Source organism: Andrographis paniculata, unplaced genomic scaffold (assembly GCF_009805555.1).
Source record: "Andrographis paniculata isolate CXL003 unplaced genomic scaffold, ASM980555v1 Contig71END, whole genome shotgun sequence".
Lineage (NCBI taxonomy): Eukaryota > Viridiplantae > Streptophyta > Magnoliopsida > Lamiales > Acanthaceae > Andrographis > Andrographis paniculata.
Window position 1 is genome coordinate 6,230,249 of NW_026137608.1, and position 51,973 is coordinate 6,282,221.

General features: G+C 29.5%; 6 protein-coding genes across 14 annotated transcripts; 4 read left to right on the top strand and 2 right to left on the bottom strand.

The window, feature by feature from the left end:
• Positions 1 to 9,569: 9,569 nt before the first annotated feature.
• On the top strand, positions 9,570 to 12,974 carry LOC127264674 (amino acid permease 6-like). Its single transcript, XM_051294171.1, has 7 exons — positions 9,570 to 9,719; positions 9,812 to 10,045; positions 10,434 to 10,527; positions 10,644 to 10,858; positions 11,040 to 11,185; positions 11,287 to 11,514; positions 12,306 to 12,974. Exons 1-7 carry the CDS (start codon positions 9,617 to 9,619, stop codon positions 12,717 to 12,719), a joined length of 1,434 nt encoding a protein of 477 aa, XP_051150128.1. The 5' UTR covers positions 9,570 to 9,616; the 3' UTR covers positions 12,720 to 12,974.
• A 2,999-nt stretch (positions 12,975 to 15,973) lies between these two features.
• LOC127264932 (probable inactive poly [ADP-ribose] polymerase SRO3) lies at positions 15,974 to 18,215 on the top strand. Of its 2 annotated transcripts, XM_051294530.1 has the most exons (5): positions 15,974 to 16,460; positions 16,587 to 17,091; positions 17,313 to 17,551; positions 17,643 to 17,770; positions 17,869 to 18,215. In XM_051294530.1, the coding sequence occupies exons 1-5, from the start codon at positions 15,989 to 15,991 to the stop codon at positions 17,962 to 17,964; spliced, it is 1,440 nt and encodes a 479-aa protein (XP_051150487.1). In that variant the 5' UTR covers positions 15,974 to 15,988; the 3' UTR covers positions 17,965 to 18,215. The 2 variants fall into 2 exon arrangements, with proteins under 2 accessions (XP_051150487.1, XP_051150486.1); XM_051294529.1 differs by having other exon boundaries at positions 15,974 to 17,091.
• A 5,556-nt stretch (positions 18,216 to 23,771) lies between these two features.
• Positions 23,772 to 27,282, top strand: LOC127264934 (inositol-tetrakisphosphate 1-kinase 3-like). 6 transcript variants are annotated; one of them, XM_051294536.1, is made up of 11 exons: positions 24,092 to 24,240; positions 24,891 to 24,965; positions 25,063 to 25,095; positions 25,443 to 25,495; positions 25,585 to 25,705; positions 25,826 to 25,918; positions 26,035 to 26,142; positions 26,232 to 26,408; positions 26,514 to 26,569; positions 26,650 to 26,734; positions 26,811 to 26,953. In XM_051294536.1, exons 4-11 carry the CDS (start codon positions 25,475 to 25,477, stop codon positions 26,873 to 26,875), a joined length of 726 nt encoding a protein of 241 aa, XP_051150493.1. In that variant the 5' UTR covers positions 24,092 to 24,240; positions 24,891 to 24,965; positions 25,063 to 25,095; positions 25,443 to 25,474; the 3' UTR covers positions 26,876 to 26,953. The 6 variants fall into 6 exon arrangements, with proteins under 6 accessions (XP_051150490.1, XP_051150491.1, XP_051150493.1 ...); XM_051294535.1 differs by having other exon boundaries at positions 24,093 to 24,240; positions 24,857 to 24,965; XM_051294533.1 differs by lacking the exon at positions 25,443 to 25,495 and having other exon boundaries at positions 23,772 to 24,240; positions 24,884 to 24,965; positions 26,811 to 27,282.
• An 827-nt stretch (positions 27,283 to 28,109) lies between these two features.
• LOC127264933 (uncharacterized) lies at positions 28,110 to 30,092 on the top strand. The gene is made up of 2 exons (XM_051294531.1): positions 28,110 to 28,755; positions 29,086 to 30,092. Exons 1-2 carry the CDS (start codon positions 28,127 to 28,129, stop codon positions 29,828 to 29,830), a joined length of 1,374 nt encoding a protein of 457 aa, XP_051150488.1. The 5' UTR covers positions 28,110 to 28,126; the 3' UTR covers positions 29,831 to 30,092.
• Positions 30,093 to 31,571: 1,479 nt separating this feature from the next.
• Positions 31,572 to 33,196, bottom strand: LOC127264935 (EPIDERMAL PATTERNING FACTOR-like protein 2). 3 transcript variants are annotated; one of them, XM_051294541.1, is made up of 4 exons: positions 32,561 to 33,196; positions 32,432 to 32,466; positions 32,116 to 32,344; positions 31,572 to 31,974 (listed from the first exon to the last, which is right to left on the bottom strand). In XM_051294541.1, the coding sequence occupies exons 1-3, from the start codon at positions 32,637 to 32,639 to the stop codon at positions 32,117 to 32,119; spliced, it is 342 nt and encodes a 113-aa protein (XP_051150498.1). In that variant the 5' UTR covers positions 32,640 to 33,196; the 3' UTR covers positions 31,572 to 31,974; position 32,116. The 3 variants fall into 3 exon arrangements, with proteins under 3 accessions (XP_051150498.1, XP_051150497.1, XP_051150496.1); XM_051294540.1 differs by having other exon boundaries at positions 31,573 to 32,007; positions 32,561 to 33,195; XM_051294539.1 differs by having other exon boundaries at positions 31,580 to 32,344; positions 32,561 to 33,187.
• A 2,072-nt stretch (positions 33,197 to 35,268) lies between these two features.
• On the bottom strand, positions 35,269 to 38,786 carry LOC127265088 (uncharacterized). The gene is made up of 10 exons (XM_051294771.1): positions 38,179 to 38,786; positions 38,024 to 38,091; positions 37,641 to 37,711; positions 37,265 to 37,534; positions 36,977 to 37,137; positions 36,845 to 36,900; positions 36,705 to 36,757; positions 35,937 to 36,066; positions 35,717 to 35,814; positions 35,269 to 35,619 (listed from the first exon to the last, which is right to left on the bottom strand). The coding sequence occupies exons 1-10, from the start codon at positions 38,442 to 38,444 to the stop codon at positions 35,548 to 35,550; spliced, it is 1,245 nt and encodes a 414-aa protein (XP_051150728.1). The 5' UTR covers positions 38,445 to 38,786; the 3' UTR covers positions 35,269 to 35,547.
• Between the last annotated feature and the right edge of the window lie 13,187 nt (positions 38,787 to 51,973).

A 51,973-nucleotide genomic window follows, 5' to 3' on the forward strand; every position in this document is an offset into this window, starting at 1 on the left:
TCTAGTTAAAATTAAAATATATATATTACAAAATTTAAAATAAGATTAAAGTAAACATTTTTTTTTAAAATAATAAAATAAATGAGACGAATGAAAATAGAAAAGTCATAGTAAATGAGACATATGAAATATATTTTAAACGGCAAAATAAAAAAAAAAAAAAAAAAAAAGTAGTGTATAAACAAATGCAATTTATTCGCATTAAAAATTATAGCAAAAACAGAAAAAAAAAAAAAAAAAAAAAAAAAAAAGAAATATAGAAATAGTAGTATCCCTATAAGCTATAAGCTATCTCTCAAACCCTAACCAAGTTTCTATCACCAAAAATTTGAATATAATATAAAAATATTTAAAAATGTGCCACACACACGAAAGACCGCGTTGACTTTGCATGAAATGCAAAGGTCAACGGGGCGTGCGCCACCTTTTTCCTGTCTGCAAATATGATTCACAAACAGACAACATTCATAATGACAGTAATAAACTTTAAACAACATGCAAAATCACAAATTCAAATATATATATTATATGAATGGCTGCAATGAATACCACATCACTTTCGATGGTTACCAATATTAAATCAAATTACATATTTGTGTATATATATATATATATATAATTAAATAAAGAGAGAATTAATTTAATAATTTAATCGTGTAAGTTGACTGATTTAATCATACATTTATTTTATTTTATTTTTCAATCAATATATATTTAGGCTTTGGCTTTGTCATTTTAAATCAAAATTAATATTATTTACGCATAGTTTCTAATAGAAATATATTACTACCTCCGTCCAGTCAGGAAGTAACAGTATATTTTTGCACAATTGTATTTAACATTAAAAATATTCTTATATTTGTATAATTTACTCGAAAATATGATTGTATTTGTATTATAAGAGACTAATATATGTATTTTTGTCATTTTCTCTTTATTTGTATTACATTTTGATATAATAATTAATATTCAAATATCAATCCAAAAAAATCACTGTATACTTTGTGATTGAACGGAGGTAGTATCCTTTTTATAAAATACATTAAAATATTTTTTCAAACAAAACTTCAAATCAATATCTCATTTCAATCGTTTTTAGTATTATACTCCCTCGGTTCGGTTAAAAGAGTTATATTTATTTTTTTATGTGTTAATTTTTTAATATTAATTATTATATTGTAACGTAATTCAAAACGACAAAAATACTTTTATTAGTATCTTATAATACTAATATAATGATATTTGTATGAAAAAATTATATAAATATTAAGATATTTTTAATTTTAAATACGATAATGCAAAAGGTAAATGTAACTTTTGCAGACGGACCGAAAAAGTATTATATTATTAAGAATGTAATTTGAAAATAAATTCAACATACTCCCCCCTCCGTCTCGTAACAAAGTATCCATTTTTCTATTTTAGTATGTCCCATAACAAAGTATTTATTTCCTTTTTTTAGTAACTGTAGTATGTACCTAACATTACAAATACTCTTACAACTTACAATATACTCCCTCCATCCAGCTACAAAGTATACATATTTCTATTTTGGGACGTCCAATTACAAAGTAACCATTTCATTAAATACCCCACTTTTTTCCACAAATACCATTACTTTACATCGCATCATTACTTTTATACCAAAAAGTAAGGGCAAAAATGTCATTACACTACTTTTATCAACCTACTATAATTAAAATACTATTATTTCTTAAACTCTGCGCCAAAAGTAAATATATACTTATTGTGTGGACGGAGGGAGTATTACACAAATGTCCATTACCTTTATATTACACATACTAGTAAGGTTATTTTAGTCATTTCTATTTTATTTCTACCATATTCCAATATAATACTAATATTTCTAAAACTACGTGTAAAAAGCAAATGGATATTTACTTACGGAACGGAGGGAGTATAATTTTTTACTATTATTTTTAAAAAAAAATCTAAATTTAATTTGTGAGGTTTCGTAGCAACATAGAATTGAATAGATCGAATTTAGGAGAAAAGTAAAACCCACAAACTTTGGGGGGTCTTTTGCATTGACAATCATCTAATGTGGAAACAATCATTAAATCGACGACCCTACTCTCTATTCAAATTCTTCCCATCATGAAAAAACCTAACCTAACCCTAATTTTTTAATTTTTAAAATTATTATTATTATTATTATTATTATTATTATTATTATTATTATTATTATTATTATTATTATTATTATTATTCCCATTCTTACTATCGATCATTAGTCTTCATTCATAATAATTAACTATGTTGACATGATACACATTCCTTAACCTACGTTTCGTGTTTCTTACACAATTTAGATTTTAAGATTAATATTGGAAACCTAAGATTGATGCATGAGTGGCGCCATTGCGACCGGTTAAGCAAATCACACGACACTTTTTATTCAAATCGACAGTTGGAAATGCATTATATTGTAACATTAATTATTTTTGCATTCTGAAACCCTAATAAGATTATTCTCTTCTTGTCGTGAACGCAGCCAACGCTTCTGTTGGTGAGTCATGTAATTCTATTTTTCAATTTTTTTTTTCGTTCTTTATTATTTTTATTGCATGTGTCACAACATCAATCGTCGATATATATATATATATATGTGTATATAAAGATGCAAAATGTTGAATGGTCCATGGGAATGAATTTTGTGTACAAATTAATGCTAAATTGCACAAAATCTATATGTAGTTTTATGAAATTGCGCTAAATTCTCTATATTTTTCAAACTGCGTCAAACTTTCTCGTGGTTTCATAAACTCTGCGTCTAACCTCTCAGCGGTCCTTATTTAATGATATTTGACCTAAATGCGCCCAAACTGCGAATAAATTTTTGAATATCAATTTATAAATCCTTAAAATTATAAATATATTTATTTTTTTAATATTTAGCATAAAAAAATAAGTACATAAATTAGTGGGAATCATATATATATATATATAGGTAAGAATGGTGGGAATTAGTGGTAGAGATCAAATATGGAAATTAGGTAAAGGTTCTTAAAAAGGATGTCGAATCGGGTCAATATTCCGAAACGACATAAAAGTATTACACTTCAAATAGGATTCTTAAAGCTTCTTTGTGTTTTTGGAATTCTCTTTTTTATTCAAATAAATAAATAAAAATCAATTTATAAAAAAATGAATGATTTAATCAAGCTTATGTAAATACTACAATTTATTCATTTTTTTCATTTTGGTTTGTATCATAACACAATATTCATTTCTTTTTTTTAATAACGGTACAAATACTATTACCTTTAACGCAGTACTAATAAAGTTATTTTAATTATTTCTACTTTATTTTTATTATATTTCAATATAATATTATTATTTCTAAAACTTTGTGCAAAAAATAAACGTATGCATAGATATGAGATTGAAGGAGTACTACATTTCTCATTTAATTTTGTGTTAAATCTCTTTGGAAAATACAAAGAGACGGAGTATAGAATTTGATGACCGAGTAAAAAAGTTTCATTTGGTTCTACCTATCCATCGATCTATCTATGGATATAATTGTTTAGTATTTATAATTTTATATGTATTTGTTGTAAAATAATGTGAATTGTGAAAATACTATATAGAATAATATTTTGTGTGTTTTTTATGAACTTTTTATCGTTATAAGTTTAAAGGGTAAACTGTTTTTTAATTCCGTAACTGGACCCCTTTATCATTTTAGTCCTGTAAGTGGAGCCTGTCACAAACTAGTCCTATAAGTGAAAAATTTCGCTGTTTTAGTCCTCCGGCGCCGAAAACGCCCGCGTGGCTCGCCGGAGGTGACGTGTCCGCCATGTGTCCTGCCAGGTCAGCGACACCTGGCGGACACGTGAATTTTTTTTTCATTTTTTTATAATTTTTTTTAATTTTTTTAATTGGACCAAATTAAAAAATACAAATAAAATTTAAAATAAATTAAAAATAAGTTTTTAAAAAAATTTTAAAAAAATAAAAAAAAAAATCCACGTGTCCGCCAGGTCAGCGACACCTGGCGGACACGTCACCTCCGGCGAGCCACGCGGGCATCTCCGGCGCCGGAGGACTAAAACAGCGAAAATTTTTCACTTATGGGACTAGTTTGCAACATGCTCCACTTACGAGACTAAAATGATAAGGGGGTTCAGTTACGGGACTAAAAAAATAATTTACCCAAGTTTATATTATATATCAGTATTATATATTTTTTAGATAATTTTTGTTGGAAATTGTATAAAAATAAAAATTATAATCTTTATATATATATATATATATCTATTTTATTATGATTATTTTTCTTTTGCTATGTAAGTTTGTTGTAAGAGTATATTTATTTTGTTTGTTTTTGGTTTATATAAATATAAAAAAAAGCTTGTGTTATAATGATCATGAAAAAAATTATGTGTATTTATTATTTTTTCCGTTCACTATATATTTATTTTTTTATACGAAAATTAATAAATATTATATTTTAGTTATAGTTGATGATAATTTTGTGGAGTATGTAAAATTTATTTTATCCCTATAATATATAAAGTTATTGTGGTATTTTTATATTTCTTTTCTCAATAAGTTATCTTATATAGTTCCTCCACTTCAAAATAAATATGTCAATTTTCATTTATGTTTCTTTCATAATAAGAGTATTATTTTATAATTTAATAATTTTACTACCTAAATAATATAATAAATATTTTTATAATTTACAATATATTATACAAATACTATTATTTTTATATTATATATGCATTACTAAATATTTTTATTTTTTTATTTTACTACATGTCAATATAATACTAATATTAAAAATTGTACATTATAAAATAAACAACACTCTTCGTTCGGGACGGATGGAGTATTATAAATACTTCGAATTTGTAATTATTTAAATCAATATTATTATATCAAATTAAAATACAAGGGCAAAATAAGGAAATCCTTACAAACAAAGAGTGTGTTTGGTTTTAATTCGAGTTTGAGGTTTTAATTTTATATGGGTAAACTGATTTTTTTATCCCATAACTGGACCCTTTATCATTTTAGTTCCGTAAGTGGAGCCTGTCGCAAACTAGTCTCATATGTGAAAAATTTTCGCTATTTTAGTTATCCGACGCCGGAGACGCCTGCGTGGCTCGCCGGATGTGACGTTTCCGCTAGGTCAGCGACACTTGGCGGATACGTGGATTTTTTTTATTTTTTATTTCATTTTTTTAAATTTTTTTTATAACTTATTTTTAATTTTATTTGCATTTTTTTATTTTTTTATTTGGTCAAATTAAAAAAAAAATGAAAAATAATAATAATAATAATAAATCCACGTGTCCGCCAAGTGTCACTGACCTGGCGGGGCACCTGGCGGACACGTCACCTCCGGCAAGTTACGCGAGCGTCTCCGACGCCGAAGGACTAAAACAGCGAAAATTTTTCACTTATGAAACTAGTTTGCGACAGGTTCCACTTACGGGACTAAAATGATAAGGGGGTCCAGTTACGGGACTAAAAAAAAGTTTACCCTTTTATTATCCCTCCAACAACTATTGTCCTATTTTATTTTTTAAACACAAATTTTACATTTTTACCCTTCATTCATTTATTATTTTTAATCTTTATCATACAATTAATGACAAATTTGTCGATTATAACAAAAAGACAATCACCTAAAAAATTGTGGAAATATATTTTATGATAATAGAAATTGGACGGAGGAAGTATTTGATTTAAAAGATATTTTGATATAATATTTTATGAAAAAAAATACTACTAATATATTTTTATTAAAAATTATTCGATTTGAATAGTATTGATTTATATTTAAAATAGAAAAAATAAAAAAAAAAAACTCAAAATTATTATAAACTATCGTTTAAATAGTATTTCATCTGTTTCAAATATCCTACAATATTTTTTTCTTTGGTTTATTTCAAGCACTCTATAATATTTCTAAAATATAAAATAACCGACTATATTTAATCTCTAATAAATATACAATACAAATCATCATATTAAATCATCCCAAATTAAAAAATAATACTAACACATTTTTATCTGTAATTACATTACTTCAATTCTAAATTATTCTACTTAATACTATTTATCTAAATGTTTATATCGAAAATCAAATATTACATTATATTTAAGACGTATTGAATATTATTTTTTAAACTTAAAAAAAAATATATACATTGTGTGTTTTTCTTTTGCAATTTTTTTTTTTATCATATAATTATAACAATTATTGGTAAAAGTATATTATTCTTATCTTATAAAAATACTATTATAAGCCAATATTTAATTACAAGAAAATTCATTATTCTTATAAATTTTTTTACACTTAATAAAAAGAAGGATTCCAAATAATATTTTATACATAATCACTAATTAAATTTAATAATCTTATTATAATTTCCCACTCATGTTGTAAAATAATTAGTCCTTTCATCCATTCTCCACCATTGAATCTTTCTACAAAAAGTTTGACTCCAAACAACTAATATTATTCGAATTATATAATTATTCAATTAAATTGCTTTTAATTAATTTTATAATATAATTACAAATAAAACTTTAGTGCACAAAGCTTATCATATCAGTACAAGAAATTATTATTTTTGTAACGAAGTATTTTCGTTCATAAATCTGTTTTTTCCGTTGCAAATGACATTAGAGACGGAATTATGGATGAAATTGCGTTACCTACGTAAATTTTAATGACGGAATTCCGTTACAAATATACTAATTTTCTTGTAGTGTATATTTCTCTAAAAAAAAAATTGAAAATATTTGAATGTTATCTTTGCAATTCTATAAATTGAAGAAAATAATAATAATAATAATAATAATAATAATATAATTGAATTTGAAGTTAATAGCTATGTTTTTTAATATTATTGTTAAAACAATAGTACATATATTGCATGTGATACAACAAATAGTATGTTATTAAGTGATATGTCCCATAAATATAGTCTTAATTGGGATGGGTACGAGATTTAAGAAATATTGATATTATATTAGCAGCAGGTAAAAAAATATGGATAAAAGACTTTTTTGCCCTTGTGAGTGTATTAGTGTAAAAAGTAGCGACAATTGTGTAATAAAAATAAAAAAGTAAAGGTAGTTTTATGGTGATATAGTTATTTATGAAAATAAGACTATTGTTTTGGGACGGACAAAAATTGTAAACAAGACTATTGTATTGGGACGGAGGGAGTATATAATACTCCATCTGTCCCTTAACAATCTATCTATTTTTCCATTTTGGTTCGTCTCATAACTAAGTATCTATTTTCTTTTTTAGTAATTGTATTATCTACCTAATATTACAAATATTTTTCCAATTTACAATATATTACCTTTATATCATACAATACTAATAGAGTTAATTTAGTCTTTTTACTTTTATTTCTACTTTATCTCAATATAATACTAATATTTCTAAAATTTCATAAAAAAAATAAATTGATATATAAATATGAGATGGAGGGAGTACATAAAAGGAATTTGATTATCAATAAGCTTTTAATAATATATATTAATAACCTTCTAAATTATATTTCAATTGCTGAATTACATACCAAATTAATAGCACGAATTATTATACTATCGATTTTTATTTGCAGCTGGCAGATGTATTATTATTATTATTATCATTATTATTATTATTATTATTATTATTATGGTACGGAATTAATATTTAATTTCTGTTTTTAGATTTGCTTTATTTGTATGTGTTAAGGTATTTATGAATGATTGTAATTAATATTAAAAATATTTTTATTTTTATATAATATTTTATATAAATATTATTATATTAATTTTATAAGATATTAATATAATAAGTATTTTTGTTATTTTTTCATATTGTGTTCTAATAAAAAAATTAATATGCAAAAAATAAATATAATCTTTAAATCGGACGGATATAATATTATTTTTGAAATAAAAAATAGTTAATTTAATATTTTAAATTAAGAAAATCAAAATCAAAATTTAGTTTATTTAGATTCTTTTTAAGAAAAAAAAAACAATAATTATGAAGTTAAAATTTACAACTGACAACTGCTAGTTACTATTCAAAAGCGAATTGGATTAAATTTAATTACTATTTTCTTCTCATAGAAATATCATTTGATTTTTGTGTCTGTGTATTTAGCGTTAAAAATATTTTTATATTTGTATAATTTATTTTACAAATATTGTTATATTTGTATTATAAGTGACTAATATAAATATTTTTGTCGTTTTCTTTTTGATTTGCACTATATATTAAAATAATAATTAATATTTAAAAATCATAAAAAAAATAATAATAATCATGATATTCTTTTTACGTAACGAAATATAGTACTCCCTCCGTGCCATAACAAATTATCAATTTTTTCATTTTAGTTTGTCTCATAATAAAGTATCTATTTTCTTTTTTAGTAACTGTACTATCTACCTGACATCACAAATATCCTTACAACTTACAATATACCCCCTCCGTCCAGCTAGAAAGTATACATATTTCTATTTTGGGACGTCCAATTACAAAGTAAACATTTCATTAAATACCTTACTTTTTTCCACAAATACCCCTACTTTACATTACATCATTACTTTTACACAAAAAAAGCAAGGGCAAAAATGTCATTACACTACTTTTAACTACCCACTGTAATTAAAATACTATTATTTCTTAAACACCGCGCCAAAAGTAATTGTATACTTTTTTTGTGGACGGAGGGAATATTACACAAATGTCATTACCTTTATATCATACGTACTAATAAGATTATTTTAATTATTTTTATTTTATTCCTACTGTATCTTAATATAATATTAATATTTTTAAAATTATGTGAAAAAATAAATAAATATTTACTTATTGGACGGAGGGAGTATATATATTTGTTTTTATATGCTCTTAGAGTATAATGTGTGGTTGTGGCAAACAAGAATATTTTGTTCAAACAGATGGTCATTAATATTAGTTGGTCAAAGAACTGATTCCCAATTATATATAATTTATAAAAAAATTTAATATATACATAATATAATTAAGTGTTACTTATTCTTTGTCTTTAAAATTGCAAACAACATCTACTCAATTCATAATTTCTTTACTCCTTTCTTGCTTAATTTATATATATATATATATATTTATCATTTTAATATGTCACATTCAAGTAATCATATATTAATATATATATTTTTTTAATTTTTACATAAATTACAAATATTTCGTTACACATGTAATTTAAAGACCATTTTTGAATTTGGACGGAATGAATATATAAATTCAATTTTCAATATATATAAATAAATAAAAAAGATAACTTTTTAAAATCCATGCATATCCCACAAAATAAAATTTCAAATATTCACATCCTAAATAATTTTCGTTACCAAAATACCTTTTCCATTTTTCTCCCCCTATTTAATTCCAATATTCATCCCTAGCAATAAATATATTTTTAACAGTCCCACATCATAATAATTATTTTCCATTTTCTATTTCTTTTTTTAATTTCTCAGCCACCCCTACCACCCCATTATTTCTCATTTAAATCCCCCCTCCCCTTCACTCCACATTTCTCACACACACCCGACGTTGTGAAAATCGAAAACCATGGCCACCGCCTCCGTCCAATCCCTCCCCCAAATTTCCCTCGAGCACGGCGGCGCCGCCGCCGGAAAAGCCTTCGACGACGACGGCCGAGTCAAGCGAACCGGTAACTAATTAATTATTTATTCTATTAATATATATATTTTTATTATTATATATATATGTATGTATATGTGTATCTAATGACGGCGGCGGCAGGGACGCTGCTGACGGCGAGCGCCCACATAATCACGGCGGTGATCGGCTCCGGCGTGCTGTCGCTGGCGTGGGCCATAGCCCAGTTGGGATGGGCCGCCGGCCCGGCCGTGCTGATGGCGTTTTCCTTCATCACTTACTTCACCTCCACCCTCCTCGCCGACACCTACCGCTGCCCCGGCCCCCTCCACGGCCGCCGGAACTACACCTACATGGACGTCGTCCGTTCACACTTAGGTAATAATTAAATAAATAAATATAAATTTTGTTCTTTCTACTATTTATCTTTTTTAAAAAAAATTAATATACTACGAACATTCATTATTTTTATATATTTTATAAAATAAATACACCCAAAATATTTATGGTTACTTAGTTTCTGTTATTTATTTATTTGTTTAGTAAATTAAAGGAGAGGGTTGGTTGTTAGCTGCAATTAATATTTAGCATATCTAAAATTTAATTCACGTATTCAGACATTTCTATTAATTCGATAGTTCACATTAATTGTTATTCTAGCCGCAGCGGCATTTATTATTTATATATATATATTTATTTATTTATTTAAATTACGAATTATTTTTTAATTATATATATATATATATATGTATGTATGAATTTTTAGGTGGTTTTAAAGTTCAGCTCTGTGGAATTGCTCAGTATGGTAATCTTATCGGAATCACCATTGGATACACAATTACAGCTTCAATCAGCATGGTGTAAGTACATATATATATATATATATATTATATAAATTGATTAAAATTTAGTTATAATTTTTTTAAAAATTATTTTAATATATATACCGATAATTTATTTATTTTTATTTTTTTAGGGCCGTCGAGAGATCGAATTGTTTCCATAAAAATGGGCATAAGGATAAGTGTTCGGTCTCGAACTACCCTTACATGGCGGCATTCGCCGTCATTCAAATCGTTCTAAGCCAAATACCCAACTTCCATGAGCTCGACTGGCTATCGATTGTCGCGGCCGTCATGTCTTTCGCCTATTCCACTATTGGCCTCGGCCTCTCCATTGCCAAAGTTGGAGGTAATCGAATTTATATATAATCAACAATAATCCCTATTGTCACAGGGGTAAATTTATAAAATTATCTTGCAGATTCCTTCGTCATAAAAATTAAATAAAAATAATAATAATAATTTCTATCGTCACAATCTTTTTTATATAAAATTACTAATTGTATTGCATTGAAATAAAAATAAACCAGAAAGCGGACATCATGTTAAAACAACTTTAACTGGCGCGACGGTTGGCGTGGACGTAACTGCCGCCGATAAGGTGTGGAGGAGCTTCCAAGCCATCGGAAACATCGCCTTCGCTTATGCCTACTCCACCGTGCTCATCGAAATTCAGGCAAGTTAATTTTAAATGATTAAATTAAAAATTTTCTCGACTATATATATATATATATATACACACGAGCAAAATTATAATTGTAGCCCGATAATTTTTAGGACACACTAAAGTCGGAGCCTTCCGAGAGCAAGGTAATGAAGAAGGCTTCCTTAGCCGGGGTTTCGGTCACAACCGTGTTCTATGTCCTTTGCGGTTGCATAGGTTACGCCGCGTTCGGAAATGATGCTCCCGGAAACTTCCTCACCGGATTCGGATTCTACGAACCGTTTTGGCTCATCGACTTTGCTAACGTTTGCATTGCAATCCACCTTATCGGAGCTTATCAGGTAGTTATTATTTGAGTCGAGTATTTTATTTTTTGAATAATAATTATTTTTTTTCTAAATTGGGCTTAAACTTGAGTTTTATTTATTATACTTCCCCGTACAAAGACAATAGTTTCGTTTTGTCATTTTCGTCTGTTCCAAAACAATAGTCTCATTTTCATTTTAGTAACTAGCTCCCCTACATTTTTACAAAACTATCCTTACATTTTCACTATAATTACATAAAGTAGGGGCATTTTTGTCTTTTAAAGATACTTCTACGCCCATTATCAATATAATACTATTATTCTTTAATTTTTGTATCCATGTCAAATGTCCATAATGTTTTGAGACGGAGAGAGTATATAAAAAATATATATAAAGTTATGAACACGGGTTTTAGCATATTTTTTAAAATTGAGCTTAAGCTCGAGTTTTATTTATTATACTTTATCCGTTTCAAAACAATAGTCTCATTTTTATTTTTGATAACTAGTTTATCATAGTTTTACAAAATTATCCTCACTTTTTCACAATAATTATATAAAATAGCGGACATTTTGGTTTTTTAGAAATATTTCTATACTCATTATCAATATAATACTATTATTCTTTAATTTCTGTATCTATATCAAATGTCCCTATTGTTTTGAGCCGAAAAAAGTATATAAAAAATATATATAAAGTTATGAGCACGGGTTTTAGCGCTCTTATGAGTTTGGATTTTTACAATTAACGAGTTGAACTGAGCTGTGTTGAGTTTTCGAATACCTCTACTTATTACATGGTAATAAAATCTCTTGTCCGGACAGGTGTTCGCGCAACCGATATTCTCGTACGTCGAGCAACGGTGCGGCGAGAGATGGCCGGAGAGCAAATTCCTATCGGCGGACCATAGCTTTTGCGGATCTAATTATCAGGTAAATTACTTCCGGCTTGTGTGGCGAACGACGTATGTGGTCCTGACGGCGCTAGTGGCGATGATCTTCCCGTTCTTCAACGACATTCTTGGCCTCATCGGAGCGGCGTCTTTCTATCCGTTGACGGTGTACTTCCCGATTGAGATGCACATTGCGCAGTCGAAAATCCCTAAGTTCTCGGCGCGGTGGATATGGCTTAAGATCCTTAGTTGGTCTTGCCTGATCGTTTCGCTCGTCGCCGCCGCCGGATCGATACAAGGGCTTGCTCAGTCTGTTAAGACATACAAGCCCTTTAAGACACAGTAAAGCCTTTGTAAATAAGACTTTACTGCGTCGTTAAAACGACCGTGTTTTATTGAACATGATATCGTATTTATGGAGACGAGGCTAGTCTCGTCGAAAAATTAATGATCATTGACAATGAAATTTAAATGTAAAATGTGTTTGTTGTTTGTATTATTTTCTTCTAGTTTTATATAATTTATAATTGAAGTGTTTTATGAAGATTATGTTTATGTATATATTTTTAAGATTTTATAATCCCATCATTTTCATGATTGATATTATTTTCTTCTCTATATATATATATATATATATTATTAATTCTAACAAAAAAATTTAGGGATCCTTCTAGAAACCCGCAATTTAAAATATATTTATATGAAATTTATTAAATATAAATATATTATTAATAATACAATCGGTCCAAACAAACTACTCTGTGGACCAGCTTGAACAAAACTTATGGCCTTTGTTTGAGCCCAATTTAGCTTTAAAATTTATAAAACCATTAAATTTGATAAATATAAAAAATTAGTATTTCGTCCTATAATTAAAAAAATTAAAATATATGTTTAATTGTTACAAATCTATGTTGATCTAATTAAGTGGGTGTTGATTTAATACGTCAAGTCAGTATAGTACTGGTCTATGTTCATATTTAAGTTCAATAAAAGATGTACAATATGAATAAATAAAAAAAGAAAAAAAAATATAAATGTAAATAAAATATTTATTTATTGAGAAAAATAAAAATAAATATAAGTTTGAGTGATCCCATATACAAAGTGTAAGAAATTTAATTAAATTGTATTATAGATTAAATATATTTAAAATTGATAAATTTATTAAAATGGAAAAAATATGTTTGTTGTTATGCTACTATAGAGTATTATATTTTGTTAGATAAAAAAAAAAATAATAATAATAATAAATTGATGTAACATTTTTAACAAAAAATTATATAATGCTAAAATTCTAAAAATATTGTTTGAACAAAGTCCAGATATTCTAAAATTATTTTCATCCATACATTATTTTTGAGATTTTTTTTAAAAATATATATATTTTTTTCCTTAAAAAGAAATTACAGAAGGCCTGTCCAAAGAATAAGTAGAATATTTTTAATAATAAAATATTAGTAATTCCTCGTTCCCTTGAAAGATTACTATTTTTTATTTTCGTCCGTCCCAAAAAAAGTTATTATTTTCTAATTCAATAATTGTACTACCTACTTCACATAATAAGTATCCTTTCAACTTACAATATATTACACAAATGCCATTACTTTTATATTACACCATAATAATAGGAGTATTTTTATTTTTTTTTACTACAATCCAATATAATACTGATATTAAAGGTAAAATTGTTTATAACTCCCTTGTGGTTTTGAAATTCAGCGTAAAATCTTCTTGTATTTTAAAAATTGCATAGTACCCCCTTATACTTTAAAAAACGTTGTATGAAACCCCACCACCATGAAACTTTCCTCGTGTGATAAGAAAATAATTTCTTATCTATATGTTTTGCATGACAGGGGGGTTTTATGCAATATTTTTGAAAATATAAGTGAGCGTCATGCAATTTTTTAAAGTAAAATAGAGATTTATGTTGAGTTTCGAAACCACAAAGTGGTTTCATGCAACATTTTAGTATAAGGGGACGTCATGCAATTTTTAAAGTAGATGGAGAATTTACGCTGAGTTTCGAAACCACAAGGAAGTTATGGGTAAGTTTGCCAATATTAAAAAATCTACGTGTAAAAAGCAAACGTCATCATCCTTCCAACGGAACGGGGGAGTATTATTTTTTAATTTATTACAAAAAAATAGACAAATGTGTCTAATCAATAGTAAATATCTAACTCAAAACTAACCAGCACAACTTTCGTGGGCTTTTGGCATACCATAGTTTGCTTGGTCTTTTTAAGCTTAATTGTATTCAATTATAATAGATTCTCTTAGGCCAAATAATTAGGATATGAATTATACACAAGTTTTACAAAATTTGGAATTTTTTTTTAAATAAAAAAATTGTAATTGATGTGACATTTACAAAAAAAATATATATATTTAATATAATATTTATAAATAAATAAATAAGAGTACAAAAATTCCAAAAATATTTGTGTAAACAGAGTATTAGAATTGTTTTGTTAAAAATAAATAAATTTTATTATTTGAACTCTACGTTTTTCAAAAGAAATATAAATTTTTTGTCACAAAATATATATATTAAAAAATACATATTTTAAATAGTTACTCCGTCTCATAACAAACTATTCGTTTTTCTATTTTAGTCCGTTCCATAATAAAAGTATTTTTTTTAGTAACTGTACTATCTACTTAACATTAAAAATACCTTTACAACTTATAATATATTATACAAATGACATTACCTTTATATCACACCGTACTAATAAGATTATTTTAGTCATTTTTACTTTATTTCTACTGCATCGCAATATAATACTAATATTTCTAACTTAAAAAAATTCAAATCAAAGTTAATTCCAACTTCTTCTTCAAAAGAATCCTAAAATGGAACATTTAAAAAATATATAAATCAATATATAATAGTTGTGCTTGTGAAAAAAAGTAATATAGTAACTATTTAATTTATTTTATGTTTTCTTAGGTAAATAAAAAATAATATTTATAAAAAGAATTGTATTCTATTTTATATAATTTATAATTTATATTAAAATTTAAAAAATATATATAGAGACGTCATGAAGGATCCATAGAGGTCAAGTATAAAAAGGAAGCTCCACTTCGCATATAAGCTTTCATAAAATATATAAACTAAAAGAAATTAAAAATAAAAAAATAAAAAAGGCAAAATCAAATGCCGTGAAATTGTCACTTAGGTATGAATTTCAATTTATTTTAAAAATCAAATTCAATTTAAATTCAAACTCAATTTATTTTAGCTTTTTTAAAAGAATCCTAAAATAAAACATTTAAAAATATATATATATATATATATCAATATCAACTTCACAGAGCTTTTGTTATAGTAATAAAATTATTATTATTATTATTATTGAGGATTTGGGATGGAAATAAAGGAATAGTCAAAATTGCTGACTTTAGAAATAATATAGTAAGAATTTCTTTGGGCATAAGTAATCCAAAATGTTTTAAAATATTAATGCACGGCAAGCCTGGGATTAAATAAAAACGATTTTCGTAGGGATCAAGTCATATCAGCATTTGTTAAATTACTCTAATACCCTCGAAGACAGGGGTAGAAATGTCATTTCGGGTACGCCGACTGAGGTCCGCAATGACATGTATATCACACGCAGACGGCGTGGGCTGCATTTCCTCGGAAGTTCCTCGCGATCTCAATCGGTGAGTTGTTTCGAGAGCTTCTCAAGTTGTACGTTGGGTTTCCGGCAGGCTATGGATTCGGTCAATTCTTCTCCGGCGGTGACGGACGGGGCCGCGGATGCGAAGTGGAAGGGGAAAGTTGTGGCTCCTGCTAGGTCTTCGAAGCCATTGACTTGCGAGCTGCTGATCCAGAATTACTCGAATTTCAAGCGGAGCGCCAAGCCTGGGAGGTTCATGTTCTACGAGAACGGATCGTGGATGGATTACCCCAAGGAGTTGGCGGAGGTGATGAAATTAGGGTTTTCGGAGGGGAAGCCGATGGTGGAGGCGCGAGTTATGGGGTTCAATTGCCTCATCGACTTTTTCCGTATGCTCGAGGTTGAGCTCGATTCGGGGAATTATCGGTCTATTTCATGGATTGATGTTGATGGTAAGTGTTTCTTCCCAAAATTTTTTGTTAATAGTAGTGAAGATAGGCTTGAGGATGATGTTGTAAATTGCAACGAGGCATGCCCAAAAATCCAAATTGATATCAAAATAAGAGATAATTCTGTAGCCGGCGCGGCTTTGAAGTCGGTCGATGATGTAAATATAAGTAAGAGAAAGAGGGAGAGAAATGCCGATAATGTGAAAATGGAAGGAAGTTCGTCTAGCAGTAATGCGAAGAGGAGACATGTTGATGTTGTTGGGACTGAATTGGACTCGCCCCGTTGGGTGAAGACTCGAGTTTTGGGAGCTGAGGAGAAGCAATATGAAGTGATTACCAACTTGTTTTTGACGGGACTGCAAGCTGTCGACCCCCAGGCTAAAGTTACATCTATTCATCAGTGCACTCGGCCGGGGCCGATGGATAAGGCTCGGCGGGAGGTATTTTTGAAGCAAATGGAGATAATGGAAAGGGCCAGAGGGCGGAGTAATGTGGTTTTTGCATGGTATGGAACCTCAGCTAATGGTGTGGAGAACATTTTGTTGCATGGCTTTGGCATACCTACTGAGATGCCGCGTCACAAAGGTCACGGCATTGGGATCCACCTGTCGCCAATCCGAATTCCGGGAATTAGGTGAGGTTTCTATATGTGGCTGTGTTTAGCTTTAGCTTCTGAGTAAGTCATTTAGTTGAATTTGACCGTCGGTTTTTGTTGTTTTGTGTATTGATCAGTTACTTAACTATATACCCTAATGAGATGGATGAGAAAATCTATTGACTTATTTGTTTAATTTTAGCTCTTTGATTCGGGTGTATGAAGTCGCTTTCGGTGATTTGGTTTTTGATGTGGAACAGTGCAATGCTGTCGGACATGGATGAGAGTGGTGAGAAGCATATCATTTTGTGTAGAGTGATATTGGGAAGGTGTGAGAAGGTTGAAGCAGGGTCTCAGCAGTTGTATCCTTCAAGTGTGGAGTATGATACTGGCGTCGATGATCTGGACAGACCTAAGTGGTACACCGTGTGGCATGCGAACATGAATACCCATATTCTGCCAGAGTATGTCGTCAGCTACAAGCCCGTGAACCCATTTGGTAATAAGTGTCCTTGAAAATGGATTATTTTATTCGAAAGTATACTGTATTTTCAGATGCAGATAACATAACGCTTTTATCTTCTTTGTAGGGATAGTAAATGGTGCCGTTAATGCTCCTCATTCAGCTGAATTGGTTGCAAAGTTATTATTCAGGCTGAAAACTACTCTTCCTCCGCCGAGATTTCAAGAACTGCAAACTATATGGGCTTCATTTAAGGTGGGATAACTCTTAACTGCCTTAACTGAGAAGGATCTTGTTATAATTTATTAATTGATGTACTCTTTGGTATTAAAGAATTTTCAATTCCTTTGCAGAACGGGAGGTTGACTAAAGATCTTTTTATGAAGCAACTGCGATCAGCTGTTGGGGATGATGTTCTGCGCTCTGCCATTCAAGAAATCCGTGGCTGAGAAAAGGTCTTCTTTTGTCCTTGTCATGTTGAAATTAGGAGGAAGAGAACTTCTCTTCTAATATTCAACACATGTGTCATCCCAACTGTCGAGATTTACAGTGTCAATTGGAGCTAGATAGATGTTGGTAGATTGGAGCGTAGTTTCGTTGACCTTGTTGTTGCAAGATGGTGATAGGTTATACATTTGAGATTAGTTTTAATGACTTTGTTATCTTGTTATAGTTTGGTGAAAGTTTGCTTGTTGGTTCAGCATGTTTGTGCTTGGTTTCTTCCGATCTCCTTCACCAGACATCAACTGATATCCGGACAAGGATAATCGTCTTGGTGCTTTGAGAAATTTCATATCTGAGACATGCTAGGGATTATGATGCTGCAGTACTTGGATAACAGGTACTAAATTGGACCCTTCCAACAGTTGTACCAATCAAAAGTTTTAGTGTCAGTTCATCGCTGTTAAATCCTTCACCGGCTGAGTTGGCAGCCTTATCATTTGGTGAAGTTTTCCGGTAAGCAATGTGTGCATACCCCCTCACCTTCTCTCTCTTGTAAATGTATAGGAGAAAGGATATATACAAATCAATATCTCAAATCGTCTACCTGTTCTTGAACAGCGTTAATGATTTTCCTATAATGCTATATGTTTTTGTTAGGAATAAATTTATAGTGTAACTGATACCAACTTAATGATATGGGTGTCGATCTGGAATTGTTTTTACAGATATTCTTGGCCGAGTGAAATAGCACAAATGATGATTGTATGCAGTGTAGGGCACCCTGCGAATTCTTCATGTTTCATTATCTTTAAAGAAGCATCTACTTTCCGCTTACATGACATCGATGTGGAGCAATATGTATGATAGTGTGTACCTATTTAGTTTTCTAAAACGTTTTGTAGATTCTGACCTCCAACACCAAGCTATTTATAGAATTGCAGCGAATATGATTGTGGGATTTTGCTTCTAGGGTTTGTTTTACATTCATATCATTAATATGATACTAGTGAAAAAGGCCGTAAACATTTGTGCCCGTTCTGTAGTTCTCCTTTTGATTGCTTCTGAGTAGATGAAGCTGATCGATGATGGGTAAAGGGAATAGATATAACAGTCAAACAACTTTTGCTTGCTAGTAACATGAGTTTGTGACTAGATGTTGCAAACTTAATTGTAGTTGATGTTATTAAGGCACACTTCCTTATGAGGAATTCGTTGTATTTCTGTTTGTAGATGGGAACTATACGAACACAGAACAGTTGTGATATATGTTCTTGATGTGTTCTATTAATGGCTGTAGAAGACTTGTTCTCATGTTCTAGAAAGGTCTTCCCTTGATCCAAACTTGTAAGTGTACTTAGTTAGATGTGAGTTGTGCAACTGAGTACTGAACCTGACATGAAATCTACTTCGTGTTTGCAATATTTTACTTCTATACAAGGAAAGCTTTTTCAGGGTTTCGGAGAGGCATCGTGCACCTACATTGGCTTGGAGTGCGACACATTTCTGGTTATTGGTCATTCTTACACGGTAATCTGCAGGTATTTATTATTTATTTTGTTGGATGTATTACTTCGGTTATAGAGGAAAATTATGAAATATTCTAACCAAGCGAATTTTTTTTTGTGTGAAAATATTAATGCACAATGAAATCTGTGACTTTTTTAGTTGTAACATTCAACTTGCGGTATATTGACAACATGCTCGTAATTATCTTTAGACCGATGATTACCTTTTTGGGCATCATGAAGTTTTGAGTTAAAATCATGTCGAAAAAACTTCCTAGTTGGACAGGAAATTTCATCTTGTTTTGGACAGGTTGCGGGGATTTAGAACCAATCTTGGAATGGAAACCTCTTACATTCAAAGTTGAAATGTGACCGATCCCATCGGAACCTTACATATATTCCCCCGAGGTAATGGCAGTTCTTAGATTCTTTCTGCAGTCCCTGTTTTCTTGCTTTAATTCTTCCTTCACCATCAACGAATTAATACTCTTTCTGCATCTTCATTCATTATGCGGTCGGAAAGCGACGTATATTCACTTATGTGGCTTGATTTTAAATACACAGCTTCACATGTTCAGCAATGTGCCAAATTGTGGTCCAAATTTTCCAGATATTTTTTACAACCCCTATATATGTTACCACATAAATTTTTTGCAAATGTCATATCGATTTGTTTCATTTAGTTGGTGCATCTAAATTTTTCTGGGGGAAGAGATGATTGTTCTTGTTTGAATATGGTTTTGAGAAATTAGTGTCATTTTTTATACCTGACATGGCTCTCTCTATCCTATCTAAATTTTGGTGGTGAAATTTGATTATTTGGACACTCTTTTTAACTTGTTTGTTACTTCATTCTTTCAGTACAATAATCTGTCTATTACTCCTAATTCTTTTTAAATATTTTACATCTTTAAGAATTTATTTAAATTTTTTGTTTTTTTTTAATCTTTTTCTTTAATAAATAAATATTATATATCATAGATTAGATATTTAAAATCTTTTTCTTTTATTAAATTATTAAAAAATATTTTCAACTTAATTTTCAAAATAAGAAAGTCAACCAGCACAAAATTGCAGCATAATTTTTTTTTTTATTTATATTAATATTACGAAAATAGGATAAAAATAGAAATAAATAAATAAATTGTTGTGTTCATCTTATCCATCTTGGTGGGTGGTTGTCCTAAAGTCCCACCACGATTGATGTGTTTTTAGGCCCCCTTTCAATAGATTTTTCAAAAGACTCGAATTTTAGTTCGCAAATTAGATTCCGCAAGATAAATCAAATTAGACGATCATGTTTGGTTGGTAAAATTTAAAAGTGGCGGAGGTTCGAACACAGTCACGGGTAATTTTTTACAAGATAATAATAATATTTTATTAGTTAATATGATATTTTTTCTATCCCGATTATGGTGTCTATTTTATTATAAATACAAAAATGTACGAGGGTATAATTAGTAAATATATATTAATGAAAATAATTATAGATAAAGATAATTAATTAGTATAAATAAAATTTAAAATTTAAAATTGAGATTTAAAGTGTATAATTTGTTTTTAAAAAAGAAAATAACAGAATAAGTGTCAAATATAAATAAAAATGTGAACACGGTAAGGGTAAGGGATGGAGAGAGTAATATGTATTTTTTTATGGCGTAGAAATTCGCAATCGTTACTGTTCGAGTGCATTATGAGTAAACTTTCGACCAACTTAATAGCCTACAAATTAAAGTTAGTAAAATAAGTGAATATGTGACAAATAAAATTTGAAAGAAATTAGAATTTCAATCCATCACTTTACTAGTATATTACTCCCTTCGTCCCAATAGCATGTCCACCGTTGCTGTTTTTATTCGTCCTATATACCATGTCACTTTCCTTTTTTTAAAAATGATTACACACTTTAATCTCATTTTAAATTTTTAAATTTTATTTTTTTAATTTTAATTAAACTAATTAGTTATCTTAATCTTAATTTATAATTATTTATATTATAATATAATTATTTTTACTAATACATTCTTAATTATTTATTAATTACATCATTTCTAAAATACCGTGTCTACGGTGTATCAATTTACAGTGTATCAGACAGCTGGCACGGAGGGAGTGCTATTAAGCTTTAATTAATTGTTTTTTTCTAATTAATTCATATTCACTTTAACTTCTACCATTTATATATATATATATATATATTTTTTTTTGCTTTTACATAAAAGTATCATATATATATATATATATATTATTTTAAAATAATATTTATAAAAATTGGCGCTAATACATTTGTGTAATTACTTATTTTAAACAAATGAATGAATAACACATTTTTGTTTAATTATTACAGCAATCGTGTCCAAATTTTTCTTCGCGTCAGTTTTGGCTGCGCTGCTTTGCTTTGCTGTCTGCACCATGTAATTTCTTCATTTTGCCGTTGGACACGTGTGCAAAAACACGTTTTGTTTATTTATTTGTGGGGTTTCAGGATTAATTAATTTGTTTGTTTTGCAATACTTTTTATTATATTTCATGTAAAAAAAAACAATTAATATATTTCCTCCGTTCCATAATTATGTATTCATTTATTTTTTATACAGAATTAGTATTATATTATTATATAATAAAAATAAAGTGAAATGATTAAAATAATTTTATTAGTATTGTGTGATATTAATATAACGATATTTGCGTAATATATTGTAAGTTGTAAGGCTATTTGTAATGTTAAGTAGATAGTAAAGTTACTAATTGATATTTAGTTATGAGACATATTAAAATAAAAAAATAAATATTTTGTTATGGGAACGAGGGAGTATTACATATCTTTATATATTTATATTATTTATATAATTTTTTATATTTTATATAAAAAAATTATTTATTTCAATATTTTAGAAAATTTAATCACATTTCATATTATAAATATTTTCAAATTTATATTTTATTGAAGTCAATACATTTACATTAAGGGTGGGTTATTTGCAAAATTTTACAAAATTTTTACTATTTCTATAAAAAAAAAAAAATTAAAAAAATTAAATCAAACACAAATTTTTTACTTTTTAAATTATATTAAAAATTAATTTTATATTCAAAATTTCACATCAATATCTATTTATTATATCATGTTATACAACTATTCAAATCTAAAATTTTCACTGCTAAAAATAAAATTCAAACCCCCAAACAAACACATCCTAAATTTAAAAATAAAAGACAAAATTTATATGAAAAATATCACCAATAATCATTTCAATTCTATTAGTTGTTGGGTGTATTTGTTTTGAAAATATATTATTTTTTATGCGAGAATTGTGTAGGTAATATAAAAAATAATGAATATTTGTAATATATTAATTTTTTTTTTTTAAAAAAAATGATGTGAGGAATTTTTTATATAAAACAAATAGACATTAATCAAACATATGTTACAAAGTTGACCGATATATTTTTATACATATCTCTCAACATATTTATAATATAGATATGTTAATCTAGTCAAATCAGCACTATGCTGACTTGACCAAATCATAACAAAATCTGTGGCTATACTCCTCTGTCTCGATCCAAATGTGTCATTGGGGGTTTTGTAGTAGATTAAAAAATAATAGTTTAGCTAGTGAAAATATGTAAGTGGTTTTGATATTTTTTCCTTTGATTTTATGTAAAAAGTATTGCGTGTGTAATGATATATTTGTAATTTTGAAAAAATTTAAGGGTATTTTGGTATTAGTGTATGATTACTTTTACTGAAAAAAAAATTACTTTGAAGTGGAACACAAGAAAATGATAAAAATAGTTTTTCGAGTTTGGATGGAGGGAGTATCTTGCAACAACACTAAAGGTGTGTTTGTTTGGGGATTGGATTTTAAATATAACATTCATCCAATTTTTTTTTTTGAAAAATATCAAATCAAACACTTATTTTTCATTTTTTATATTATACTAAAAATCAATTTTACATTCAAAACATCGCATCAACACCTATTTATATATAACATCATACAACTATTCAAATTCAAAATTTTTACTATTCAAATCTCAACTCAAAATCCAAACTCGGAACAAACACACCCTAAATAAAAATCATTTTTTAATTTGACAATATAGTATAAAATCTACCCATAAATGTTGTTCTATGTAGTTTTGCTTTTTAATTTTAAAACCAAATCAAACAACTCCTAAAAGCATGGAAAAAGAAAAACAAACATATCTTGCCAAACACACCCTTATACCTTTAATGTTGTTCGGGCCGCCGACCCGACCCGGCCCGTATTCGTGTGCGTAGAAATACTCGGCCACATGCAAATGAACCCTTCCTTCCCCTTCTCTCGCTCGCTCATATCGCTTTTCCACTCGATTCCTCCTCCAATCCCATCCCTTTTCGGCCAAGAAGTTTGCCAGAAATCAATACAACCAGCTGAATCGCTTTTGTAACGGATAAACGAGGAAAGATTGTGGTGGCTTGATCGGAAATTCCAGCCGATACAAATTTATTGTGTGTGTAGAGAGTGAGATTCGATATCTCTCTGTGTGTGTGAGTGAGAAGAGGTTTCGAAGTAACTGGAGGATGGGAGGGGAAATAGTAGCGTGCAGGAAAGAGGAGGAAAGGGAAGAAGTGGAGAAAGAGAAAATGGTGGCGGCGCAGAGGAAGTGCGCGCCGGCGGCGCTAGGTGGAGGGTTTCCTTCGGCGGTGAAGACCGTCGTGGTCGGATATGCTCTCACTTCTAAGAAAATTAAGAGTTTTCTTCAGCCTCAGTTTGAACGATTTGCAAGGTATGTCGTGAAATGTAAAATTTCTTTGTTCCTTTTTCCCCTGTCGTTTTATGGCCTGTTAATTAATTATTTATTTGTTCTTATTTGAAACTATACGAAGAAAACTGCGGATTGCTGCGCAATTTTGAATGTATCTGATTTCTAGGGTTTGTAGCTGACGGTCCTGAATTGTTGATTTTCGTCTTTGTAAGGAATTTGGGCAATATAATGGTTTTTTATTCGACAGGTGCTTCTGTCGTGCTAAGTTTCTTGTTCGATTTGAACTGTTAGGCACATTTCTGTATCGATTGGGAATGTCTATTAGGGATCACTAAACTGCGAGGATTGTTTGCTTCACTTAATTTGAGATTTAGAATTTGGAATTCAAATTTTGGAAAACACTTTTTGTTAACATTAATCTACACGAAGACCAGGGAATCATGTGGTGTAAAACAATGTGCCACAACTCACATTACATGTTCGTTGTCAATTGTTTAGTTGTCCACATGCTGCATATCTGAATTTTTAGGTGTAAAATTTGATTTGAATCCAGTGAATCTGTTTTTATATTTTCTTATTTTGATGTGAATAGCAAGCTGTGTTAATTGTTTTCGTAATTTAATTTGTATCCAAGTAGTACTTCCCTGATCTTATGATGAGGCAGGAATCAGGGGATTGTTTTTGTAGTTATTGACCCGAGTAGATCCCTATCTGATCAAGGTCCTTTCGACATTGTTTTGCACAAGGTGAGTTGCTTGTACTCTATCTGCCAGTTGTTAATCCGATTTCGTTCATGATTATATGAGAGATAGATGTACATTTGTTTTGTTGTCTTTCATGCAGTTATCTGGAAAAGAATGGCGACGAATGCTTGAGGTATGTTACACAATGTTTAATGGCTTGCAAGTTTTCATTTGGTGGTAGTGTGGGATCAACAATGGAGTTTTTGCTGTAGTTTTGAATTTTATTATATCTTTTTTCCTTTAAAGAAGTCGGTGTAGCATTAACTAAAACTATTCTAGTAGTTTCACACGAAACATTTGGGACTGCAACTTAAGTTACAGCTTTTGATCGCCAGCTGCATCTGCAGTCAAGATGAAATCAATTTTTTTTCTGCATCGACTTTTGTTTGTGCTCCTTAATTTTACTTCTAATTTGAGACCTAGATTATTATTTTGCAACCTTATTGCCACTTCACTAGTTCACCACTTATTTCATTTCAGGGATTTCGATCTTCCTGATTCCGTTTGCTCTAATGCCCTGTGCAAATGAAAATGTAGTACATTTATGGGTTTGAGATTATCGTATGACTGTATACAAAATTTTTACTCTTTTACAATCATTTTCCCGTTGCTTCGTTCAAAGGATTACTGGAGCACACACCCAGAGGTCACAGTCCTTGATCCACCCAACGCCGTACAGCAACTGCACAACCGTCAGTCTATGCTTCAAGATGTTGCTAACCTGAATCTGCCAAGCTCCTTGGGTAAGTCTGGAAGATATTCCCTTGAATGGAATTGGTGCATTTATAACCGATTTATACATATTTGTGCATATAATTTCAACTATTTTTGAAGAGTGATACTTAAATATACGCTGATTGTAGGAAAAGTCGGTGTCCCAAAGCAATTGGTTATCAAGAAAGACGCATCATCTATCCCCGGTGCAGTGAACAAGGCTAGGCTGAGGCTACCAATTGGTAGATCTCCAAATTTAAATAAAACTATTTTATGGAAAGCTTTAAGTTTTTTATCGAATAACTGTATCTTGTTTGTCTAAATGGAACTTTCACGATAAAATTGCTACATACTTCAGTGGCAAAGCCTTTGGTTGCAAATTCGCACGAGCTATCATTGGCATACGACGAATTCTCCCTCCGAATGTTGGAACCGCCACTCGTTCTGCAGGAATTCATTAATCACGGTGTGTAAGAGATCCTTTGCCGTCTTTTGCAACGGACAATAACTTGAATGAAACTTTTCTTACACACACATTCCTTATTCATGTTCTAGGAGGTCTGCTCTTCAAAGTATACGTAGTCGGCGAAGCAATAAAGGTCGTCAGGCGTTTCTCCTTGCCTGACATCGGCAAACACGAATTGTCGAAGAACGCTGGTGTTTATAGCTTTCCGAGAGTATCTTGCGCTGCTGCTTCTGCCGATGAAGCAGACCTGAATCCTCGTATTGCTGGTAAGTTGTTAGTTTTATTTTTTTACGGTGGTAAATTGTATCGTCTTATCTATTCACCGGAAGCCAATTCGAGATTTCTTATCCTTAGTTTGTGATTTGGCACAGAGCTTCCTCCACAACCGTTGCTCGAGAGACTGGCTCGGGAACTGAGGCTAAGGCTGGTACACCCGTGATTTTGGGATGTTTATGTCGCTAAGCTAGCCGGAATCTATGTTGATCATCCATCGATGCTTATGAACAGGGCCTTCAGCTGTTCAACATGGATATAATTCGAGAACTCGGGACACCAGATCACTATTACGTCATAGATATCAATTATTTTCCAGGTACGTCGAATTACAAGGATGTTTATTATTTGAAATTACATCGTCTTGACCATAAAATTCGGCGTTTAACCTCCAGGGTATGGAAAAATGCCCGAGCATATATTCACAGATTTCCTTCTGAATCTGGCGAAACACAAATAAATATGATCGATCGGGTAATTCCAAGAAGATCGCAGCTTGCCTGTGCTGATTTGATCGTATCTGATCATGTAATGCGCGTTCTTGCTGCGGCAATTCGTCGTCGTCGTCTATGGCTGGATTCATTCGAGACAAATATTCTTCCTCGTGGCGACGCTCGGTTACGACGTTGATTCAGGAATGGTTTACAGGTACATTTAGTTCTTATACTTGTGCTCTTGTCGTTTAGTTAGTTGATTGTGACATAAAATAAAAATAGTTGAATGTTACATAAAAAAAATAAAATAATAGAACATAGTATCGATCGACATAGTAAACGAGTTCAATAAAGAATTTAGACTAGCATATATGATCAATTTTTTTATAATTTGTATTGTGAATTTTCAATGCACTTAATTTTCTTCATTCAATTCAATTGTTTGTTATGATCCCACTATTTGTAGGAAATGCAATCAATTAAATTAAATTAAAGCCCTTTAATTTATAGTAGTAACTAATAAATACTTTAGACAGCTAGCGCACAGCAACATCCGACCGCACGATCTCATCTCTGTCGACGCTGAAAGTAAAGAGCTAGATCTCCTGCCACGTGTCGAAATAGGAGCCCTCCATCTTATATCTAACGGCCACCAACAACGAGCCGCAGATTCAATTCAATCCCAAACGAGAGAAAATTTATAAATTAAGTAATTCCTTTTTGAGCATATGGAAAAGAGGGGTAGTTCCGTCCTTTCAAATACTATTTGGAGGGCATTTTGGGGATTTCAGTTGGGATGCAGTTCAGATTGCCGTCAACTTCAGTCCGACTGGCGCACATTTAGCGACAGGCTGGCGACAGCTGTAAGCTATGCATATAGGTATGTTAGCAGACTACTAAATATGCCACCAAATCCATAACCCCACCCCCCACCCCACCCCCCACCCCACCCCCTTCCGTCAATTTATTTTTTATTTAATTTTAGGAAAATCGAATTATGAATTTTATTTATTTACTTTTAAATTGCCACTACTATTATATCTAATTAATTTATTTATTTAAAAATTTGAGTTTAAAGTTAGTAACAGAAAAGTGCATATAGAAAGAGGTGAGTGGTGCGCGCGTCCCTATGGACTGCTGTAATTCGACTCCCGCCGCTATCCGTGCACGTTAGAACTTTACGCTCTTTTTCTCAAACCTGCGCCGTCGGCGGCTAAACCCTAATAAGTTCGGGAAATTGGGGATTCTGCTTCACCGGAGAGGGAAATTGATCGGCGATGGATCCGTGTACGTTTGTGCGCTTGACTGTGGGGAATTTAGCGCTCAAATTCCCGGTGGCGGCGAAGCCAGCTCGCAGCGCCGTGCATCCCTCGACTTCGCCGTGTTTCTGCACTATTAAGTTGAAGAGTTTCGCCCTGCAGAGCGCCGCCGTCCCCTACATTCCGCCGGAGAGCTCGCAATTCCCCGACGGGAACTCGGTGGGGACCGCCGCGAGCTTCCACCTCAGCAAAACCGATCTCGACAGGCTCACCGGGAAATCCTCCCTGTTTGCGACCTCCAAACGGCCGTACCTCAAAATCTCGGTCTACTCCGGCCGCCGCGGCGTGACGTGCGGTGTGAAATCGGGGCATTTGCTGGGGAAAGTTTGCGTGCCGTTGGATCTGACGGCGGCGGAGTCTAGGGCGGTGGTTTTCCAGAACGGATGGATTAATTTGTGGAAGGATTCGAAAGGAGTCGCACAATTTCACCTGAATGTGAAGGCCGAGCCCGATCCTAGATTCGTGTTCGAGTTCGACGGCGAGCCGGAATGCAGCCCGCACGTATTCCAAATTCGAGGCAGTGTTCGTCAGCCTGTGTTCACCTGCAAGTTCAGCTTCCGCACGGCCGACCGGAATCAGCGCTCCAGGTAATCGAAGAAAACCCTAAATTCGGAATTACTCTTTACAATGGCATTTCTGTGATTGTACGTTAAAGCAGCTTTGGATAATTCAACTTTAGATTTAACTAATGATGCCATTGAATTGAGAGTTCAAAATCTATGGAAGGAATATGATTTATAAAGGAGATATTGTCTGGATATTGTCTGTGCGTGAATATAGATTTTATTTTCCTTGATTGGTTAATGTCCATCGCCATTAAAGAAAGAAACCATACTTTGAAGTTGGAGTAAACTACAATGTTAGTTCCACCAGAACATTTCTTTTTAACTGTATTCTGTTGAATTGCACATTGCTAGATCTCTGCCGCCGGAGCACAGCGCCGGCGGCCCCCGGGGATGGTTAAGCTCGTTTGGCAGTGAAAGAGAAAGGCCGGGAAAAGAACGAAAGGGCTGGTCGATCACAATCCACGACCTCTCCGGTTCGCCAGTTGCAGTCGCATCAATGGTGACTCCATTTGTGGCCTCGCCGGGCTCTGACAGGGTGAGCCGATCCAACCCCGGCTGTTGGCTCATTCTCCGGCCCGGAGACGGCACGTGGAAGCCGTGGGGTCGGTTAGAAGCATGGCGCGAGCACGGCTCAGCCGACGGGATTGGCTACAGATTCGAACTAATTCCCGACTCAGCTGCAGCTGCAGGGATCGTCTTAGCCGAGTCGGCTCTCAGCTCCAGCAAGGGAGGGAAGTTCGTGATGGACTTATCCGGCAACAATGGAGGAATTCCTGCGGGGAGCGCAGGCGCTTCGCCTGGCTGCAGCCCACGAAGCAGCGGGGACTACGGATACGTTCTGTGGCCGTATAGCATGTACAGAGGGTTCATAATGCTGGCTAGGATAGCTGGCGAGGCGTGCCACCACCGCCGCTGCCGGGGAAAGGCGGTGGCCGCCCCTCTGGTGGAGGTGAGCGTGCAGCACGTTGGATGCACGGAGGACGCCGCCGCCTTCGTGGCGCTGGCGGCGGCGCTGGACCTGAGTGTGGATGCTTGCAGGCTGTTCTCTCATAAACTACGTAAGGAACTCTGCCCTCCTCAAGATTTACTTTTTTGATTGATCATTAATTAATCTTTCTTTCTTTGTTGATGAAATTAAGTGACAATTACACACACGTATACACATATATGATATATATATATATATATATATGATGTCTATTTGATTAGGGATAGATTGTTTTCTTGATTTTGTTTTTTGGTGTGAGTGATTTTAAGGGACTGATTGGGGGATGAGTAGATATTTATGACTAACTACAAATAGGATTTGTGTACAGATTTGAGGAAGAACGAGAATGGGTGGGTGGGTGAATGGTTTTTTTTTTTTTTTTTTTTTTTTTTTTTTTTTTGTAGATGTGTGGAGTTGGAAGTGTGTTAATATTTTAATTTTGGTTGATTGGTGTGCAAAAGTGACATGTAATTGCTGTTTGAGAAAGATGATGTTGAAATGGTATAATATGTTTTAATATTTGTTCTTTTTTACACATTGTCACTTTTGATTATTGTTGTGGGTATTGTTAAAATGTTGACTGTATATTCTTCGTTTAAAGTTTTTAAATGTTTACATTTTTTTATGATCTGGGTTAGAACCCAATAGTTTGTAAATTATTGTATGTTGTAGTATTGAGTCCATTTGCACACTTATTGGTCACCTCTTACGTGGGAGATTTGTCGTAAAAAAAAAAAAAAACTGTTTTTTACTATAGAAAATAAAAAATTATTATTATTATTCACTTTTATTGAAATTTATATTTTAATATTTGAGCACACATATGGGTGTGTTTGTTTGGGGGTTTGGATTTTGAGTTGGGATTTGAATAGTAAAATTTTTGAATTTGAATAGTTGTATGATGTGATATAAATAGGTGTTAGATGTGATATTTTGAATGTAAAATTGATTTTTTTAGTATTATATAAAAAAATAAAAAATAGGTGTTTGATTTGATATTTTTGGGGAAAAAAATTGGATGAATAATGTAAATCCAATTCAATCCCCGAATCAAACACACCCTTAGTACATTTAGTGATAACAGGAAGAGTATTAGTAATAGGGGTTTTGATTTAGAAATACAAAATATTTAATTGTTTTGCTATATATGAATTTAACTATATTGTTATAAATATTTTTGTATTTACAGTCTCACGTAAAATAATACACTAATCAAAGATAATACTAAAGAAAAATAACTCTTTACTTATCAAAATTAATTATTATTAAAATAAAAGTAATATATACTAAATTTTGTGTAAAAAGTAAATATATATATTTTTTAAATTGACCAGAAGATAATATTATTTTATTGAAAAATGTAAATAATTTTTTATATTGAAAATGGTGTAAACAAATATTATAAAAATATGGCCATTGAAATGAATATTTAAAAACAATTTATACACTTATTTTGGGGGAGTATTTATTTTGAAGGTAATAAGATAGAAGAAAATAATAAAAAAATATATTGAGTTGGGATAAAAAATATATTTTTATAAAAAATTATTTTATCTGTCTCAAGTATTTTTTTATTATTAGTTTTGTTTGTTCCATTAATTGTGATTTTTTTTATTTTAATAAAAATAATTATAAGTTAATATAAAAAAAAATAATATTTATTTAAATTATAAATATATCATTACATATATAACTATATATATAGTTAAAAAAAATAAAATTATCAAAAAGTTTTACATATTTTCAGACTAATAAAATATTATTATTATTTTTAGTTTATTATAAAATTCTAAAAAGGAATACATTTTATCATGTGTGGCAGGTGACGTCCGAATTTGAATCCACGAGCCTTACAATAATAAATAAATAAATAAATAAATAATTGTGTTTGGACAAAAAAAGAAAGAAATACATTTTCATGTGTTTGGATGTGGGTGAGAAAAAATTGTGTTTGAGATTGTAAGCAATAAAATTTTAATTTAATCGTAATATAAACAAATATTTTTATCATAATCCTTAAATATTTGATAATATAACCAAAAATATATTTTATATTTGATTAATGTTTTAAAAAATGGTGAACAATAGAAAATTGGAACAACCAAAGACACCTCTATTAATATTATCACCCAGTATTGGATTACAGGGTCCGGGACCGTTATACTATATTGGTCCCGGTCCCAATTCAAAATCCATTTCTGCCTAAAGACGATACGCTGAGAGAAGAGAGCAGAGCAGCAAGACGCGATCAGCTTCATATTACAATGGCGAAATCTTCATTATTTCTTTATGCAGACAGACATTTTACCCAAACAATTTCAATTCACGCTCAAGAACACAAAATGGAGAAAGATGTGGAAAAAGCCCCAGAAATAAATCGAAGAACCTCTCACCTCACCAAGGGTTGAAGAAGAAGTCTCCACATTTGCACTTCCAGCACATGGGCTTGTAATTCGAGAGATCATCCCCCCTCCAATTTAGGGTTTTCAATTTCGATTTCGATTTATCCATGGCCGAAATGGGGACCTGCACCGCCTCGCAACGCCTACAGTACCTGCACCTCTTCCCACACCTCGGCGGCTTCGATCCCATCGACTTCATATCCTCTTCTCGGTATCTCCTCTGCACTTCCATTGATGCAGCAGCCAACTTTAGCTTTCAAGGAAACAGAAATCAATCAACCATTAGTTAGGTAAAAAACAGTCTTACCAGGTTGCCTTCAGGGTGTTCGACGAAATGCCTAGCTGAAAAACCACAGTAATTGATGAAAAGTCAGTTAGGTAATCAGAATGTTGTGCAATTTGGGGAAGAAAGATGAATGATCGATGAGTGATTCACCTCGAGATAAACCAGAATTTAGCAAGAAGGAGATAGCCAGAATGCAAATGATCAGCCTACTTGTTCTTAGGAAAATCATGGTTCAGAATGTTTGGGGAAAAGAATCGACTCTTATATATATAATAGTAAGGATTGAGATATGAATGCATGATGATGATCATTATCCATGGTTTTTTTTGGAAGTTTGTTTGGGGTGTTGCAGTGCTGCAATGATGGAGATGGAAAGTGAGAGAGACAGCAACTTGAGGAAATGGAAAAAGTTGGAGAGGAAAGGGCTAATTCCTTTGGGGTGAAGTCCTCGTTTCATGAGCCCCAATTTGCAATTTGCAAATTGAAATTGAGATTGAGGTTTGGGGAAGAAACAAAAATCTGTTCTGATCTGATCTGATCAGAAATGGAGAGAGAGAGAGAGAGAGAGAGAGAGAAGAATGTGGGGAAAATGATGCTGACAAGAAAAGGGGGCCTATCTTCAAAATCCAAATGTTTTCTCACTCAAGAAAGGGATTTGTGAGTCAGTTCTTCCCATGGCTTTTCACTTTCAATGAATATTATCATCTCTCTCTCTCTTGCCTATCCTCTTTTAATTTATATGTTTTTGGTTTTTAATCAATCTTGTATTGGATTAATTAATTATTTAGTTAATTGGATGGGTATTTTATTTTAATTGGGTGGGGGTGGGGTTGGGGGTGGAGTCAGCAGTCAGTGCGTGTACTGTGTAAATGTAATCCTTCAAATACACGCAAGATTTTGCTCTCCCGTTTCCTCCACTAAATTAATTATATTTGAGCTGAGATTTTAATAAAAATATAATAAACTTTATTATATTAATATAATGGATTCAAAAACTAAAAAAATTTAAAGAACCTTTTTAATAAATTTAGGGTGTGCGGGTTTTAAAATTTTTAATTTGTAGTATTTGGTATTTATATGATGTATAATAAAATATTTAATAAGAATATATATATATATATATATATTTAAAAGAAATGTAAAGTTCAAATAATAAAAATATGAATTTAATTCATCTTTGTTATAAAAAATAAATTTTCTTTCATTAAATTTTGCTCATCTTTCTCTTGTTTGTTCTCGACCTCTGTAAAATAGTCGAATTTTTCCAAAACCCATTCTTTGGTCTCTACTTGTGGTCTCTTTTACATTAAAACTTGTTTCATATGACCCACCCCATCATTTCTTTATAAGCTCGCTCGCAAGAAATCATTCAACTTGTCAATGGCTTTCAATTTTGTCTAATTTTTGTTGAGATATTTTAGATATTCAGTTTTAGATTTAGTAAATTTATATCTAAATTTGATCTTGTTAATAAGATTAGATTACTTAGTCTATCAAGTTTGTTTTGTATTATTTATATATATAGTTCCACAATTTCATTATTTTTCCCCAAAATTTCTAACAATTTTTATTGGATAAAAAATAGTTATGGTATTTTCCGTGTTAATTTCGGATTTTCAGCTCTCCTATTTTTAAGTCTCTATTTATATATGTATTTTTATTGTTTATCCTTCATCAATTAAATTATTTCAACTTTAATCTTTAATTACAATCTTTGCTTATAATCTAACAATTAATTGTTGAAATTTTAAAACATAAATTTATTATGTGTTTGTTTGAGAGTTTGAATTTTGAGTTGGAATTTGAATAGTAAAATTTTTGAATTTAAATAGTTGTATGATGTGATATAAATAAGTATTGATATGATATTTTGAATGTAAAATTAATTTTTTAGTATAATATAAAAAATAAAAAATAAATGTTTGATTTTATATTTTTGGAGAAAAAAAATGAACAGTATATTTAAAATCCAATTCCCAAACAAACACAGTGTAAAAAAGCTTATGAATTGCTAATTAAAAATTAAATAACTAATTTAATAAATAAGAATCAAAACTATTAATTTAAAAAATAAAATTTGACATATAATTTAATAAGATGAAAATATATATTTCATCTATCCACAGTATTATTTACGTACAATCTTATTATTTTTATTTGGCCGATCCTGTGGTGATCAGGTCATGATGCTAATTTGTTCAACATATACTTATAGAACTAATTAACATATATTTATATATATTTTAATATTTATATTACAAAATAACATATATTGAGTTATAATATAATATATATTGTATTATAAATATGATGAGATATGGACAAATATATATATAACTCCTGCATATACTGGTGTGTTTGTTTGGGGGATTTGATTAAATTTATACTATTCATCCAATTTTTCCCCCAAAAATATCAAATCAAACACCTATTTTTCATTTTTTATATTATACTAAAAATCAATTTTACATTCAAAACATCACATCAACACTTATTTATATCACATCATACGACTATTCAAATCCCAACTCAAAAGCCAAAAGCCCCAAACAAGCACACCCTTACTTTACTCAATAATAACTATTTTCCTTTTTTTGTTTTTACATATCACATTATACATTTATCAACTTTTTAATATATTTTCTATTAACTCGAAAAAAAGAAATATTTTATCCTTTTTTTTTTTTTTTTGTATTTTATATAATATTGTATTCATAATTGCTGCATAAATTATGTGAAATACTGAAGCGTTATTGAATTTAATGTGAATAGTGCTGTGCTGGTCCACTCGAAAATACACATAAATTTTTTTGACATATTGAACGGCTAGGATTTAATCTCAGAATGCTGCCACAACATCAAACAAATTTGGCCAAATCCATATACAAAACAAAAACAAACAAGAATCCTTCTCTTTTCTGCATTCTTTTTTACAGCTAACACAGCCATGCTAAAGATTTATCATTTATATAAATAAAATTCCTCATAAAAACTTATTAATCTCAACAGAATTTCTAAATTTGGAAAAATGTATTTACCTCTTTCCTGCATATTTTGTCTCAGACAAAGAATTCCTCGAAAAATACCGGCCCGGCGAGCGACCGTGGGATACGAAGAACATAGGTTTGATTCTGTTCCTATAGCGCAAAGTTGTCGATCATATGTTGTATTACATCGGCGCCGTGAGAATTGATGCAATAATGTTGGACCTAAACGATGTAGTGCAATATTATAGACGGCGTGCTCGATTTTAAATGTAAGAACCGGACAGAATGTAGGCGTTAGATGTAATGAAAGGATGCATGCCTGAATTGTGTTGTGTGCGAGAAATCTCTGCGAGCTTCCACCAAAATTGACGTCGACTCGTTCCCAGCTCAGTCCGGTTAGTCCTCTGATCATCGTTTCTATTTTGTAATAAACAAGAAAAGATCGCTGATCAATATGTTGTAATAATTTACGATCAAGTTCTAAAGAGCGAGCGACAAAATCGAACCGAGAGCCCAACATGGAACAAAATGAAGGTCACCTTCCATATCGTGTGTCCTCCTGCGTCTCATAACTTTGACCCCCAACGGGAGTTCTTGAGCGTTGCCCGTGTTCGATTGCTGCTCGTAGACAATGTGTGGGTACTTTGCATTTCTAAGAAGACTCCGGCGCTAAAAATAAAAATAAACAAACACTTAGCAAGATATATTGCCATATTATACGCTCTCCGTCTCAACTCAAAGTATCATTTTTATAGTTTTCGTTTGTCCTACTAAAAAGTGTCTCTTTCCTATTTTTGTAAAAGTAATCATACTCTTTAATTTTTAATTTAATTACAAACATACCATTACACGCATTTATTCATAAAGACAAAGGCTAAAAATGTCAAAACTTTTTGAAACTTTCAATAACTAATACAGTAAAATACTACTCCCTTCGTAAAATAATTTACTTTACACCACATCATTACTTTTATACAAAAAAAACAAAGGCAAAAATGTCATTACACTACTTTTAACTACTCACTATAATTAAAATACTATTATTTCTTAAACACCGAACCAAAAGTAAATGTTTGATTTGTATATGGACGGAGGGAGTATTATTTTTTAATCTACTGCAAAACTCCAAAATCATAATTTAGCAGCTGACAACATAGTTCACTATAACAATAGAATTGTTAGCACATGATTTCAACTAACATAACAAAATGTTTGACATATATATATCAGCACAATAACTTCTCCCATATATATATATATATAGATTAGTCGGAACAAACATATTTACAGGAACTTGTAATGTTTACCTTTGGGAGTTCGTTCCTTCGGCGCAATGACGACGAACTCCATCCAACAATATCTAACATCAAGTGTTAAGGCCATTGAAAACTCACAGTTCAAGATGCAATGTAAAGAGATGATACACTAAGAAAACGGATGCGGATACGGTCAAAATGTACGTTAGCATAGGCAACGCGCCTCTTGAACAACTTCAAAGCAGAGCTGTAATAAGTGCAATATTAAACTTCACAGATTCAACAAACAAACAACCATTGAAAATCAGAAGAAAAGTACTAACATGAACATAAGTTCTTCGGAGTCTTTGGTCATTCTTAGCAAGAGCGGAGATTCCCCGTCCTCATTATCGCACAAGAATAAATGTTTTCCCGTTGGACCAAACAACCATGAAGTCCGCATCGCAAATATCTCCATGTTGTAAATTCCACAAAACATAGGAACCTACAATAAACCTTACTACGATAAGTTCATTCATTTACGGCGAAGAATTAAGTCGCAAATTTGTTCATCAATTCAAAGCAAGTAGTCAATAGTTATAGAAAAATAGAAATGTACAAAACTGATATACCTGCCTATGCCCTCTCGATCCAAGGTGTGGTGTTGCGACTGTAATAAAGTTCATAGGTTCGAGGCCGCAAATTGATGCTCTTGTTTTCTCTTCTAAACATATCCGCGGCTCATTTCCACTATCCTCCTCCTTTCCTTCACCGGATTTTTCCCTTATTGAATCTTGTTGGTAAAGCTTCGCAACGGCGTATCTTGCCACCAATCCACCAAGAGAATGACCTACAAAAGAAATCTTCTGAAGCGCCGGATGACGACTGACAACAGAAATCACCTGAAATATCAATAAAGCAATTACCCTTTACTTAACCTGTATCGATACTAGTAGCAATCATAATTCTAGCTCGACTAAAAGTCTTATCGTGAAATTCATTACAAACCTCGTTCGCTAATCTTGTCCCCATAACATCAATACCATCAAATGTCAATTTCGATGCATTCGACTCGCTGCCTGGACATAACATTTTCGTCAATGTTAGCGCATTTCCAGATTACAGACAGTAAAAAACACTCTCCTCAGCTTCCATAACAACGATGAAGGATTCCAAAAAAAGAGTATCTCAATGAACCACACAAGCATTGGATTTCATGTATAGCTAACTACAAACAAATTAATGTAGTTTACGATTTTGCTTATCGATTAGTTGACGAAAAACGTAGCAATACCATGTGCAGGAAACACTGGAATTTGGAACAGAATGCAACAAATGATGAAAAACACAGCAAGATTGCAATCGAAATTTCAGAGATGAATCGAGCTCACAATGCACTATAACATCATTCGGATAAGCCCTAGCCAATTGATACGCAGCATACTTCCAATCCTCAGCACTGCAGAGACACGTCAAACAACAATTTCACCGACAAATCACAAATCCAATCTTATTCCAAATACGTATTATATGTTAGAACACAAACCTGCCAATAATTCCATTGACCATAACAACCAGGTGAGTCGGCGGCTGATTCTTCTCTCCGGAATTAGCCTCCACGTCAAAGCTCCCGCCGTCGTCCCTCGAAACGTCGTCGTCCAGCTTCATACACCCAAATTTGGGCAAAAAATAACGGAAGCTCTTCTTCTTCCGCCGCGACATGGTTTTGCCTTCCTTCATACTCTGAGCACTCAATCCGCCCTCGCTCGAGCCTTCCTTCTCTTCTCTCGCTGTTGCCGCACTGTTCTCCATCTCCAACCGACCAATTAATTAATTAATCAACGCGCACGGATCACAGAGCTTACCAAAAATGAGCACATCAATTCCTGCTATGAAGTGAGAGATATTTGAGGACGGAAAGCAACGGAGAGTGCCGAGATTGACCACTTCAAAAGTGTCATGTATCGCTTTTTCTGGAATAGAAATTGTGTATTTCTAGGCACAGCAACACTTCCAGTCATCCAATGTGTACGATCTGAGTCAAATTGCATTTCTAGAACAAGTGCTTATGGTTATGGAGGATTTAGGGTACAATCTCGACCTAGATTCTAGAAGATCAGCAGAAACCAGTTTCCATTTGGGTTGGCGCAGCCGAGCTTGGAAGGAATTAAGAACCCAAACCACCTTTTCCATTTAGGGTGTGTTTGTTTGGGGAATTGGATTGGGTTTATACTATTCATCCAATTCTTTTCCCCCAAAAATATCAAATCAAACACCTATTTTTTATTTTTTATATTATACTAAAAATTAATTTTACATTCAAAACATCACATCAATACTTCTTTATATCACATCTTACAACTATTCAAATTCAAATTTTTTACTATTCAAATTTTTTACTATTCAAATCTCAACTCAAATCCAAACCCCAAAACAAGCACACCCTTGGACTCAAATGTCCTTATCAACACGGTTAAATTTTACAAAATCCACAGGTAGTTTAATGAAATTGCACCCAATTTTATGTGCTTCTAAAACTGCTTCAAATTTTTTCATGTTTTTATAAATTCTTATTTAACGATATTTGGCCTAAACGCGCTTAGATTGCAAGTAAATTTTAGAATCTCAATTTCTAAATTTCTAAAATTACAAATATATTTAGCCTAAAAAATAGTAAAAATAAACTCTTGAAACTTAAAAAATAACTATTTTTTTAGTATATTTACTATTTTTTAGAGTAAATATAAAAATATATATATTTGTAATTTTAGGGATTTATAAATTGATATTGTAAAATTTATTCGCAATTTGAGTGCATTTAGGTCAAATACCGTTAAACAAGGACCACTGATAGGGTTAAATGCAAAATTTATGAAACTACGAGGGAGTTTGAGGCAGTTTTAGATATACGGAGGATTTGGTGAAATTTCATGAAAACGCAGTGTATTTTGTTCAATTTAGCCTAATTAATAAATATATATATATATATTATTAAGTTGGATTAGTGATCTGATTTGATAATTAGAATGAGATTAAAAATGTTTGTCCTTGTCAATGATTTTGACTGACGTATTATGGAGTAAAATATTCTTTGGGGGTAATTTTGTAATTTCATAGAGGATGAAATGGGCCGTCTTGGGCCTAGGCAGGCCCATTTTGTAGCCCATCATATTTTGTGCCCTGTTTGGAAAATAATTTGAGACCATGTAGTGAGCATGTAAAACAATCGGTATTACTCGTCGATTGTTTGTTTGGGGCTTTACCTCATTCTTTACACTTTTTTCTCCCTTTTTTCTTTTTTTTTTCTAAAAAAAATAAATTTAAATGTTTTTATTTATTTATTATATTAAAAATTATTCTTTTTTGTTTTACATAAAATATTTATAGTTTAATTATATTTAAAATTTTATAATTTATATATTTAAAAAATTTTAATTAAATTATTTTAATTTATAATTATTTTATTGTATATCAGTCCCTAATTAAATAGATTTTTTTAAAATTTTATAGTAAATTAAAAAATAATAATATTTTATTAAATAGTGGAAGTGTTTAAAGTTTTTGATATTTTTGTTTTTGAATTTATGTAGGTAATTGTATCTAAAATGATATGATTGTAATTTAAATACCTTTTCGACTCATATCTATTTATTCATTAACTTTTTTCACGGAGTTTTAGAAATATTAATATTATATTAGGATACTGTAGAAATATAAGTGAAAATACTAAATTAATCCTATTAGTGTTGTATGATATAAAGATAATAACATTTGTGTAATATATTGTAAATTGAAAGGTATTTGTAATGATACGTAGATAGTACAATTACTTATAAAAAATAAAAATAAAAATAAAAAAAAAAAAGAAGAAATGAATAAATTATTAAGAGACATACCAAAATAAAAAAATAGATAGACTGTTAAGATGAATAAAATTTAAAAGTATTTTGATACTAATATATGATTATTCTTTTTTAAAAAATAGAAAATAGATATTTCGAACTAAATGAGTAATTTATATTTAATATATTATAAATTATTATTTTAATTTAAAATTTTATTATTCTTAATTCTAAAAAGATTCTCAAATGTACAATCAAGTAAATTTCAAAGACAATTTGTTTTTTTAAAAGAATTTTAGAGTTTGAAAATTTTTATACATAATAAAAAATAAATATTTAATATGACATTTTATAAAATATATATATTTAATTTGATAATTGTTTTTAAGAAAATAATGCCAACATTATAAAAATTTTCTTTGGCTTTTCTGAACTCTATGTTTTTTTTAAAAAAAACACTAATTTCATATTAAATATTAATTAAATATAAAATTTTAATATGTTTTGTTTAAATAAAAAGTATAGAAACTTTAATTTTTTGATAAATTTTAAAATAATAAATAATTGGATTAAAAATATATTTTATGTAATATAAATAAATGTTAATAATTTTGTATATAAAATATAATGTATTAAATAAAAATAATTTTAGTAATATATTTTCTAAGATATTTTATTATTTATGAATAATACGAAAACTTTTAGGGTGTGTTCGTTTGTAGGATTTTGATAAAATTCTATTATTTATCCAAAATTTTTTTCCAAAAATATAAAATCAAACACCTATTTTTTATTTTTTATATTATACTAAAAATCAATTTTATATTCAAAATATCACATCATGCAACTATTCAAATTCAAATTTTTTACTATTCAAATCCCAACTCAAAAATCAAAACCCCCAAACAAACACATAATATATTATAAATAGAATCAAATGGTGTTTTATTGTATAAAATAGTTTGAAAGAAAATTATTTTATATAAAGTATAAAAAATTATATATATAATATAAAAATAATAAATTTTTATAGGGTGTGTTTGTTTGGGGGTTTGAATTTTGAGTTGGGATTTGAATAGTAAAAATTTTAAATTTGAATAGTTGTATAATGTGATATAAATAGGGGTTGATGTGATGTTTTAAATGTAAAATTGATTTTTAGTATAATATAAAAAATAAAAAATAGGTGTTTGATTTCATATTTTTGGAAAAAAAAAATTAGGATAAATAGTAAAAATCCACAAAAATTCTTCAAACAAACACACCCATAATAAAAACACTTGAAGAACACACACCCAATCAATTGAACTATAGCACAGAGGTAAAAAAGTTCTTTTGAAGTTTTATAATAAATTTAAAAATAATATTTTTTCTTTCCAAAATTATAGTATAATTTGTGTTTAGCACGAAATTTAAAAAATATTAATATTATATTAGTAAGTGGGTAAAATATACGGGTAAAAAATTTTTTTGCCTTTGTAAGTGTATTAATGTAAAAAATATTGATACTTGTATAATAATATTATGGAAATGAGACTACTGTTTTAGGACGGACAAAAATGGTAAACAGGACTATTGTATCGGGACGGAGGGAGTATTCTTTTTGTTCCGGTTCAAAAGTGGTCATATTTGAAATTTTGTAATATATTAAAAAATAATATTATTTTATTAGTGAATGAAAGTGTATAAAAAGTTGTCATTTTTTACCATTTGGCTTTATATAAAAAGTAATTGTATGTGTAATATTATATTTGTAATTTATATCAAAGTTAAGGATATATTAGTATTGGTGTAAAATTAATTATATTAAAATAAAAAATTGATATTTTGGAGTAAACGGACAAAAATTGTAAAAAAAAGTACTTTGAGTTAGCACGGATTGAGTAATATTTTATTAGTGAGTATAAGTGTATAAAAAATTTTGATATTTTTGTCTTCTAACTTTTGTATAAATTAATTGCATGTATAATGATATATTTATAATTTACCGGATAAAATAATTGTTTTTATTACATTATCATTATTTTTATTAATATTTTTTATTATTTATTAATTATACTTTATTTAAATTCTTGTATCTAATTTAACCAAAATAAAAAGATAATGAACGTGTGTTTATTTGTGGAATTTTGATTTTGGATTTTGGTTTTGAACAGTCAAATTTTGAATCGAAATAGTTTAAATATGTATTGACGTGATGTTTTGAATATAAAATTTAAATTTAGTGTAATATAATAAATAAAAATAAATATTTAATTTAATATTTTTAAGAAAAATAATTTTTGAAATAGTAAAATAAAAAAAAAAAACAAATCACAAAAATAAACACAATTTAAAAGTTTAATAAATTATAAATGCGGGGATAAAATCATTTAACCAAACAGACCCAAACAATAGATGAATAGTAATGAGAGTTGTTGTGTGTATGGTCATGTCATCTTTATTGCATGATGGCTGTGACTGTCACTGTCACGACTGTCACCGTCAAGGGCACTGTAGCAAACCCCACCACCTCATGTCCCGCGCAAATTCCGGGCGGGGCGGATTTTCTAACACACAAAATTATGAATAAGTTACTGTACAAGGTCAAAACAAATGTCAAATCCCTTCTGTATCTATTGTGACAATACACACCATCCTTCACTCTCTCGCCACGTCACCAATAGTTTTAGAAAAGGACAAAAATAAAAAAATATGGGTTTGTTCGGTTGAAGGATTTTAATAAAATTTTACTATTTATTTAATTTTTTTTAAAAAAAATATCAAATTAAATACTTATTTTTTATTTTTTATATTATATTAAAAATTAATTTTACATTCAAAATATCACATCAATGCCTATTTATATCACATCATACAACTAATTAAATTTAAAATTTTTATTATTCAAATTCCAACTCAAAATCCAAAATCCCCAAACAAACACACCCTAAAATAATTCTTTCAAAAGAGAGTATTTTATATTTGGCTAAATTGTACAAAATTTACCTGTGGTTTCATGAAATTGCACCAAATCTCCCATACTTTTAAAACTGCATCAAACTTTCTCGTTGTTTCATAAACTTTGCGTCTAACCCCTTTAGCAATCTTTATTTAACGGTATTTGACCTAAATGCGCTCAAACTGCAAATAAATTTTAGAACCTCAATTTATAAACCGCTAAAATTACAAATATATATATATTTTTTTATATGTTTAGCCTAAAAAAATAGTAAAACTAAACTCTTAAAACCTGAGAAAAATAACTATTTTTGAATATATTTACTATTTTTTAGGGTAAATGTAAAAATAAATATATATATTTGTAATTTTAGGGGTTTATAAATTGAAATTCTAAAATTTATTCGCAGTTTAAGCGCATTTATGTCAAGTACCGTTAAATAAAGACCACTGAGGGAGTTAGACGCAAAATTTATGAAACCACGAGGGAGTTTGACGCAGTTTTAGAAGTATGGGATATTTGGTGCAATTTCATGAAACCACGGGTGAATTTTGTGCAATTTAGCCTTTATATTTTAAATGTCCCATTTTACTATAGTTGATAAAATAGTGAATTAATAAAATTATTTATTACTCTTTCTCTTCCATAACCAATTATTTATTTTTTTCATTTTAGTTTATCTCATAATAAAATATTCATTTCGTAATTATACTGTCTATCTAATATTACAAATACTCTTACAACTTATAATATATTATACAAATGTCATTGTCTGTATGTCACACCATACTAATAAAGTTATTTTAGTCATTTCTATTTTATTTCTACTATATTTAAAAATTACGTGCAAAATATAAACGGATACCTAATTGTGGGAGGGTGGGAGGAAGTATAAATTATTTTATAAGTTTAATTGATAAAATAATAGCACAATCCTTCCAAATAAATGGAAGGAGTATGTTTTCTATATTTTTTTCATTTAAATTTATATTTTTTATTATAAAAAAAATACTACTTTTACACAAGAATTTAAGAATTATATTATCAATAAATAATTTGAAATATATTAATAAAAGTAATTATAAATTAAAATTAAAATAACAAATTAGTATATTTAAAATTTTGAAAATTTTAAATATAATTAAAATGTTTAATACTTTAAAAAAAAAAATAAAACGAAAGTGAAAATATAGGACAAACCAAATTAAAAAAATGTGACATTATACGTGGGATAGAGGAAAATGAGTATTTGTTCTTTTTTTTTCATTTGAGTAAAAAATATTACTGTTCCAATACAATAATAGTCTTATTTATCATTTTTGTCTGTTCCAAAACAATAGTCACATTTTCATAAATAACCTTATTACTGTAAAACTATCTTTATTTTTTTTATTATTATTACACAATTGTCACTATTTTTTACACTAATATACTTACGGGGGCAAAAAAATCATTTATTCATACTTTTTACCAATCACTAATATAATATCAATATTCTTTAAATTCTGTGTCCAACACAACAAGACTATACGTTTGGGACGGCGAGAGTATTATTTTTTAAAATTTCTTTGTTTTTTACTTGATTTCTTAAAATTTGTGTTAAATATAGGGGTGGTAATTCGGGCCGACCCGATCTTTTTTACCGACTTGGCCCGATTCCAAGCTATGTTTGGCCAGCACGAATTAATTTAGAACAAAATATATTTTAATAATAGAAATAAAAAATTAAACCCAAAACCAAACATATGTTCCCTCCGTCTCAATATAATAGTCTTGTTTACAATTTTTGTCTCTCTTAAAACAATAGTCTCATTTCCATAAATAATCATATCACCATAAAACTATTTCTATTTTTTTATTATTATTACACAATTGCCACTACTTTTTACACTAATATACTCACGAGGGCTTAAAAGTCATTTATCATTATTTTTTGCCAATGATATAATATTAATATTCCTTAAATCACATGCTCAACACAATAAGATTATATTTTTGGAACAAAAAAAGTACATTTTTACCATCAAATCATGTTATAATTTTTGTATTTATTCAGAAATTAATATATATATATATATTTATTAAAATTTAAATATTAATTTTAAAAATCAGCCCGGACCACGCTTGACCCAGTTCACTCGTGTGTGTCGTGTCAAACACAGCCCTAAAAATTTTGAGCATAGTTTTAGAAGCTCAAGCGCGTTTTTTTTTGTATGGTACTTATTTTTTTAACCTCCAATTAAATTAAGGGTGTATTTGTTTGGGGGATTGGATTAAATTTTCACTGTTCATCCTATTTTTTCTTCAAAAACATCAAATCAAATATATATTTTTTATTTTTTATATTATACTAAAAATCAATTTTACATTCAAAACATCACATCAATACATATTTATATCACATCATACTATTATTCAAATTCAAAATTTTTACTATTCAAATCTCAACTCAAAATTCAAACTCCGAACAAACACACCCTAAATAGACATAAATTTCAGATGAAAAAAAAAATATATATATATATATATATATATAAGAGGCATTTATATTTGTAGAGGTTAAAGAAAGAAGGGGCAAGGTGCTGCAGCCTGCAGGCAGAGAAATACTATGCAGAAGACGCACGTGCTTATTCTGATTTGATTTGACACTCTGTGTCCGGTCGGCTCGGCTCGGCTCGGTCCGGACCGGACCGGGTATCAATTGAATTAGCTAGTCGGTCGTTACTTCAATTATCACAAACGGTACCTTTTCGCGTTAATAATTGGACTCGCTCTGTCCAGCATAAAGTGTTAATCATTATTATTATTATTTTCATCTTACATAATTTATTTTTTATAAAAAAATGTAACTATCCATTTTAAGTATATTTTATATATTTTAAATTGTAATAAATTATTAATTTATTTTAATTTTAATTTATAATTATTTTTATTATACAATATTTATTTTTATTAATACACTTTTAATTATTTATTAGTTATATTTTACTCTGTGATTACAGTAACATAAAAATTTTTATTAGGACCGAGCGAGTAATATTTAATTATAAATAATGCTATCAACAATTATTTTCTTCATTCCATTTTTATTGACATTTTTTTTTTTTGTTTGTCTTATAATAATCTATCATTTTTTATTTTGGATTAAATTTATTAGATTAAAATATATTTAACAAGTATAATCAACTTAATTAATTACATAACATATAATATCATACATAATGTAAGATCCACTCATAACTTCTTTATTTATATTTATTTTTTTAATATTTAAAATTTTATGTCTTTTATAAAATTAATTTATATTAATTATAAAAAAATAAATTTTATTTATTTATTTGTATTATAAAAAAATTATTCTATATAAAATAATATTTATATTATATATATTTTTTATTCGATATAACTTTGAAATATTTATATATATATTTCTAATATTTATATTAAATTTAATTTCAAAATATAAATATATCTTTGTTATGAAATTAAAAAAAAAAAACAAAAAATCATCTATAATGAGAGATGAAGAGAATATTCATTATATATATATATATATGTTGCCCTAATGCAATTTGACTTCAAAAAATTTCAGCTAATTTATATTAGTTCAGTTTTAATATAATAATCTTATTTATTATTTTTTTTCGTCTTAAAATAATAGTCTTATTTCCATAAATAACCATATCACTGTAAAACTATATCTACTTTTTCATTATTACTACACAATTGCCACTACTTTTTACACTAACACACTCAAGGGCAAAAAAGTCTTTTATCCGTGTCAAACACAATCAGATTATAGTTCTGGGATGGAGGAAGTATGATCGATCTGAAATAATTTCTTATTTTTAAATTTTTAATAAAAAAATACATTTTTTATAAAAAAAAGAAAAAACAAACAATTAGTATCAATTTTTATTAAAATTCATGCCCAACGTTTTAAACAAAAAAATTTAATGAAAAAGGTAGTACAGTTTAGCTAAGTGGGTAAAATAAAATGTACCAAAGACCAATCATAGAAAAGTAGAAAATGATGGGTTGGTAGAGAAAAATTAGTTGATGATTAATTGGTCATTAATCAACTAATTATTTTAATTAATCAATTATAATAATGTCAAATTTAATTGATCGGTACAATAAAATTTTAAAATTTACAAAAATTAATGAAGAGATAATAATTTTAAAGGTCTATTTGTTTTGTGTTTTAATTTGAATGAAATTTAGAGAATTGTGTAAGTAATATAAAAATAATTGGTACGTGTAACACATTAATCTTTTATGAAAAAATATTTCGGAAAATTTTGCTTAAAAGAACACACGCGGAGTTATAGATAACATATGAAAATTTAACTGACAATATATATTGTATAAAATGTTAGTATGTTCCGTAAATTTTACTCAATTTGTCTCTTTACAATCTATCAATTTTGATATTTTAGTTCGTTTCATAATAAAATATTTATTTTCTTTTTTAGTAATTGTATTATCTATCTAACATTATAAATATCATTTTAATTTATAATATATTACACAAATGTCATTATCTTTATATCACATAATATAAAAATCGTACAAATATTTTTATTATATTCTAATATAATACTAATATTTTTAAAACTACGTAAAAAAAATAAATAAAATAAATTGATGATAGATATAGGACAGAGGGAGTATTTTATATATTATTGTGCTATAAAAATCTCACTCCTTATCTTTATCTTTTTTTTTTCTTTTTTACTTTTTTTTTAGTTTTTACTTTCATACTCCCACTTTTTGTTGTAATTATGTTAATTTTTTCTTGTTTGTTTGTCATCGAATTTATTTATCCACAATATTATTATGGAGAAAAATTATTTTTAGTTCCAACATAATCAAAATTTATCAATTTTAGTCCAAATATAAAAATTTTATCAATTTTGGTCATAATATTATCAAAACTCATTATTTTTTATCTCAATATAACCAACACTCATCATTTTTTTGTCCCAATATAAAATTTTTATCAATTTTAGTCTCAATATAACCAAAATTCATCATTTTTTGTCCCAATATAATCAAACCTTATTTTTTTTCTCACCATCAACAAACCGACGAAAAATATTGACGTGAAAAGAAATCAAACCTTATATTTATATTCAAAGAAATTGCACAATCTTCCAAGTCCACGTCAGCATTTTTCGTAGGTTTGTTGACGGTAGGACCAAAAAAGATAAGGTTTGATTATATTGGGACAAAAAATGATGAGTTTTGGTTATATTAGAACTAAAATTGATAAAAAATTTATATTTGGAAAAAGAATGATGAATTTTGGTTATATGAGACAAAGAATGATGAATTTTGGTTATATTTGGACAAAAAATGATGAGTTCGAGTTATGTTGAGATCAAAATTAATAAGATTTTTATATTGAGATCAAAATTGATGAATTTTGATTATATTGTGACCTAAAATAATTTTTTCCATTTTATTATTTACTATTTAAAAAAATAATTAAATTTATTATTAATTATTTCATAAATTTTCTATAATATCTTTATTTTATTAGTTATTTACTATATTATAAAAGTAAAATATTATTACTCCCTCCGTTCCACATACCGTGTCTGCTACATTGTGTAGACACGGTATTTAGGAGATGTGTAATTATTAGATAATTAATAATGTATTAGTGAAAATAATTATCCTATAATATAAATAATTATAAATTAAGATTAAGATAACTAATTAGTTTAATTAAATTTTAAGAAAATAAATTAAAAAGTTTAAAATGAGATTAAAGTGCGTAATCATTTTCCAAAAAATGAAAGTGACATGAAATGTGGGACGGACAGAAACGGCAACGTGGACATGGTATGTGTGACGAAGGGAATATTTTTTAGTACATGTATCCGGACACTATGGCATAAATAGTTCAATTACTAAAACAATAAATAAATATTTTCTCATGTCACTGACCAAAATAGAAAAATAAATAAATTGCTAAGCGACAAAAAAAAAATATATATTTTAATTGATGTAATAATTCCAATCCTTTTTCGTTGGCCTTTTACTCATCAATTTGTATTTTACTTTGTCTTTTGCATCCTATTAGAGATTCACGTAGTCGATTTGTCTGGAAATCTACCTTTAATCCTTTCAATCAAGACTTTTAATCTTTTTCTTTTATTTTTTTACTCCTTCCGTCCCATATCAAATTATCTATTTTTTCATTTTAATCCGTCACATAATAAAATATTCATTTTTTAGTAATTGTATTATCTACTTAATATTACAAATATCCTTACAACTTACAATATATTACACAATTACACAAATGCCATTACCTTTATATCACACAATACTAATAATATTATTTTAGTAATTTCTACTTTATTAATACTAAATCTCAATATAATACTAATATTTCTAAATTTTACATATCTTTTTCATTTATTTTTATTTTTTATTTATTATCAATTTTACATTCCTTTTGTAAATGCATTAGTATCACTTGTAACTTTATTTATGTTTCTTCTGTTCAAAATCTCATGCTTTTCCTATTTGAATTTTATTTTTTTCGAAAAAAATATATTTTTATTTCTCACAAAACATCTCATCATATATTATTTTAATATTAAATTCAAATCATTTTTTTTTTCAGATTCTTCTAAAGAAACGTACCATTATAACAATAAAATTTTAAATTTAAATAATAATTGATATAATATAAATATATATTGATATAATATTTTAAATATAATACTCCTTAATTATATAAAAATAGTTTCATTTGATTTACATATGAATTTTAATATGATGTGTTAAAAAAAAACAAAAAATAAAAATAAAAATGGTATGATATTTACTAAAAGAGAATATACTATGTATAATTTTTTTATGACAAACAAATAAAAGAAGTAGACTTACTTTTTTTTTTTTATATATATATATATAATAAATGATATTAAAAATAAAAATTAAACTATTTAAAAAATACTTATAAAAGGTATAAAAAGTGAATTCAAAAACTACAAACAAAAAACAATTAAAAATATCATGGTAAAACAAAACATTTATAATATCAATCTATATATACATACATATATATAAATGTGAACACATCCAAAATAAATTATAATTTGTTTATTTGTGTCTTTAATCTAACAATTCAATAAGATAGTACTAAAAATTCTTAAAAGTTTTGAAATTTTTGAAGATTTTAGAAATAGTACTATAACTGGATATTTAATTCAATATTTTTTTGAAATGAAACATCACATAAACACCTATTTATATCACATTATACAACAATTCAAATTCAAAATTTTTACTATTTTAATATCAACTCAAAATCCAAATCTCCGTACAAATACACTCTAAAAAAAATATTATGTATGGATAATGCCGAATATTTCAAAATTAAAAATTGATTAAATAAATGCCTTTTTCAATCTCATTCTCAATCCAATCTATGCTTTATGAATTCTTCCACATGGTTGTTGAAGTGTTTTTTTCACACATGTATATTGAATATAATATTTTGTAAAATAACATTTTTTGAATGACAATTTATAATTAAACTAATTTGTTATCATAATTTATAATTATTTATATTATAAGATATTTATTTTCACTAATACATTTTTAATTATCTACTAATTATACCCCTTCTAAAATATCGTATCTACAATGTAGCAGACACTGTATATGGGACGGAGGGGGAAGGAGTATATAATTAACTAATTGTTACGTACGAAATTTAGAATTAGGTTAAAAGCCCAAGGTAAAAAGAAGAATGGGCCTGGCAATAGAGTTGATTGAACTAGCTCAAGGAAAATAGGTTTATTTCTAAGGAAAGTCCTCAGGACGGAAGGACCTCAGGTCGGTAGGTCCTCAAGACGGAAAGACCTCAGGTCGGAAGGTCTTCAGGTCGGTAGGTCCTCAAGACGGAAAGACCTCAGGTCGGAAGGTCTTCAGGTCGGGAGGTCCTCAAGACGGAAAGTCATCAGGACGGAAGGACCTCAGGTCGGTAGGTCCTCAAGACGGAAAGACCTCAGGTCGGAAGGTTTTCAGGTCGGGAGGTCCTCAAGACGGAAAGTCATCAGGACGGAAGGACCTCAGGTCGGTAGGTCCTCAAGACGGAAAGACCTCAGGTCGGAAGGTCTTCAGGTCGGGCGGTCCTCAAGACGGAAAGTCATCAGGACGGAAGGACTTTAGGTCGGTAGGTCCTCAAGACGGAAAGACCTCAGGTCGGAAGGTCTTCAGGTCGGGAGGTCCTCAAGACGAAAAGTCATCAGGACGGGAAGTCCGCAGGTCGGGAGGCCCTCAGGACGGGAAATCCGCAGGTCGGGAGGCCTTCAGGACGGGAAGTTCTCAAGTCGGAACTCTGCGGCAGGACCAACAAATCGGATGGTTTGTTAGTCGGGATGTCTGTAGCTACTCCAAATAAGTCAGATGGTTTGCAAGTCGGGAGGATTGGCAGTCGGACCAATGCGGTTGTAGATTGGCAGTCGGGCCAAAAGGGCGGAAGGTCTATGGTCGGCTCAAAGAGTGGAATATAGGGATAATTTTGGTCTGCT

Excerpts from the sequence above, each read along its gene's own strand:
- LOC127264674 (XM_051294171.1), top strand. The coding sequence starts at position 9,617 with ATGGCCACCGCCTCCGTCCAATCCCTCCCCCAAATTTCCCTCGAGCAC. Across the intron at positions 10,859-11,039 it reads CTCCATTGCCAAAGTTGGAG|AAAGCGGACATCATGTTAAA; the intron begins GTAATCGAATTT and ends AAAATAAACCAG. Across the intron at positions 11,515-12,305 it reads ACCTTATCGGAGCTTATCAG|GTGTTCGCGCAACCGATATT; the intron begins GTAGTTATTATT and ends TTGTCCGGACAG.
- LOC127264932 (XM_051294529.1), top strand. The coding sequence starts at position 15,989 with ATGTATATCACACGCAGACGGCGTGGGCTGCATTTCCTCGGAAGTTCC. Across the intron at positions 17,092-17,312 it reads ATCCGAATTCCGGGAATTAG|TGCAATGCTGTCGGACATGG; the intron begins GTGAGGTTTCTA and ends GATGTGGAACAG. Across the intron at positions 17,771-17,868 it reads CTATATGGGCTTCATTTAAG|AACGGGAGGTTGACTAAAGA; the intron begins GTGGGATAACTC and ends ATTCCTTTGCAG.
- LOC127264934 (XM_051294533.1), top strand. The coding sequence starts at position 24,035 with ATGGGAGGGGAAATAGTAGCGTGCAGGAAAGAGGAGGAAAGGGAAGAA. Across the intron at positions 25,706-25,825 it reads GAATCTGCCAAGCTCCTTGG|GAAAAGTCGGTGTCCCAAAG; the intron begins GTAAGTCTGGAA and ends CGCTGATTGTAG. Across the intron at positions 26,409-26,513 it reads CCTGAATCCTCGTATTGCTG|AGCTTCCTCCACAACCGTTG; the intron begins GTAAGTTGTTAG and ends GATTTGGCACAG.
- LOC127264933 (XM_051294531.1), top strand. The coding sequence starts at position 28,127 with ATGGATCCGTGTACGTTTGTGCGCTTGACTGTGGGGAATTTAGCGCTC. Across the intron at positions 28,756-29,085 it reads GACCGGAATCAGCGCTCCAG|ATCTCTGCCGCCGGAGCACA; the intron begins GTAATCGAAGAA and ends GCACATTGCTAG.
- LOC127264935 (XM_051294541.1), bottom strand. The coding sequence starts at position 32,639 with ATGATTTTCCTAAGAACAAGTAGGCTGATCATTTGCATTCTGGCTATC. Across the intron at positions 32,467-32,560 it reads AAATTCTGGTTTATCTCGAG|CTAGGCATTTCGTCGAACAC; the intron begins GTGAATCACTCA and ends GTGGTTTTTCAG. Across the intron at positions 32,345-32,431 it reads AACACCCTGAAGGCAACCTG|AGGAGATACCGAGAAGAGGA; the intron begins GTAAGACTGTTT and ends ATGGAAGTGCAG.
- LOC127265088 (XM_051294771.1), bottom strand. The coding sequence starts at position 38,444 with ATGGAGAACAGTGCGGCAACAGCGAGAGAAGAGAAGGAAGGCTCGAGC. Across the intron at positions 35,815-35,936 it reads GAGGACACACGATATGGAAG|AAACGATGATCAGAGGACTA; the intron begins GTGACCTTCATT and ends ATTACAAAATAG. Across the intron at positions 35,620-35,716 it reads TCGCACACAACACAATTCAG|GTCCAACATTATTGCATCAA; the intron begins GCATGCATCCTT and ends TACATCGTTTAG.